Here is a 72,089-nt window from a genome sequence, read left to right as displayed (position 1 = left end):
ATATAATAAGAGAAAAAAATATTTCTTTTGACCTCAAGAATCTACTGTCAAAATATTTGTAGGAGTCAAAAACTCACTCTGTATACAACGTGTCTCAAAATTCAACGATAAGTCGGCGCCGTAGGGTGGACATGGTCATGACTACTTCAGGAGAAATAAGAAAAAAAATCCGGCTCGATTTTTTATTTAATTACAAAATAAATTATGAAATTTTTCGAAAATTAACACCCTTCATAATTTTTCAAGTTACCACCGCCACAATTTTTCAAAAAATTTTGTTTTCCTTTTTGTATCGGCAACTTAAGTAATACTACTGCCCATCACAATTCCTAAAACTCCCAGAATACTCATAGTTTTTATACAAAAAATAATCAAAATCTATTTTTTCCATAAAAATTCGAAAGATTTTTTTCGTTGATCTCACTTTACCTCATTGTATTATGCATAACATTTCTTAGAAAAACTAAATTACTTAACTATTCTGGTTCATAGTGACAATATTTATTATGTGCCGAAAAGAGATAGTGTATAGTTATTTCTTGGAATTTCAATTCTTGAAAAATTGTCGCCGTGCCAACTTGAAATATTATGAGGGGTGTTAATTTTCGAAGTTTCATAATTTATTTTGTAATTAGATAAAAAATTTAGCTGGATATTTTTTCTGAATAGTAGTTATGACAATGGACCATATGCATAAAAAAATAGTAAATGCTTTTACTTCAGTTTATTGAAACGAACTTATACATTTTATAAGCAACTGACAAAGACAGCATTATAGTGAAAGCAAATACCCTTCTTTATGTATACGACCCCATGTCCAATCTACGGCGCCGGCTTATCGTTGAATTTTGGGACACGTAGTGTATGGATTCAATTTATTAGGGAAATCGATATGGTGAATGACGACTCAGGAATATGAATGTGAGAGAGAATTGATTATTTTTTCTCATTCATAAATGCAATTTAATGGTGAAATAAGAGGTTCGTTCGTAAAGTGGTTTGCAACGGTTGTGAACTGTACAGAGCAAGCGAAATTTTAGGGTAGCGAAAATACATTTGCGCTTGCTCTGTACAGTTCACAACGCGGCATGCGCTCTCTGGCATGATAAATTTATGAGTTTTATGACTATGTACGGTCTCTTTGACAGACCGCGTGCAAAAAGGTCCATCAATCGTCTGGTATCATTCTCCCATTTAGGCCTGCCGCAGACATGCAACTTTTCAGTTGCGCAACAGTTTGATTGCAAGCGGTTCGAGGGCGCACACAAAGGCAATTGCTGCAACTTTTCAGTTGCATGTCTGCGCGGCCCCATATAAATGCATTTTACTCACTTCTGCAACTAAATAGTTGCAAAACTAAAATTTCTCAATGAGAAAATAAATCAACAACATGAAAATATTACCCAGTCAAATTGAACCATTAACCCTTAATAACCTGAGTTATGATCACTATTCTAATTGAATAAATATTCTTTATAGAGTGTACAAGACAAAAACAACTCAATTTCTGTTTGAAAATTGTATAGTTTTTGTTTGAGAAAAATGGTGTTACATATATGTAACGCTAATAGCTACAGTTACTGAGAAATAAAATAGATTTGCCAGTGAAATTTGCGTTACATATGTGTAACACTAGGTTATTATGGGTTAATTGAAAATTTTTTTTACACTTTGGAAACAATATAATTTCGACAATGTGTAATCTTTTATTTTGAAACTACAGCTTTTTGTGATGATAGACTTCTTCAGTACCATTCATACATAAATACAACTTATTTTCAAATGAGAGTTAAATGAATTTTCAAGCATAATTCAGTTAGTAAATGAGGACAATCGACAGATGAAATTCATCCAACTACATTCAAACCCATAGCATTTCTTCGCAAAATCACAAAGACACCGCCGATGCAGCTGCGCGAGAATCACATCAGCCCCGACGCGGCATGCGCTCTCTGGCATGATAAATTTATGAGTTTTATGACTATGTACGGTCTCTTTGACAGACCGCGTGCAAAAAGGTCCATAAATCGTCTGGTATCATTCTCCCATTTAAAGACGTGGGAGGTTCGTTCGTAAAGTGTTTCACAACGGTTGTGAACTGTACAGAGCAAGCGAAATTTTAGGGTAGCGAAAATACATTTGCGCTTGCTCTGTACAGTTCACAACCGTTGTACACCACTTTACGAACGAACCTCCCACGTCTTTAAATGGGAGAATGATACCAGACGATTGATGGACCTTTTTGCACGCGGTCTGTCAAAGAGACCGTACATAGTCATAAAACTCATAAATTTATCATGCCAGAGAGCGCATGCCGCGTCGGGGCTGATGTGATTCTCGCGCAGCTGCATCGGCGGTGTCTTTGAAGTTTTGCGAAGAAATGCTATAGTTGGATGAATTTCATCTGTCGATTGTCCTCATTTACTAACTGAATTATGCTTGAAAATTCATTTAACTCTCATTTGAAAATAAGTTGTATTTATGTATGAATGGTACTGAAGAAGTCTATCATCACAAAAAGCTGTAGTTTCAAAATAAAAGATTACACATTGTCGAAATTATATTGTTTCCAAAGTGTAAAAAAAATGTTTCAATTAATGGTTCAATTTGACTGGGTAATATTTTCATGTTGTTGATTTATTTTCTCATTGATTCATTTTATGCCAAATTTCTTGCAACTGGAGATTGCATCAAGTATATTCATTACAATATGCGAATCGGTGCAACGACAGCTCGAGAAATAATAGAAGAGACTTGCGAGACATTGTGGGATGTGCTCTCTCCGATGTATTTAATGTGTAACCCAACTCCACAGAAGTGGCAGAAAGTTGCAGAGCGATTTGAAGAACTATGGAATCATCCCAATGTCTGTGGAGGTGTGGATGGAAAACATGTCAGACTTCAGAAGCCTCATAATGGCGGATCTGGTTTTTACAACTACAAAAATTATCATTCAATTGTTCTGCAAGCAGTTGTTGATGCAGATAGCATCAACTGATTGTGGACGTCGGCGAAGCTGGTAGACAGAACGATGGGGGCGTTTTTTCTTCTTCAGTCTTTGGAAGAAATTTTATTGAACAAACACTGAATCTACCAAGACCACGATAGCTTGCACCTGACTATGAAACTCTATACCCTTATATTTTTTTAGCGGATGATGCTTATTCATCGAATAAGAATATGATGAAATCTTTTGCTCGTTCATCACTGATATCAAACAAGAAGAAAATACATAATTAACGACACTCAAGAGCTCGCAGAATCGTGGAATGCGCATTCGGGATGATGGCTAAAAAATTTCAAATCTTGTCTAGACCTATGTTAGTCAACCCTGATTTTGCGGGAATAATAACTTTAGCTTGCTGTGCGTTGCACAACATTATAAGAAAACAGGAAGGAACAGTCTCCAATGCTCGCGAGGAAATGATGAATATAGACATAGAGGAATGTGATATCAAAGAGAAAGGGTACGTTCAAGAGCCTCTAGGGGTGCATATCAAGTGAGGGAAAATTTTGCAGACTACTTTGTGTCACCTACTGGTTCGGTTTCCTGGCAGGAATTTATGATTTCGAGAACACGACGATTAATTGAGAAAGATCTATAGAACTTCCTCAAAATATCTCTAAAATATACATAGGCTAAAACAACATTTGTAGGTCAAAATAAATAATATTTTTCACATACCTGTAGAACTTAATTCCTCCGCTATTTCCGACCATAATTTATTCAGAACATCAAGATTATGATGTTCCTTCATTTTATAATTGTAAATTGGAGGCCGAGCTTCTACCAACACCAATAGCTGATCACAGTCAATAGGCGCTTTCTTTTTGGTGCTTCATGCACCGGTACAGCTCCGGGCTTCTCGCCCCTGAGCTGTTCCCAAATAAAACGGTCACCAGTGCGCCAACTGCGCGCAGCGAGTTGGATAATCAGCTGTTGAGCAAAATGACAAGAGACAAGTCCGGATTCGCGGTTCTTTGGATTATTTGTTTTCAGTTTGACGTTAAAGTCGTTGATTATTAATAAGTTTCACTATTTTTTCGAAATCTATTGCCATATATTTGGTTGAAAAACTTGATTTACCGGGTAAACATTACCCTTTCTTTGCTATGGAGAGTAAAAATATACGAAATACTGGATATGTCTGTAGATATAAAACTTGAAAAAGTTTATTTAACAATGATTTCATCTCTTAAAGCTTCGTTAATAATCCTCTTTGGTAAAAGTAGGTAAAGAGTGTTCTGATTTTACGAAAATTGCATTCAAGTACGTGGAATATCAACTTATTTGAAATGAAATGCTACATTTTCACTGATGAGCGCTACTAAACTGAAGTTTGTCGTTTATTCATTTGATCGATCTCTAAAAATTATGCATTGATGAAAAAAATGATTAGTTCACTCTTCAAACCTGAAAGAACGAATCCTATCTTCATTCAAAATCATTCAGTTCTAATTCCATCTAACATTGATTCTTTATTCATGTACTCAATAAAAAAACTAACTGACAGCTTCAATTGACGAAAAAATCAATCTTAGGTGGTCCATAAGGTGTATTACAGCCTTTTTATAGTATTAATCCACAAATTTCAACAATACACGACTTCTCATATTTGTTGACATATGTGAACATAACCAAAAAGTTTGTTTACGGGCTTCAAGCCCTCGACGTGCACCAGCATTTCGGTTGGTGCAAGAGGGGGCAGGGGAAGGGAACGCGAGCTGCTCCGGTGCTTCACGCCCCAATCAAAAAGAACGCGTCGGTGCTCGAGCGAGATGCACCGGAGCTGCCCAGGAGCTGTTCAAACGGTCAAAAAGAAAGCGTAAAATGCCCACTTCACTTCTACTCATTTTGCGAATGCACGACTTCAAGATTCAAGAAACACCAATCCCCCTGAATGTTCGGAGAAGACTGTTCACCCTCCTCTCCTCTCTTCTCCAGGCCTCAGCTGGGCAGTGCCTTTTTCGAATGCAAAGTCTGGCGACGTTGCAAACAGACAGTTGAGTTGCATCCGATAAAAGTCGGATGCAACTCAATTTTTGTTATATACAAACAAAATATGTTGGACGAGTTTTGTATTGTAATCCGAGTCTATTCAAAATTGAAAATGATAAATTTGAATTCACTGAAAAGGAATCAATAACTTTTTTCCTGGTATCACACTCACACATATTATTCATTTTTATTATTATTTCGGAGAGTTTGGAGTTCATGAAGACTATTGAGAAATGTCCTAAAACATTAACTGCACTGCGCTTTTGCTATTTTTTCGTGCTTGACACTGAAAAATAAGTTCTTTAATGAATCGATCCAAGTATACCTACAACTATATAATTTGGCCATCAGGTTTTTTGATTTTTCAGAGACTCCTGAAACTTGAAAGGGGTCAGAAATATCGAGTGTCGTCTGACTATGTTTCGGGTGAAAAATTGGAAATGAATTTAAAAATAGAATATTTGTCTCCAAATATGTAATGGCACTAGAGTTTGATGATTGCTGTGGATATAATCATTTCCACTGCATGAGTTTACTCAATTATGGTTGTTTTCTGCTTTTCATCTGTAAGTTACGAATATGTAGCGTACGATGAAGAAAATAGTCAAATTTTAATTACAGAATAGTACAGGTGTAAATTTTCTTGCATTGGTGACGCAATGAGATACAGTATGCCTCATAATGTAAAAGCAAAAAGTGACCTCAATCAACTATTGACTAAAGTATATTTTGTATTATTTCTACTCATCATCTGGACAACAGAACTTCGATCAATAGATCAATCCTCTAGTATGTTGACAGGTGAATGTTGCAATCTCTTCGGCAGGGCTGCTTCGCCTTTTTGTTGCGAAACGTCTCGAAAGGTTGCAAGCAGTGACTTTCTTCCCATTTCATTCTGAAGAGAACGAGAAGCTTGCAACATCTTGAAACAAAATGTTGCATTCGATCATTTCGAACCTTCGGTAGAGCACCTACTAAATTTTATGCGAAACACCTCGCAACCTCTCGCAACGTCTCGCAATGTTTCGAACCCGTGTTGCAAGCGGTGCGTGAAGACCCATTTGAATCTGAAGAAAATGTGGAGCTTGCAACATCTTGCAACATCCCGCAACGTCTCGCAACAAAATGTTGCATCCGGTGCGTTTCCAGCCTAACTCGAACACGATAGCCCAGAAAAATATCTAGTGTACAACAGTGAATTATACGTAAAAATATCAATCAAAAACAGTTTTCGTCTTGAAAATATCATAAGAGGTTTTTGAGATACACGATATCCCCGAAAAGGATATAATTTCAAAATGACCCTGTAACTTTCAAAGTTCAGCATATATAAAAAAACTGAAAGCACCTTTGAAAAAGTAGTCCATAAACTTCTAACTTAAAATTTTATTTCTCCAAAACATATCAGTAATACCTTCATTCATTCATTCATTCATTGCTGTATCCCGTTACCTACGTGTGTAATAACAATATGCTATACGAAATACAAACTGAAAACTTTTTCTATCATGATTTATGCAGTTTGCGTACATAAACATTGTTAAAAATTTAGAATTTCAATCATCACAAAATCTCCACAGATGAAAGTGTTCAGTACATTCGTCAATTTTCATCACGAAATAATGCTCACGGGATATGTAAAAGGCTTGGAACAAAAAAAGATTGCAGAACGTCTTCTTAGGAGTGAAGCTTACAAACAATACAAAAAAAAAATTTGCTGAAATGCGATCGTTTCTGACCATACGATAAGAAAAATTCGATCAGAAAAACTAGGTCAATTTGATGGAGACCAAAATGATCTAATTAAGCTGGTAGTCATTTCATCCATTTTGACGCAACTGGTTCAATCATCCGACATCCGCTGAAGGATATTTAGAAAAAGAGTATATTTTCATGCTGCTCTCGTTATGTTGAATACTAGAAGAATATTTTCGATTGTTTCAGTGATTTCCTCACAGCATGATTCCAACGCCATATTCAAAATTCTTCACGATTTTAGATACTGCTGCGAAGAAAAAAATAGTAAATGGCTATTGTTTTCGGGATTCGTGACTGATTTTGCGTTCGTCACAATACGTAATCAAAACTTTCAATAGAATGACAATGTTAGAATATCTGAATTTATGTTATATGTAATGTAATTGACATTTCTACTAAAAACATTTATAACAATTCATTTATGCTGTACCCATTTCATAAAAATAGTGTGCGAAAATATTGATGCGACAGGAAAAAAGCGATGATCAGAAGTTGCTTTTCAAAAGTCTAATAGCAGCTTTAATAAATATTGGAACTTTGATAGAGCTAGATCATTGGTTTAGAAATATACCTAGTAGTTTTACTCGATAGTAAAAATATCAGGGAGCTCACAAAAAAAGCTTCGATAAATTGTTAACAAAAATTTCATCAGAAAATATGAGTGCTTAAACCTACATATATGTGATCTCAAATTACAAGAATTAGAAACGGCGAAATCACTTCATCAAAAGAGTCCTTATTTCAAGCGATATTAAAAGCTCACAAATAGTGTTGGCAAGAAAATTAGTCATGATAAGAATCCAGGTTTGAAAAATGAATATTTTAATGAGGAAATTCTCGACAAAATTCAGAAAAAATATTTGCCAAACGCAACATTATGGACTCGACTCTGTTTATGCCCTGATGAGGAGAGACTGAGCAATGCGATTATTGAAAAATTTTTCCGTTTCTTAAAAAAGGACATTTTAGAAGGAAATCAGAATATTGAATTTTGGAGATTCATACGGTTACACCAAAATAATATCAAATCAATGTGTGAAGAAGTTGATATCGCTATTTCAAAATCAAAACTGGAAGGAAAGGTCTCAAACGAATATAAAGGTAATGAGAGCTACTTTCGAGAATGAAGAGCAAACATTTGTCATGACGAAGCCTACTTCAGAGTTGAAATAAAAAAAAGGAATTCGAAAAAAAAGTCGAAGAAAAAAAGGTCAAAAAACATAATTTCAAAGAAAATTGGCTGAACGGACACATTCCCATTTCAGTTGTAGTTGTATAGGGACAATTAAAAAAATCCTGATTTCAGTCGATACAGATTTGGAAACCACTAAAATAATTGATGAAGAAATTCATCCTCCGAAAATGTATGGAGGAATTGAAAAAATGAGGTGTCTGCACAGAGGGACAGAGGGATCTGAAGGGAACAGAGAAAAAAGGAACTTTTCCTTCAAATTTTGTCGATGCAGATACCACCAGGGTCAAAATTGTGAAATATGTCATAGATCAATACCATTGAAATTAATTATGGTATTGTAAATGAAAAATTTAGACGGGCAAAATATTCAGAAATTTTCAATATCAACTGTAAACTGAGCTGATTGATAATCAATACGATTTACCCTTTTTAGCTTGTTCACTTTTTGGTGAAATGGGCTTAATCGAAATGAAATGCCCTTACTAGATCAGAAATTTGGACCCAAACACTATATATCTGAAATTCTTGACTGAAAACAATGGATTATTGAAAAATACCCAGTACTTTTATCAGATTCAAGGATTTCAACATTGCTGGTAGAGAATGGTGTGACCAAGTAATTTTCACTTTTAAAGGAATGAAGGTAATCAGGGTAAGCAGAGACATTTTTGGCAGAGCAACATGCGTCCTAAAGTGAAGTCATTCTATTCTTTCCATTTCTTACCGACAAAGTTCCAAAAATATAATATGTCTTTCGAGGAAAGAAAATGTCGTACAGTCAACAACGTCGAATTTCTAACGGATTGGTGAATGGTATAGAATTCTACAACTTTCCAAATCGCTGGGACATCGACAGCAAAACTAGAAAAATGAACACTCAAGACTACGTATATAGTTGTCGCCTTTAACGATGAAACTTGCCCCGTAGCCGAAATAGGTATCAGTAAAGTTATTACCGGAGCCTAAGTATCGACAACTGCTTATGTGTGTTTGATGAGAAAGGAGAATATCAAAAAATTCCAGTACAGATGGCAAGCTTGATATTCAATTCACCAGAGAATGTTCATATAACTATGAAAAAAATTGCTCTTTCTGTGAAGGCGAATAATAGCCATTTTTTATTAATAATATCGAATTTAGAAACTAAATCATTCAGCTTTTTGATCCGCAGAGAACATCGGAAATATCAAAACAACAAAAGAACATGGTTTATTGCATCAAAATGATTAATAAATCATTATATTTAATTATATTTGTTATAATAAATATAACTTTTCTTAGTGGCAAATCAGAGATTCTGATTTGTCAGCACAGTTTCAATTGTGGAATGTAATTTCCTTATTATTTCCAATAGATATTATTGGGGAAACCTCTGAATGAATCTACCAATATAAATGAATATTTCGTCGAAAAATTTGAAAAAATGTTGTTGGAGAAATCAACAGCAATGACAAATAAATGTATAGATTGTTTCAAGCAAGCGAAGGAAAACTATATCTGTCTCTGCTATCAACAATTACGTGTTTGAAAAATAGATCTGAACCACAAAAGGAGTTTGAAAATAATATTTGTGATTTGTGTCTATTGAATTGAAAATCTCTAATTATCATGTTTCGAACATAATATGATGCTCAAATTGTATATTTTTTTTGTATAACTAATAGAATTTTTGTTCGATCAAATATCCCCACATTTTTGTGTGTTGATTGATTACTTCCTCATTGAATATCTTGATCGTTATAAAAAGTTAGATTACTAATTTCAATTATTTGTTCACAAATTATTAATAAGTGTAACTTAATAATACCACAATCCGTTCAAGACTCATGTCTCTTACGTATGAAAATAGTGGACATCGGTTAAAATCTGACTCATATCAATATAAGAAATGCTTTTCGCACTTCGAGCGAAATTACTTAACTCCTCAAAAGTAGGCCCGCCGTAAGCGGGCGTGCAAGGCGTGCCCGGCACAAGGGCGGCACGTCCAGGGGGGCGGCCAATCCAGTGAACTTGAAATTTTTTTTGGAGGGGACAAACCTATTCGACTATTCCAATGTTGATTTGATGAAGTATTGTCAAAACTTGAATATGAAGCTTAAATATGATGCTACTGATGAATCAGACATTGACGGTATTGATTTGTTTAATGAAATTATTGCACTAAAATCGCATTTTGCAGAACACAAATCGAAGGATCCACAATCACTGTTACAGTATATTTTTGGCAATGACTTAATTTCTACAATTCCGAATATAACAATAGCACTAAAAATATTACTAACATTGCCAGTTTCAGTTGCATCTGGAGAAAGATCTTTTTCAAAATTAAAAATTATCAAGAATTATTTAAGATCCACTATGCTCCAACACAGATTAAATAATTTAGCTATAATTTCAATTGAACACCAAATTTTGGATAGATTGGATATGACTAAGATTATAGAAGATTTCGCAAATATAAAAGCGTGAAGAATGAAATTTTTTTAGATAAATATTTCAAGGTGTATCTATATGATTTTTCAATTTTATAAATAGAAATAACCATAATATAATATATATATGACAATAATTCAAAAGGTTTTTTATTTTTTCTCCACCATAATGAGGGAACCCTTTCTAGAGAAGACTCAGCATATTTAGCGCAGGGAAGTATTTACAGGGGGGTGGGGGTTATTAACCCCGCCCCCCGAAAGAGTTTTTCACACTAAATCTTCGAATGGAAACGATCTACCCCCCCCCTTTTCCTGCTTTTCACTCAACATCAGTTCAGGTCCCTCGCTAAAACTTGCCACTAAAAAGTGCCTCCCCACTTTCCATACAAAATTACGATGTAGGTATAAGTTAATGTCATCATTGTTTAAGTTTTGGGAAGATGAAGTAATTCAAGAAAAGACCTACGTTCAGACCTGGAGACGGAAGTAGAGATAGAGCAGTGTCTAAACAGCATTCAATTCCAAACAGTAGATATTTAAACCTAACATCATCTTCGGAAGAAGAAACCGGTGAAGCTGAGAAGCGAATTGAAGAAGCAGTTGGCATACCACCATCGATATTATTGAGTGCTGAGCTTGAGTGGAAACGCAAGTGACAATGGTGAGATTCTATTCAAATAGCTACATTTGATGATGTAATGAGAAAATCAAATTATAATATAAAGTTAAGCTTAAATAATGCAATGTAGAATGTTTGCCGATTTGATGACGATTTTCTTATCCACTCCTAATCATCTATTTTTCGTAGCTGATTATTTTTTGTAACTAAATTATTGACAGTTTCAGAAAATCTGAAAGCAGAGATCAGGGATCCTCATCTTGTTAGCATAGCTACAGAAGAACAAGTGCAGAATACCATAATGGAATCGCCGAAAAATATACAAGCGAGCATTTCAAATAACTTCGAGACGGCAAGACCTGATGATAATTTGACTTTTCCAAATTTTCCCCTCAAAACTTTAGCAGATATAGAATATTTGTAAAAACAAATTGAAGATGAAAAAGGAGAAAATAAATCTGTGTTTCATGAATTTGATTAATATAATTTAAAATTATTAAAATCGTTCTTTTTTTTTAAAGATTTTCAATCAGATTAGGTGGAAGGAACTTGAAAACCTGTATTAAAATAATCGTTTCTTCTATGTACGACGTGGATTTACAGGAACAAATTAATCATATTTATTCAATACATTTTTTTACAATACCACAACCAATGAATTATTTTCGAATCATAATTTTTCTTTCGAGCCCCAAAATCTATATTTTTTACACGGCTAGTTTTGAATTATGAGAGAAAAATCGAATATATCGGCGGTACCACCAATTTGAAGCAACACTGACTAAGAATTCATCCCACCACCTTGATCACAAGTGGTTGTCCATCAGTGAATACCGAGGAATCCCGGAATCCAGGAACGTGCAATCAGAAAATGGGGAATCTGTACCTGGAGCATCTGGACAGCCAGTTTCGGGACCATCTAGGGAGCCTGTTTCGGGATCATCTAGTGAACTTATGCCTGGATCTTCAGGTTCAGGCGTTGGAGAAGAAAAAAGAGTAGCAAAAGGAGCAAGTTATAAGCGTCCAGCTAAGCTACTTAAACTTTTTATAACTAGAGAAAGCAATCAGCTTTCAGAAGCGGATAAGTATCAACTTGATGTGAAATTTAAGTGTGAGTGAAGCTTATAACAAGCAATGAGCAACTGGATCTATTGTTGAAGAAGTGTAGTGCGCTTGTGCGGCACTTCAAGCATAGTGTTGTGGCTAGCGAAAAACTCAAGGCAGCTCAGAAAAAATGGATCTTCCAATACTTGAAGTAAAACAAGTAACAAGATGGAATTCTTGCTTCATTATGATGGGAAGACTGCTGAGGATAAAAGATCCATTGTGTGTTGCTGTTGTTAATCTGCCCAATGCCCCCGAATTTTATAAGGTGAAGATTGGAAATCATAAGCGATTGAAAAAATGTTTTAGCATCGTTTGGCTCAGAAGATAATTGACTTGAAAAATCAGAATAAATATAATCAACAACCTTTATCATCCCAACCAACCGTTTCAACTGAGAAGATAGAAAAAAAGGCGAGTAGTGACATCTGGTCCCATTTTGATAAAAAAATATCGGAATATCGGAGGTTAAAGAAGTAATAAAACTTAAGTGCCCATCAACAACCTGTAAGTTGCATACACATCTGAGCAAAACAGCCGAATGAGCATTCAGATGTGGACGGACAAAACACACCGCAACGAACGCGCTCATGTTACAAAACTACAACAAAAAGAGACAGATATTGGATTGGTCACAGATTTAGACAAATCTCTAATCTCCTTTATTTCATCTTCCCGTGACAACTTCTCAATCTATGAACAAGAGGCCAAGGCGCTGATTGATAAGGAGACCTATACTGCGACCTATATCATTTCGATGAGAGCGATTATGATGATGAAGGAATTCTGTTCGGTTAGGGATGATTTCAGAATAAATGTATTCCTTACAATGGTGGATCGATTAGTCTCGGAATTGAACCGTCGAAAATGTGCGTACGACAGAGCGTCGTATTGCGGAGCATAATACAAAAATATGGACGAAGAAATTCGACGCTGTAAATGGAAAAAAAAATATGAGGAGTTGTGGAAAGAACCGAGCATCATTTTAAATACTATGGGTTATCAGCAGAAACCTATGGAGAAATGGCAAAAAGTAAGTAAATCTTTTTAAAACTAGATTGGCTTTTACTACTTGAGTGGATTTATAATGAAATATATCAACTGTATTCAACCTAATCACTAAAGAGCTAGGTAATGGCACCTAAATAATGCATATCGTACTATCCATTAGTTATTTATTTGAACCATAGAATGTGAATTACTATTTGTTATTGCAGTCCATCGCAGACTGGAAATCAAAAGTGAGGGTAAAGGCAGCCGCCATAAATAGAGAGCGATTTCAAACTGGTGGTGTCGGTCCGTCTTTGCCTCCACTTAATGATAATGAAAAGAGGCTTCTTCAGTTGATTGGAAACTCATCTGTGTACAGACACAGCCAACAGGAACTGGGAGCTATAAGTATTTAACATGGTTGAACCTTTCTTGTTTCTGTTGTAAAATTGTCCTTCACAAAAGTATAGTAGTACAACCATTTGATATTATTTTTAGTCTGTTGGAAAAACCATACCGGAGGACCATCCCATAATTCCTGTTGAAGTAAGCATCCCGGAAGAACTTCCTAGAATTTATATGGGAAATAGTATGCCAGAGGTATCTGGAATAAAAATAAAAGTGTCTCCATCTCTACTCCCACCTCCATTAACCTCACTGATTGGGGAGACTGAGGTTTCCGAAACCCCCAGGAAAAGGAGTAGAGTGGACAATTCAGGAAATGGTGGAAGCAGGAATTCCACCTTGTATTCGATGCAGTTGATGCACCAACAAACGTTGGAGGTATTGAGAGGCATTTCAGACAACATTGCTAGGTTGTCTGAAACAACTGGAAGATTGGCTGATAGCCATAAAAAACTGGTCAATTTTTTGGAAAATAAATTTAAATAATGACTTCATTCTTTTACTTATAACAATTTTTCTATATCTTGAAAGATCAAGAGAAGAAAAAATGAGATACTAATTTATGCCTTTATTCCCACACACCATCTTATTTTCACTAACTAGACTAAATATATAAGCCCACAAGGTATTTGTTATGAATCTTATCTCTTATCTTATCATGTAATTTCATTACAGATGAACAGAACTTTTTCCCATAGATTTTAATATTTTTGAGTGTGAGTGAGAGTGAATATGAATAGAAAGTATGAATCAGGGGCTGAAAAGCGAAGAAAACGGAGACAACGAGAGAAGCAATGTGCAAAACAGAAGAATTTCTTATCTTCATTTTTAGTGGCTGCTGAATCTAACTCTGTTTCAAAACAGGGAAATGAATATTTGAACCCAGGGAGTACCAAGACACAGTTGAAGGAGAAGGAAGGAGAAAATGAAAATTCCGTACGTGACAACCCCAGCACGATTATTGTTGCCTATAAAGTGAGTGTACCATCAATTAATGAACCATGCATTATTTGGTTCATTGACACAGAATTAATGAAACAGTTAGATGCAGAGAAAAATTATTGGCGTGAAATTCTAAAAAGGATTGTCGCTACTATGAAACTGTTGTCTTCTTTGGGAATCGCTTTTAGAGGCCACAGGGAAGGAGAACAATCTAATAGGAAGGAAAGTTTTTGTCCTGAATTGAATACTTAGAATACTTATCTGAATTGGGTCCAACAGCCTATTACATACCTTGTGCCAGCCACTCTCTAGATTGAGTGGGGAACTCAGAAGCCGAATCATGTCGAGGTGCCATACATTATTTCTGTTTCGTTCAGAATTTATATGTTTATTTCTCTACTTAACAGGACGATGGAATATTCTGCAAAACAGCTCGACTGACAAAACTAAACAAATCAAGAGAATCTGCGATACTAGATCAAGAGCTGATACAGTTTGTGCTTTAGGTGAAAGCTACAAAAATATTAGGGAGGTCCTACTGCAATTGAGTGTAAGTGATCACGAGAAACGTATGTTTATTTATTTTTCTTATTAATTTTATCCCGACTCTTTATTTTTGTTCGTATTGAAATAAAGATATAAGTAAAACGTAGCCAAACTCACTTCCTAGACAAATGAAAAAACAAAAAACCCTCGGTATGTATTTACATAAGATATGTCTGAGTCCTAAATTGTATTCTTAGTGGGGGCCCAGATTTGTCTTGCGCTTAGGGCCCCCAGTTAGGTTAAACCGCCACTGCACTCAGATCCGGCGTGAACCTAGCAGACGCGTGCGAAGCGTAAGTCAAATTTATGCTGAAATAAGGCCGATTCACATAGCTAATGAAAAAGAGGATCCTAGATTTGATGGAATAAGACTGATTATTGGGGATTCCACGTAATTCCGTTATGGTCGACGGGGTTAATATCCACCCTTAAATGTTCAAAATTCGATATCTCGGAAACCGTTAATCGGCGCATAAAGAGATTCGGCACATAAAATCCTTAAAAGAATGCGATAATTCTTTGAAAATTTCATCCACTCCACTTGGGATCTAGGGGATGAATTTCCACCCTTAAATGTTCAAAATTCGATATCTCGGAAACCGTTAATCGGCGCATGAAGAGATTTGGAACATACAATCCTTAAACGAATGCGATTATTCTCTGAGAATTTCATCCACTTCCCTTGGGATCTAGGGGGTGAATTTCCACCCTTAATTTTTCAAAATTCGATATCTCGGAAACCGTTAATCGGCGCATAGAGAGATATAAGATAGAAATTTTGAGATATCTCAAGTAAAAAACAAGATAGTCGAAACAGTTTTTCTGCACATTCGTTTTGTACCTCGAGACTAAATTTGCCTAGAAACCGTTTAAGGGATTATCGAATGAAAAATATAACGGTCAGCAACCCTTAGAGTAATAATTCTCGGAATGCTCTCAATATGCATCGATTTTGGGAATCCCTGCACCCTGGTGAACTAATGAGATGTTGGGAGGTTTAAATAACAAAAGCGGTACCTTTTACAACACCTCTAGAATTGATGTACAACAATTGACAGATATGCCGAAATACGGAAATACTTTTTCAAGCTATAAACTGTTATTATTATACTATTTTGGATTTCCCAAACCTACCATTCTCAGGTTTTTCTATATACATTTCAGTTTATTACATATAATATATATATATATTTTATTATATATATAAACAAAAATTATTCAACTAATAAACCGACAAAGAATCGGTACTGTTTATTGGAGTGGAGCGATTAAACAAAAGGTCCAAAATAGTGAGAAAGGGAAGGTGACCAATATTCCTTTTGAAATATTCTATATATAAGGAGATGTAGCAGAGATCTTTCAGTTTAAGTTCTCTTGAACATACGTTCATAATCGTTCGTTGGATAGACAACCCTGAATATCCAAAAAGCATAAAATAGATACTAAAGTGCCAACACAGACATTCAATTCAAGTGAAAATAATTTGTGAAAGTGCGAATTACGTGTGCTTCGTCCATCGACAAGGTATTTATAGAAATCACTTACATCGATTTTTTTTTCATATTTTTCTTTTTTTTTTTTTTCATTTTTAGGATCCGACATGGATCTAATAACAATGGGTAAAATAGTGGATTTTCTCAAGCTTAAATTCCCAAATCTTGCCTACGATGCAATACCTACTTTATTGAACGATAGTTTACTGAGAGACATCGAATTAATATTGGTCAGTACACATAAAAAAAAATTTTGCTAGTAAATTGAGAAGAATTCTAATTGCAAATAAAACATTTGAAAACCTGTTCGACGGACATGAGCATGAAGAAAAAAAAATCGATTCTTCTCTAGTAGACATAGCTAATGTCCTGAATGATATTGGTTGTATAAAGAACATAAACAGTTCTTTGAATTATAGGAAGAAAGATTCCATTTATGCAAATCTCTGTAAATATTCCGGCAAAAAAAAATTCTGAGAACAACAGATATCACTTTTACAAACTCTGGCACAGTGAAATTAATGCATTTCGTGAAATGAATCAAACGGAAAATGTAGTTGAAGTAGACTCCTTAGAAGAATTTTCTCCTTATTCACCTCCAGGTTTTAGAAGCGAAAATGAACCTTTGAATTTGTCTGATACACCTGAAGCTGGAAGTATTAATATTGTTCATGAGGAATTGATAGAAAATAAATATACAACACCTCCATCAATTCTACCCACAGATAATTCGACAGCTAATTCTATTGAATATGCAGATAACTCATTAATGAATCAACACAATGAATTTTCAAAGAAAAGCGATTCTACGAAAAACCCTCGGAAAGTTCAGAAATTTCTCCGAAATTCCTGGATTCATCAAAAGAGTCCCTCTCGTGTCGTAAAATATCAAATTTACTTGGAGATCTCGAATTTCGAAAGGAAATTATACCATTAAATTCAATAAACGACAGTGTCCCTATTTGTGGAAGTTTCAAAAATTGCACTGTGTTTGAAGGACAATTTACAATAAACAGGCAATTATGGGAAATAATTTACAAAGAGTTTAAACTAGATAAATCATATCCGCTTGTATTGAAGAATTATATGAAAGCTTACGTCTATAATAAAGGGTGTTTCAAACTGCGCGGTTTTTTTTAAGAATAAATAAAATATAAATGGCGCTACAAATTCGTCTGGGTATTATAACATTCAAAAAGTATGATGTATGACATTTATAAAAATGGCTTCGTACACGATTCAACAACGGGTTCAAATTGTTGAAGGATTTCATGAAAATCAGAGTTCTGAGAAAAGTGTTTTTAGAAAATATCGTGAATTTTATGGTTTGCATAATTGTCCATCTGAAAGCACTGTTGGTCCAATTATTTAAAATTTCAAGAGACCGGTTCGGTGATAATCGAATTTTTGTGGCCTGAATTAATGAATTTTGATCAGGAGGATGTTTGGTTTTAACAGGATGGCGCCACACCTCACTTTGCAAATGACACAATTGATTTATTGAGACAATAATTTCCTGGACGAATAATCTCCAGAAACGGTGATGTCAATTGGCCACTAAGATCATGTGATTTGACACCATTGGACTATATAATAATCCACAATCGATTCCTGAACTAAAAGATGAAATTATTCGTGTTATTAGTGAGATAGAGTCTCAGTTATGTCAAATTTTCATTGAAAATTTTGACAAAAGATTGGACGTCTGTAGAGCTGCAAGAGGAGGCCATTTGGCAGATATTATTTTTCGTACATAAATGTCATAACTTATTCTTCAATTACCAATAAAAAATTTGTGAAAATGAATGCAAAATATGTGTTTTATTTATTGTTAAAAAAACCGCGAAATTTGAAACACCCTTTACATGTATATTAGTTTTAAAATATAAAAAAAGTATTAAAAGGAATTCGACGATAAATGTTTATGCTAATTGTGCACATAAAGGGTGTAAACATTTCAAAATAATCATTTCCACTATTTCTGCCGCAGTAAAAGTATATAAGTTCCTCGTTGAATTTTCACCATGAGGAATATCTGACCGCTCAAGTTAAAGGAGTTGAGAGAGAAATTCTTAAGAACCAACTACTAAGGCGAAAACCTTTGAACTATAAGAAGGAAATACTGTTAAAATGTGATGACACCTTCATTAAACAGACAAAGAGTTTAGAAAATGTCAAATACGACCCCACAATGAGGAAAATGAGATCAGAAAAATTGGCGCAGTTCGACAGGGATAAAAACGATTTATTAGATTTGGTGAAACTGCATGCTGATAAACGACATTTTTTCCGAGAATTGTCTTTTCCTTTTCGAGTCACATTGTTTTGTTCTGACCAGGTTCGAATTTTGCACGATTTATTTCAAAATAATTCTGGAGAATTATATATCCATTTCGATGCTACTGGTTCTATTGTGAAACCCTTATAAGGGAAAAAAAAGAGTTTATTTATATTCAGGAGTTGTCATGTTGAAAACACAAAGGATATATCCGGTTCTGTCCATGATTTCTGCCGAACACAACTCAAATGCTATTTTCAAGTTGTTAAACGATTTTAGATATTTTTGCGAAGAAGAAAGCAAGTGGCCGTTATTTTCCGGAATAGTAACTGATCTCAGTTTCGCGTCTATTCATGCAGCTGTCAAAGCATTCCACAGAATGACTCTCTCTGAATATTTGGAAATCTGTTATCAAATTGTTGAAAGTGAAATTCTGAGCAAAAAGTTGATCTTTGCTGTGCACATTATATGAAAATGGTATGCAAAGATGTAGAAAATTCGGGAAAAAATGAACAAAAGAAAATGGCTATTTCTATAAATATTGATAATTTAATAGATTTGGATAATTGGTTCAGAAACATCATAGTTCTCCTTTGTAATGAAATTTCAAATGAAGAAACAGAAGAAAGCATTAAAAGATTATGTGCTAGAACTGAATCAAATATAAAATGTGAATTTGTATGTAGGTATGTATTTTGAAATCGGATGAACTTTCAGAAACACTTTTTCGTTCCAGTCCTTTCTATAAAAGGTATAAAAATTTCCACGACGATATTAAGAGCCACATTGGAAATTTACTCAATAAAATTAATAAGAAACACATTTATTTCAATGAAGATTTCCTAAATATGATTTCGAGAAAATATATTCCCTTCGCTCCCTTATGGACTTGCCTTTTGCAGCGACAAAGACTTAGTAATGCCATCATAGAGAATCATTTCGGCTATCTCAAATGTGGCATACTGGAAGGCCAGAGGAATATGAAATATTTCTTCGTCTTTAAGCTTAACTATTCCAAATGTTCCAAATATGTCGATTAACGGTTTCCGAGATATCGAATTTTGAACATTTAAGGGTGGAAATTCACTCCCTAGATCCCAAGGGAATTGGATGAAATTCTCAGAGAATAATCGCATTCGTTTAAGGATTGTATGTTCCAAATCTCTTCATGCGCCGATTAACGGTTTCCGAGATATCGAATTTTGAACATTTAAGGGTGGAAATTCACCCCCTAGATACCAAGGGAAGTGGATGAAATTCTCAGAGAATAATCGCATTCGTTTAAGGATTGTATGTTCCAAATCTCTTTATGCGCCGATTAACGGTTTCCGAGAAAACGAATTTTGAACATTTAACGGTGGAAATTCACCCCCTAGATCTCAAGGAAAGTGGATGAAATTTTCAGAGAATAATCGCATTCGTTTAAGGATTGTATGTTCCAAATCTCTTCATGCGCCGATTAACGGTTTCCGAGATATCGAATTTTGAACATTTAAGGGTGAAAATTCACCCCCTAGATACCAAGGGAAGTGGATGAAATTCTCAGAGAATAATCTCATTCGTTTAAGGATTGTATGTTCCAAATCTCTTCATGCGCCGATTAACGGTTTCCGAGATATCGAATTTTGAACATTTAAGGGTGGAAATTCACCCCCTAGATACCAATAGAAGTGGATGAAATTCTCAGAGAATAATCGCATTCGTTTAAGGATTGTAGGTTCCAAATCTCTTTATGCGCCGATTAACGGTTTTCGAGATATCGAATTTTGAACATTTAAGGGTGGAAATTTACCCCCTAGATACCAAGGGAAGTGAATGAAATTCTCAGAGAATAATTGCATTCGTTTAAGGATTGTATGTTCCAAATCTCTTCATGCGCCAATTAACGGTTTCCGAGATATCGAATTTTGAACATTTAAGGGTGGAAATTCACCCCCTAGATACCAAGGGAAGTGGATGAAATTCTCAGAGAATAATCGCATTCGTTTAAGGATTGTATGTTCCAAATCTCTTCATGCGCCGATTAACGGTTTCCGAGATATCGAATTTTGAACATTCAAGGGTGGAAATTCACCCCCCAGATACCAAGGGAAGTGGATGAAATTCTCAGAGAATAATCGCATTCGTTTAAGGATTGTATGTTCCAAATCTCTTCATGCGCCGATTAACGGTTTCCGAGATATCGAATTTTGAACATTCAAGGGTGGAAATTCACCCCCCAGATACCAAGGGAAGTGGATGAAATTCTCAGAGAATAATCGCATTCGTTTAAGGATTGTATGTTACAAATCTCTTCATGCGCCGATTAACGGTTTCCGAGATATCGAATTTTGAACATTTAAGGGTGGATATTAACCCCGTAGACCGTAGACCATAACGGAGTTACGTGGAATCCCCAATAATCAGTCACATTCCATCAAATCTAGGATCCTCTTCTTCATTAGCTATGTGAATCGGCCTTATTCCAGCATAAATTTGACTTTCGCTTCGCACGCCACGGCGTTCGGGTGTTTCCGTCAAACGGTCTGCCAGAAACGGTCTGCTAGGTTCACGCCGGTGCACTCAGATGATAGTTGACTATTCAGGATTCATTATACATAAAAATCTTTTCTTGCACCCCTTGCAGACTCTACCCTTTTTCGACCCTTTTCCGTATAAAACACCGAATATGCGCTAGGAAGCGCGAATATATTTCTTTACACCTTCTATGTTTTTACGACTGTCAAAATGAGATTTGCACTCAGATGATAGTTAAATATTCAGGATTCATAATCCGTAAAAAACTTTTCTTGCACCCCTTGCAGACTACTATTTTTCGACCCTTTTCCGTATAAAACACCGAATTTGCGCTAGGAAGCGCGAATATGTTTCTTCACACCTTTTATGTTTTTACGACTGTCAAAATGAGATTTTCACTCAGATGATGGTTGATTATTCAGGACTCATAATCCGTAAAAAACTTTTCTTGCACCCCTTGCAGACTACTATTTTTCGATCCTTTTCCGTATAACACACCGAATTTGCGCTAGGAAGCGCGAATAAATTTCTTGCTCGGTAGTAATTTGGTTTGATATCCTGAATAAAATTAATGCCCTGAGTAAAATGATGCAGAGCCCCACCATGAATACCCAAATTTGCATGTATTTGTTGAAGACGTTGATTGATAAGTTCAAACAATATCGTACGGCTGAACATTTTGAAATTGTTTTAGCAGAATCTTCCAAAGTGACCCACGAACTCAATGTAGAAACAGATTTTCCACCAATCAATAAAATTAGACCAAGAAGAAAACCAACACAATTTCAATATGAACACAGTGATGAAGTTTTATCCGACCCAAAAACCAAATACCGAGTGGAGTTTTATTTTAGGATACTAGATCAAACCAAAAATCAATTCCTTGAAAAATAGATTCGAAGAGGTGACAATATTTTGCGACGTGTTTGGGTTTCTTAGCGACAACCTATTCGACCATTCCAATGTAATTAACCGCCCCCCCCCTCCGGGAAAGAGTTTTTCACACTAAATCATCGAATGGAAACGATCAAACAATACATTTACTAGAATAGCTTTGCAGATTTATGTGCAGATGATGGCTCTATACTACCAGTATAGAGAGGCTAGTGGAAGTCTAGGTTCAAATTACACAAAGATAAGGTGATGCCAAGAAGTCCGTCACTGCAGAAGGTCCGTCGAAATCCTGAATTTAATGTTTGACTTAATACTCAATGATTTATGTAATTCAGTACATTTCTGGTGTACACCAGTGAATTATAGGTAAAAATATCTATCAAAATCAGATTTCGTCTTGAAAATATCATAAGAGGCTTTTGAGGTATCCCAGTAAAGGCAATAATTTCAAAATGACCCTCTAACTTTCAGAGTTCAACATATATAAAAAAAACTGAAAGCACCTTTGAAGTTGTCATGAAAAAGTAGCCCATAAACTTCTTACTTAAAATTTGATATCTCCCACTTATCAGTATTACCTACGTGTGTAATAACAATATGCTATAAGAAAACTTCTTCTATCACGATTTATGCAGTTTGCGTACACAAACATTGTTAAATATTCAGAATTTTAATCGACACAAAATCTCCACAGATAAAAGTGTTCAATAAATCTCAGGGGTTATGTAAAAGGCTCGGAACGAAAAATGATTGAAGAACGTCTTTTTTTTCATTATTATTATTTACAAAAATAAACCTTACAAACAATACAAAAAAAAATATTACTGAAATGCGATAAGCCGTTCATGAATAAAAAAAAAATTAAGAACGATCGTTTCTGACCATACAATAAAAAAAATTCTATCAGAAACTAGCTCAATTTGATGGGGACAAAAATGATATTTTCGATCTAATGAAGCTGATAGTCATTTGATCCATTTTGAGGCAACTGGTTCAATGATCCGACATCCGCTGAAAAATATATGGAAAAAGAGCATGATTCCAACGCCATATTCTAAATTCTTCTCGATTTCAGATACTGCTGCGAAAAAGAGAATATATGGCCATTGTTTTCGGGATTCGTGAATTAACTTTTCCTTACAAGTTCCTTTTCACATTCCATAAAAAATTACGATGTATAAGTCAATGTCATCAATGTTTAAGTTTTGGGAAGATGAAGTAATTCATACGTCTTAACGATGTATCCCAGAAGGCCAGACCGGTTGAGACAATAGCTCGCTCACGATGCACGCTCCCATCTCTGGTATTTCTGGTGCTACTCTAGACGCCCTTTCCCATCTTCGTAAACGGCGGTACCCTGCCTACCGTATCGCATCGCTTCCCCAGTCAGCGCCGCTGGTGGGGGAGTGTTGTGGCGGCGTAGTTGTACCCATGGTAGAGGATTACTTCATCTCACCATGGTGGTACCAAGGGTAGCCAAACGACGGCATCACTGCGCACGACGGTTGCGATCAAAAAGATTCCTATAGAGTACAGTCCAACTACCTTCTGTTGTAAGGTGTCACAATTTCATGATAGTTACTCACGTTGTCAAATACTTCAGGAATTCGCTTTCACCTTCATCTTCGAAGTGATTCAGGTATTTATTTTTTGATTCCTCAATTCTCAAAGGATTTTTTTCTTGCAGTATTTTTCTCATCTCTGCCTTCATTCCGTTCCTAATATTTTAATTTTTATTCAACCTTGAATGCTTCAATTCTTCACAACATGCCAGGTGGATGTATCTACTTTGAATGATTCAGCACAGACAACAAATAATAAGTTTCAGTTTCATGATATTTTTTCAGGGTAATTAGAATCGCAGCACACACCGCCAAACTAAAAATAACCATTTTCCATAAAATTTGTTTAAAATACTTATTCAGATTCATGGAAGAAAGCTATGAAGGCAGACAAATTTCTGTTGAATTACAGTGATATCGATCGGACTGACCTGGAGACGGAAGTAGAGATAGAGATAGAGAAGTGTCTAAACGGCATTCAATTCCAAACAGTAGATATTTAAACCTAACATCATCTTCGGAAGAAGAAACCGAAAGAATTTAAATGGCTACATCTGATGAAGTAATGAGAATTACAAATTATAATATAAAGTTAAGCTTAAATAATGCAATGTAGAATTTTTGCCGATTTGATGACGGTTTTCTTATTCACTCCTAATCATCTATTTTTCGTAGCTAATTATTGACCGTTTCAGAAAATCTAAAAGCAAAGGCATACGCATCTTGTTAGCATAGCTACAGAAGAACAAGTGCAGAATATCCAAAATAAAATTGGACACCATAATGGAATCGCTGAAAAATATACAAGCGAGCATTTCAAATAACTTCGAGACGGCAAGACCTGATGATGATAAAGCCGGCTCTGCATGCTCCTTCTACAGAAACCGCAATATACCTCCAAAATCGCATATTTGCGCAATGAATTTTACTGGTCCGTCTACTGGTATGGAACAAGACATTATTTTAGAGGGGTTTTCTAAGAGTATAGAACACCATGGCGTTATGTACAAATATTTAATTGGTAAATACAAAACCTTCCATTAGGATTTATTTTCAATTTCTTACACATATTTGATATTTCTCCAATTGACATTGATATTTAAGGTGATGGAGATTCAAGTGTATATGCGAGAGTATTGGAAAAGGTTTCGTATGGCCGGGATGTTGTGAAAATTGAATGTGCCAATTACATTACTCGTGTGAGTGATAAACTCCACAGATTGTCTAAAAACACCCCTTTCAATATTTCTAACAGAAAAATTTTAACTGAAAAAGATGGCCCTATTAGTAATATTGAAAGATTTGTTAAGTCTGTTAGAACAATGGTGAAGAATAATGTACATGACACAGTCATGTTCAGAAACGATCTGAGAAATGCTCCCTACCATGTTTTTCGAAATCACAGCAACTGCAGGTGAGCTGTGTGTTTTGTTTCATAAATGTAGACTAAACTTCGACCATATTTTCCTTACAGAGATTCCTACTGTAAAAGGAAAAATTCCGGGGACGAAGATCATACCAAAAATATGACTCCTGATTTTTTCATGGAAATTTTGAAAACTGTAGAGTCCATGGTACATAAGGCCGAGAGATTGATTTATAAGGAAACTACGAATCAAGCGGAAAGGTAAGAGTAGCCCAATTCTGAGTTTATTTTTAATCGTGCTATCAATTTATTTATAATTGAAACCTATTTTTCTCGGGTATATGGCTCTTGTTGCAAAATGTACTGGAGGTAAGAGGGTGAATTTTAGTGGGTCCGTTTCATACACAGTTCGGGCTTACGGAGCAGCCCTTTCCCATGCTGCTGGTCCTGCCTGGCACCTACACACTTGGAGAGGTCCTTTAGGGGTAAACACCGAAAAAACTTTCCTTAGGAGGAGGAAAATTCATGAAAGGATAAGAGAGAAATTATTGACCTCCTCAAGACAGAGGAAAACTCTCCCAATCGCCCCGATTATTTCAATTACGGACCACATGCTGCCCAACCTGACATCACTGAGGAAGAAATGTCCTCCAAGAAGTCAGAATTTTTAGATATTCTTAGAAATAGAATACCTGACTCGTCAAAGTTGAAGGATTTGGAGGCCCTCGAGTGACAATGCACTTTGGAGGCAATACAGGCAGGACTATCGAAGATTATCGAATTTTGGTTCAGTGGTGAAAAGAAAATCGACCACTCCTTGCCACAATTTTGTGAAAGTGCTTCTGTATAAAAATCAACTGAATACCGGGGGGTACTTTATGGCAGAGTAAACGAAAGTAAGGCGGTAACACTATATGAACCTTCAAAAAATATAAAGGTTACCCGGTGCGGATTATTTATTGACCCGGAGTATCCATTCCTGGGAGCCTCTCCTGATGGATTGGTTGGGGACGATGATTTGATAGAAATCAAATGTCTCCAATCAATCAGAGGAAAGTTAAGGGCCTACAAGAAACCGCACTGCTTTACCATCGAGGATGATAGAATAAGGTAATTCTAAGCTAATTCGTAATATCTTCGAAGAAATATAATTTTCTATCATTTTTAGGTTGGAAAAAAAATCACAATTATTTCTACCAAGTGCAAGGACAATTGAATATCTGCAAAAAAAATTGTGATTTCGTTCTATATCCAGATGATGATTTCCAAATAGAAAGAATAGAATGTGACGAGGCGCTGTGGAAAAATATCATGTTGCCAAAGCTGGAGCAGTTCTATATGAATTCCATTCTTCCTGAAATAATAGATGGGAGAATACCAAGAGGAATGCGAGCACGGGATATAAATGAAACAAGGCAATAATTTTGAAGTTGTACAAATGAAATATTTCGAATTTGAGTTTTTTTTTCAGTATTTTAAATAATTATACCTATTCACTATCATCACAGCTATAATCATTAATTCGGGGCATGTTAATTTGTATACTGCAAGATATTTCTGTTCTTTCTCTATCCTAAAGCATCATTAGCTGATGCAATGAAATGTCTACATATTTTTTGTGTTCGTTTCAGATCCTTTCGAACCGAAGCTCAAGAGAGAATTTTTCGATTTCAACAATATTCATTTCCGTGTGGAAGAGGAAGTGATTCGAAAGAAACCAAATCTTTAGTAGACCCTTTTTTTATAAACACATAAACTCGAATATCCTTCGCTTGCTGTCCCCGCAGGCAAAAGATCTTGTAGCGGAAAAAGTGGGTGCAGCTATGGTCTTGGTGGGACCTAAATATGTTCAGTTAAAGATATTTTCATATAGTGCCATCTAGCGGAATTCACGTTTCGAGAGAATGGTTATAACACCCAAGAAATAATTTCCTCAATAACCATTTCATTTATGAAAGAAAATATATAACATTTTTTGATATCAGGAAGGTGTATGAGATTGACAGAAGTATAATCGAGAGGTGTCTTTTGAAATTGACAAGCAAGCATTCAAATCCAAATGGCTTCGAAAAAATAAGTGTAAAATTAGCTTCTCAATTGTTAAGTCGAAGTGTAGACGCAACAATCAAAGTTTCTTCGAGTAGTGGTGAGCTGCTTTCTAAGACAGGAGAGAATACCGCTCATTTTGTTGATACGGTAAATAATTTATTCGATTCATTGAACTGCAATTCATTCAGTAATAGTAATCCCAATAAAAAAGTAGTTTGTGACAGAAACCCTCAAATTATGTAAGTTATGAATACTGGATAGGACTTGATGAGTAAATTACACAAGATGCAATACAAGTTTCGGTGGAATTCTACAAACCATTCGAGACTTCAAAATGTTTCACAATGAGCAAAAAACAATATTTACAGGTGGCCTCAATCAAGATGCTCTTGAAAACCAGTTCTCCATTTATCGGCAAAAGGTAGATTATAATAGGAACCCATCTGTGCGGACATTCAAAGCAACAATCAAATTTAATTTCGAATTTGGTCAGATCATCAGTAAATGCAAACTGTGGGACTAATATTGACAGTGATGAGAGTATTTTGGATGTGGATGACATTAGTCATAGTCATGAATATTCTGAAACTTTGGAGAATGCCGGGAGTGATGAAGAAGCTGAAAAGCCTGAAGTGCAAAATTCAGATGCCGATTTTTCCAATGCGAAACCAAGGGAAAACCTTCTTGGTGCAAACTTTAATTTGGGGATATTCATGCAAAAAGGTAATCAAAAAATATGAGTGCAGGTGTTGGGAAGACAGTTTTCAGGGAGAGGAAGAATTGGACAACAACAACATCAGCAGTTGCTGATTTTCTATAAAAATTATAACCTACTCAAAATTTCCTGAAGATACCAACAGATCTCCTAACGAAGGCCACTGAAATCGGCATGGAATGTTTTGCGAACAATATTTCGACGCTGGTGGCAAAGAAAGTTTTATAAAATACTGGCTGACCCGGCAAACCTAGTTTTGCTATTTAAATTATTTCTAGGGTAGATAATAATAACTAACTCATCGTGATTGCTCGATTGGTCGTAAGAAAAAGGAATACCTTTTTTCTGTTCTGTACAATTTTTTTTGGGAATATTTTGCTATATAAACCTTGCCCTAACAATAATAAACACAACAAAAAAAAAAAGAATTGTCCAATTTGGTGCGATCGTTTGAACAATAAAGCATTTTGAAGTAAACCATAGATCCTCTTTTATTAATATAGATGGAGAAACTTATTGATACAGCAGTGGAACGTGATTTACCACAGTGGGAACCTCCGGAAAATTGTGGTGCACATAAGAATTTTATTATAATATTACTAATAAGTAAAAAAAAAAAAATTGTCAATTTTACAAAATAATCCGAATCCTACGATAGCTGCCAAGCAAAACATCTGTTAGATGATGGTGTGAGAGTTGCCGAAACAGATAGAGGAACAAAGGAAATCAATTTTTTTAGTAGAAAGCGCCATCCGGCAAAAAGAAGAAAAACTTAGGCATTTTCTGCAAAAAGCTTTTCACACAGCTTCCCAGACATCTACAGCTGGCTCATAAGGATGAAGAAGTGAAAAAAATTTAGTCATTACCAAGAAGTAACAATCAAGTTAATTTTTCACTGATTAGTATTACTTCAGAATTATTTCCAGATTCGCTTGAAAGAAATCGTATTTTTCATAAGATTAGAAAAAGCGGAAACCTCCAGCATAACTGCGTCCAGAATTTAAATTCATGAGTTCTGATCACAACCAGAAGGAAAAGGCTCAATGCTTCAGACTTCCTACCTACCATGTCCCAACTGTATGGGATATTACAGTACCAATTCTCCGAGAAAACATGTTAAAATTTGTAGCGGAACAGCAGCGGGGAATAGACAGATTAATGTGGAAGGGCGCAAAATTGCAGGCGATATAAGCTCGAAAGCTGGTGTGATTTTGAGGAATCTAAATTTTCGCTGCACTTCAGAGGGAGGTGTCATTACCAACAATAAAATATAATATGGCAATAAAATATAATATGGCAATAAAATACCTGAGATCGCATCTTCATCCAATGATTAGAACGAAGTTGCGGTTGATGGGGAAGCTGTTCTTTTTCCCTATCGGTATGATGGATGTTGTGATCAGCTATTATAAAGACCCCTCAATTGCTAGTGCCCCGGTACATTATTAGAAAATGTGCAAATGTTTGTCGCTGAATTGATCAAACAAAGAAATCATTAACTGAAGTCGAAGGTTCTTGATTTCTTAAAGATCCTAGATGTGAACTTATCAATTTCTGTAAATAAGCAGGTTATTGAAACACAACTCAAGATGAAAAGGCGAAAGAAAGTTCCTTAATCATAGAGGGAAGACATAAGTTCCCTTCGAGATTATTTAAGGTAAGCGCACATACATCGGCATCGGACGGACGGCATGGAAGGAACGGCACGGCAGCGGCGGAATTTTTATGAAGGTATCGCACATACAACATCGGAATCGCCGGAGGAATAGATTAGTTTCGAATATGTCTTCAAGCGGTCAGGAACTAGCTTTTGTTCTGGAGGAGGAAGAGTTTCAAAAGCGAAGGAATCCTAGACGAATGTGGATACATGACATATGTAAAAAAAGGAAGGATTTTGGAAAATATGTTCATTTATTTCCGGACTTGATGAAGGACGAAAAAAAGTTTTTCAATTACTTCAGAATGGAGGGAATTGGAGAGATTGAAGAGAAGCCATTACTGAGGAAAAGTGCCCGTCTCGCAAACCCATTGGGGCAGAGGAAAGGTTGATGTTATGCTTGAGGTAAGTAGATACCCACTTGTTATTATTGAATGATATTTATATTATATATAGTAGATGGAGGTTATATTTTTTACGGATGACACAAAACGAAAAACCTCTTGTATAAATATATTTTTATTTTTAACATCATAAATAACAAAACATAAAAGTTATTCTTTGATCCAAGTAACATCTAAAAATATGCAACAACGAACTTATCAAATATTTCTGTTTAATATCAAAGTAGGAACAATAAAAACTGAAAATAAATCCATTCATTTGGAAAAATTCTGTGGCACATTGTGGTAATTAGTATGTGCCGATGTATGGTACTCTTCAATATTCAATGAGTTATCTCCACTATTGATGTTGCCATCAAATCCGGCAGGTCCCGGTGGTGCAGAGATGAAATTTCTGGATTGTAATGGTGATACCGAGGGTAGGGAAACGGAACCAGCGGTGTGAAGTAGGCTGACAATTTCTAGCTGACAGAATCCCGAAGATACCCGAAGCGGCGACGGCCGCCAGTGGCGTCCCAGTCAACCAGAAATGTAACAGTAAGTCGCAGGGAGTACCCAAAAATATCGCATTGAAGCGCTTCTTTGAGAAGTTTCATGGATGTACTTAAGATTTCACATTGTGGACATTAACGTCCGCATATTGTTAAGTTTGCGAATTTCTCAACTTTAGATCCCTAGTGGTTGCATGTAACATCATATCGAGATGTTCCGATGAAGTGAACATAGCTACTATTATGCGACTTCTCTCTGTTGATATTTTTGAAATATTGAATCTGTGATATTTTTAGAACATGAAATGATGTGTTGTGAATAAATTTCGATGAACTCTATCCAGCGACTTCTCTAAGAAAAACTTTCAGTAACTGTTTCTAATGTTCTATTTATCAGCACGTGGTCTCGAGGTTAACTCATAACCTAAATCCCGCTATGCAAAACGTGGTGTGACGTGTTTCGTTCTGTGACTGCGTTGTGTTGAGAGAATGAACAAACAAAATCTTTATGAATGAATTTTTAGGATAATTTTTCTAACCGAGCTGTTCTATTATTAAATTTCGTTTTAGTTAAGTGTTACTTGACGTTGATTGATTAATTAACGTGCAGTAAAAGGTGAGTATTTATATAACCTATTGAAATAATCACTTCTTGGCCCTCTTATCCTCCCCATTTTTGCACCTTTGTAACGTTCAACCATAGACTTACAATACATGGACTCACTGTCACGTGACTTTTCAGTAGATCGAGGGGTTGTATGCATTAGAGAGAGAAGGGCTTATGCGTTTTGATCGAACAAGAAAGAGATGAACTGATTCCGTGTGGGCAATGTCAAAATCATATGATGGATATTAACGCAGACGTTGCCCACAAGGTGTTCATACGTTGAGTATTATTCACATTATATTTATTCTTGAATGAAACTCACATAATTTTTATATTTTCCATTTCGAAGGAATGTTAAGGAATTCCTGTTTGGCTTCTCGGAAGCTTGTTGAACATTTATTATGGAAAATTTTTACAATTTTAGCAGACTTTGCCCACAAGGTGTTGATACGTTGATTATTATTCTCATTACATCTATTTTCGACTAAAACTCACATATTTTTTGACATAATTGATTTCGAAGGAATGCTATGGAATTCCTGTGCGTCTTCTCGGAAGCTTGTTTAAAATTTATTGAAGAAAATTTTCTCATAAACTTGTGTTCTATAACCTTTTGACAGCTTGCCCACAAACTTTCCATCTTATTCAACCAACCGACTTCTCTCTCACATGCGGAGTCCATGTTATTTATAAGTCTATGCGTTCAACATACCTCAGATGCATTTAGGTGATAAGTAACATTCACAACCTTCAAAATCAAACTTGGAATTGATTTGAATCATCGAGAGAACTTCAAATTATTATTTTAGATACTGTGCTGAAAAAAATCACCTTCTACTGTTGTTATATTTTTCATGACACTCAATTTATTACTATCAATACAGCTCTGATTTTTTCTTCTTCATCTGGACCATGCCGTTCCTGAAGTGGAATGAAGATTTATAACAAGATATATGTTCTTTATTTCATATATTTGGATTTGTATGAAACATATTAATCTTGAATAAAAAGATATCAGTAATTCATATAGTTGTTCAATTTCCCTTTTGAGGAAGAGAGCAGAATGCGAAATATATGTAGGTAAGATTAAAGAGTAAACACAGGGTACAAATGAGGCGTTTAGGAAGAGGCCCAAGCTACATTTTTTCTGAAATTGAGTTTACGAGTATATAAAATTTTGATTCATTTTCAGGCAGTTCCTACTGTTAATTCAATTTCAGAAAAATTGTAGCTTGGGTCACTTTTCCTCGGAACGCCTCGAATATAGAGTGCAAATTGATTGCCACGATGGTAATTATCAAATTGAACATGAATATAACTTCAATAGAGGATACACTTTGGTAGTTTATTCTGTCAAAATAATTGTTCCGAAAACCTCCAAAATGAGAAGTCGCAATGTTGCTGTATATGGTGCTTTTTTTACACCTACTATGTGTACTGGGTAATTACCCGCGATATGCGATGTTGCGGACATTAAGCACTCTCCAGTAAGTACTGGTGGCCTTTTTTTAAATCAACATTGTGAAGTCGCATTTCCACAGTGGTAATTCCCAACAACTTCCCTGTGACTGAAACTGGTTGACTGGGGTACCCCAACTATTATTTTCGCCGAAAAATCGCTTCTGCATTACGAAATGAGATTAGTAGTGGAAATAATATAAATATTTGATGTTTGGCATATATAAATTTGATAATTCGAACAATTCGTTGGAAAAATGAATTTGTTCGATATAATTTTTTGATCAATTGATCTGAAATCGTCTAGGCGCGAAATTTAATCTATATAACTTCTATGTTTTTACGACTGTCAAGATGAGATTTTCACTCAGATGAAGGTCAACTATTCAGGATTCATAATCCGTAAAAAACTTCACTTGCACCTCTTGCAGACTACCCTTTTTCGACCCTTTTCCGTATAAAACACCGAATTTGCGCTAGGAAGCGCCCAGTCAGCTGTCCGTAACTTCTATGTTTTTACGACTGTCAAGATGAGATTTACACTCAGAAGAAGTTTGACTATTCAGGATTCATAATCCGTAAAAAACTTTTCTTGAACCCCTTGCAGACTACCCTTTTTCGACCCTTTTCCGTATAAAACACCGAATTTTCGCTAGGAAGCGCCCAGTCAGCTGACTGTAACTTCTATGATTTCACGACTGTCAAGATGAGATTTTCACTCAGAAGAAGGTGGACTATTCAGGATTCATAATCCGTAAAAAACTTTACTTGCACCCCTTGCAGACTACCCTTTTTCGACCCTTTTCCGTATAAAACACCGAATTTGCGCTAGGAAGCGCGCAGTCAGCTGACCATAACTTCTATGTTTTTACGACTGTCAAAATAAGATTTTCACTCAGATGATGGTCAACTATTCAGGATTTATAATCCGTAAAAAACTTTACTTGCACCCCTTGCAGACTACCCTTTTTCGATTCTTTTCCGTATAAAACACCGAATTTGCGCTAGGAAGCGCGCAGTCAGCTGACCATAACTTCTATGTTTTTACGACTGTCAAGATGAGATTTTCACTCAGATGATGGTCAACTATTTATTCAGGATTCATAATCCGTAAAAAACTTTGCTTGCACCCCTTGCAGACTACCCTTTTTCGACCCTTTTCCGTATAAAACACCGAATTTGCGCTAGGAAGCGCGCACTCAGCTGACCATAACTTCTATGTTTTTACGACCGTCAAAATGAGATTTTCACTCAGAAGAAGGTCAACTATTCAGGATTTATAATCCGTAAAAAACTTTACTTGCACCCCTTGCAGACTACCCTTTTTCGATTCTTTTCCGTATAAAACACCGAATTTGCGCTAGGCAGCGCGCAGTCAGCTGACCATAACTTCTATGTTTTTACGACTGTCAAGATGAGATTTTCACTCAGATGATGGTCAACTATTTATTCAGGATTCAGAATCCGTAAAAAACTTTACTTACACCCCTTGCAGACTACCCTTTTTCGACCCTTTTCCGTATAAAACACCGAATTTCAGCTAGGAAGCGCGCAGTCAGCTGACCATAACTTCTATGTTTTTATGACTGTCAAAATGAGATATTCACTCAGAAGAAGGTTGACTATTCAGGATTCATAATCCGTAAAAAACTTTACTTGCACCCCTTGCAGACTACCCTTTTTCGACCCTTTTCCGTATAAAACACCGAATTTGCGCTAGGAAGCGCGCAGTCAGCTGACCATAACTTCTATGTTTTTATGACTGTCAAGATGAGATTTTCACTCAAATGATGGTCAACTATTCAGGATTCATAATCCGTAAAGAACTTTTCTTGCACCCCTTGCAGACTACCCTTTTTCGACCCTTTTCCGTATAAAACACCGAATTTGCGCTAGGAAGCGCGAAGTCGAAGCGCCTGATATCTGTTGCCGAAGTTTTGATAAACATAAAATATGACAAATATTAATTATCATTCAACTCTCTAAATTATGTTACAATTATCGACTTCGTTACACTTTATTGGTCAACTCTATTTTTCCGAAAAATTATGTTACAATCTGATAATTATATCATACCGGCAACAGTGGCAACAGTGCCACCAGATGACCACCTGCGAACGAGGGAAGTTCAAGATACTTGTGGCCCTCTTCCTATTGGATAGAAACTGCAGCAATCTTGACATATCTGATTTACGACACAATTGCGCTTGCTTTGAAGACGCCGCTCTGAGCTGTTTGGAAAATATCTGTGAAATTTGAATAATTGGGTGCTTCGACCAAATGCAACTCTTTTTAAATGATCCACACTTGTGCAGTGTCTCCAAAGATATTACATTGTGTAATATCTTTGAGTGTCTCAGATTTAGCAGGGTAATTTTGTTTTACAAGGAGGGGCATAGCTCATTATGAAAACTCAAAATGGCTATAACTTTTCATTAGACCCGAATCGAAAAAAATTGTACAGGAAATAAGTGTTTCTTTTGATCTCATGAATCTACTGTTGAAATATTTTCACGATTCAAAGACTCACCCTGTATATATAAATACATATACATACAACATTCACCAGGTCTGTCCGTCACTGAACTGGGGATAATCTGGTCAGCTTAAATAATTAATAAATAAATTGCAATTCAATGACTAGTGAGTATTTAATATAAATATAATAAAATAAATAATTAATCCCCCATTCGTAAATGATTCATAAAAGAATCATTTCCATTCCTCTTGAAGTGGTTTTAGCTTGAACCTTCGAATATTGAGAGACTCGAACAGAAAAGGACTTGGAATGTAAAGATAGTAGGTAAATATCTTTCACGGTTTATTGCTGTCAATAAAATATTGTCGGTTTCTTCCCTTATTATTTGGGCTTAAAAATACTCATGTCGGTATCTGAGAGCCAGATGTTGGTCCTCTCATTATTTTTCTGGTGCTCCCGTGAAAACAATCGGAATAGTTTATTGATTTTTTAGCAACGTATTACTTCGACAGTTGAATGAACCGGACGCTACAGTTTTCTACTACACTCGATATTAATTTAGCATCCCTTACGTAAATCCCATTTTCGCAACATCGATCGAGATCTCTTGGAAAATGGCTGACCCTGTGGCTCGCGCCTTGTTGCGAAAATAGGATTTACGCAAAGGATGCTAAATTACTATCGAGTGTAGTAGAAAACTGTAGCGTCCGGTTCATGGCAGTGTTGCCAGATAAATGAAAGAAATTATGGAACCGGGTTGCCTAAATTATCAGATTTTCCTGAAAATTATGTTACAATAGATGGCAGAAAGGGAATTTATCTCTGATCTGGCAAATACATACCTTTCATGTGTCATTAACATGATGAGGTGAAAAATTTTGTTATAAATTATGTGAATGATCGAAGATGTCTCTGTCTAATCCATGAAAAATGCAATTTTTTTTCAAAGTTAAATAATGCGCAAATAAACCGAAACTATGTTTTTTGAAATTAAACCCTATTACCATGATAAAAAGGACGAAAATAACATAGTTACAGATGAACGCGTTAAATGTTATGTAATAGAAAAAGTACTGCTCGAGTGATGTAGAAGGGGCGTACATTGTTAGCAGATGGTTTTTATGACACGGCCCACTCGGCGAAACTGCGAAAAATTCCAACTACCTGCTGATGGGTAGCGCAAAAGATAAACAAATTTCATCTTTTCAAAGACTTGACAGCAATAAAGAGAGGAATACCATCTTAAAATAATTTCATAATGATTCCGCAGAATATCGAACAAAATCGGAGATTCTACGGAATTGAGACGGTAACTACCGTCTGAATTCCGTAGATCTATTCAAAATTCTGTAGGTGTGGCGGCGCACAGCGCCGAAGGAAGTAAACTTGGAAGTTCGACCTTAACGCTTAGTATTTCTATCAATTCTGGGATTCCCCTGCATTAGAGAATTCTCTTAGAACTAAAATAATTTCAATAGCCGAAGCGCCTGATATCTGTTGCCGAAGTTTTGATAAACAGAAAATATGACAAATATTAATTGTCATTCAACTCTCTAAATTATGTTACAATTATCGATTATGTTACACTTTATTGGTCAACTCTATTTTTTCGAAAAATTATGTTACAATCTGATAATTATGTTACACTGGTTCATGGGCTGTCCAATTCAAAGCAACTCTCCCCTACTTGAATTACTGCAAACTGCACCATAAAAATCTACCGAAAGTTTACCTCCCCTCCTACCGAATTTTCGCTCGCCTAGGTCATAGACAATCTAGGCTTAGGTTCCCATTCCCAATATTCCCATCACTGAGTTAGATTTAGATTCTGTTCCTCCTTCATCATGCCTGACAGGGTAAGTGGTAATGAATATTAAGCATTATCTTAACATCTATTCTTCTATCAATCAGAAAATTTATTTCTCGAATTCAAGGCCCTCATTCACGGCGATACTTTCTCGCCTGTTTTCCCCCGTTAAGCTTGCGGAACCACTTTTGAATTTTTTTTTGTGCTTTTATTTTAGGCTAATTTATCAGCCAACCATTTATAATAATTTTAGGCTCTCATTCGAATCTACTGCGGATTTTCCTTAAAATGTGTTTTTGAAAAAGAGGGTTCTGCTAGCTTTACCGTTGAACTAGCAGAACCAAACCGCTAATACAATATTTATCCAGAATCTGATCACACCATTCTAGCAGACTTATTTCATTATGATTTAAGCGTTGTAAACATTTTCAAGTTCATTGATTGAATCTAATTGATACAATTTCTCCAATTAATGTACTCCAATTTTTATTGCAGGTGATTGAATTCCTTCGGGTTATGCAGCAGCTGATGTTTGTAAGTACAAGTAGGGTATAAAAAAGTTCAGAAAAGAGTTGATTTATTTCTAAATATCTACTCGAACGTACAACAATATAAAATGAGAATATTCTATATATGTATTATTTTTACTACGACTATAATTTTAAAACTAAAAAAATCTGGAAATGTTTCTAATTTGTATTATCGAATAAATTCATACTTTGAACTAGATAGTAAGAAAATTGAACATAATATATGAATTTTTTGTTTCAGCAGAGTAACAGAAGGCGTTGGAGGGGAGGCAGGGGTAGAAGGGGGAGAGGAAGAGGAAGAGGGAGGGGAAGAGGAAGTAGTGGAGTACCTCCCCCAACTACTCTACAACAGACGCCAGCGCCGGCGCCTGCAGCGCCTGAACAGCAGTCGGAGGCGCCTGAAGAGCAGACGGAGGCGCCGCCTCATACAGAAGAAATGAGACTGAGTTAGAGCCTGTCCAGATGCAGCGAGAAACGCGCGATTCACTACGCGCGTTTCGAAACGCGCGTTTCGAAACGCGCGTGTCGATATACTAGAGCACAGTAGATCCCGTCCACATGCACACGCGCGTGCAATAAAATCGCAAGTTCGACGCAAGCAATCGCAGGGATCTCGACTCGCGCGTTCTACGCGCGTGTCGAGATACTAGGGTCTCAATGGTAGCGTCCAGTACACATGCGTTGGTTGCTGCGTGAGGACGGATTAAGTGAAATTTCGAAATGGAACTCGATAACGATATTGAACTTTTTATCGATGAAGTTGAAAGGGGAATTCTGTTGTGGGATATGGAATCACCCGAATATTTCAATCGTATTCGGAAAAAATGTTGGAAAGAAATTGTTGATAGATTTTCTGAAGAAGGTGATTCAGAAAAGAAAAAAGAGCTTTGGATGAGTAAACCATTTTTATCAGTGCGCGAAGTAGGATTATACGAAATAAAAAAGTACTCCGTTACTTGGGAAAATACATAAATTATTAAACCATTTGATTTTGTCAGGGCAGTTGACTCGTTTACAAAATATTCAGCAAATCAGTCTCTTGTATTACGTTTCAAACGTCAATGAGTTCTAAAAAGTGCCACTTTATATGTCAGAATTGCAAAAAGATAATTCTGTTGTGGGATATGGAATCTCCTGAATATTCCAATCGATGAATACCTACTAAAAATACATGTTGGGAAGAAATTGTTGAAATATTTTGTGAAGGAAGTAATTCAAAAGAGGAAAAACCATCCACACTGGAAATCGAGGATTAAATAATAGGGAATACTGGACTGGAAACTCGCGTTTTGACGCGTAGACAAACGCTACATGTGGACGCAACATGAAATGATACGCGCGTAGTCAATCGCGCGTTTCTCGCCGCATCTGGACAAGCTCTTAGAGAGTTAAGCAATAAAAGCAATTAACGGTATTCGATTTTCCTTAATAATACCTTTCTCTCTGCCCTAATTTACCTACTAAAAATTTAAATTTCAATTTGTCTAACCTGAAATGGTTAGACATTAGTCCTGTACTCTTTGTTCAGGCATATTCCATCTTTTTTTTTTGAAGATGGCGAATAATTATTTCGATAATTCAGTAAATTTCGTCTGGTGCTTTTTATATCGTACCCAAAATTATTCTCTGCCTTATTCAAAAGCATTTCTTCAGAGTCACGAGGCACTTTATTTTTTGGCAGCGAAGACGATTTTATATTATACAGTAAGTAGTACTTCAGTAGTCCGGGCAGATTTCATTGCCCGGACTATTGAGGCTTAAACTTAAGAAGTTCAAGGGTGAAGGTTTGAAGATACTGTTAAAATGACAGGTAGGTCCGTAGATAAATTCTTGAATAGGACATCATATGCCAATCCTGAAATATTTTTTTCAACATTTTATATGGAAATAAATAACAGTTATTTATTCTACATGGTTTACAACGGGAACATAAGAAATGAACAAACCTCTATACCAACGATTTTTAATATGTATAATAACAAGTCAATATAAAGAAACATAACAGTTCAAGAACAAAGATTATTAATCCACTTCATTATATAAAGTATATATGTCTGGACGTAGTGAATTGTGGCATCATTTCACGAAAGACGATTCTTCGGGAAAAGCTATATGCAATTTATGCAAAGATAAATTGTCGTATAAGTCTACAACGGCTAATTTAAACAGCCACTTGAAAAGGAAACATGTGACTGTATTTTCCTCATTGTCGTCGCTAACCGAAACTCGTAGTACACCGCAGTGTTCATATTAAGTGGATCCTGAATTCCAAGTACTAGTACTACTAGTAACGCTAACCAGAATCCAGGACCAATTACATGTGCTGTTGGTGATGAAGACCAAAGACCGAATAAACTCCACAAATTAATGGATTTCTATTTGAACAAGAAAATTTCAAATGAGCAAAAAGAAACAAATCAACCTTGATTTGCTTGATTTGTGCACAGACAGCTTCCATCCATTCTCCATTGTAAAGGAAAGGGCTTCCAGAAAATTCTGCCGGTGGATACCTGTTTACCAACTGCCCACTAGAAAAACATTATCGAATTCTATTATGCCAGAAACATATTTGAAGTTGCATGAGGAAATCAAGATTCAGTTATCGACTGAGGTCCAGTGCATATGCCTGACTGCTGACATGTGGACCTCATTGAAAACTTAGAGCTACCTAGCCCTCACAGGCCATTATTTCAATAAAAATCTAGAAAGGAAAACAGTTTTATTGGGATGTAGCCAGTTTCCCGGCAATCATACTTCTGAGAATATCGCCAGAGAAATTGGCACCTTGGTAGATGAGTATGATCTCAGAAGTAAAGTAAATTTCATGGTCACTGATAATGCTGCAAATATTGCCAAGGCGGTAAGGGAGGAGTTGGGGTGGAAGCATTTTGGCTGTTATGCTCATAGCCTTAACTCAATTGTAGAAAGCGCTCTTCAAATTGTAAAGCCGGAAATTGAAAAGGTGGAGCGAATTGTGGGTCACGTGAAGAAGAGCACTTTATCTTCGGAATGGCTACAAAAATATCAAATCCAACAGGGACAAGAACCGAAGCGTGTGATCCAAGCGGTGTATACAAGGTGGAACACAACATTCTTCATGTTGAAGAGATTCATCGAGTTGGAGAAAGCCATAAGGTCCACGTTAGCTTTCGCGGACCGAAGTTTGCCAATGATAACGACAAAAGATTGGACGCTATAATATATATTATAATGAATATAATATAATAAATTTGTCAAATTTTGAGTCCGTTTGAAGATATCACTAAGTTAAGGTGACCAGACGTCCGTCATTGTGAGGGACATTCCGTCAATCGTTCAAGAAGTCCGTCACTGGAAAACGTCCGTCAAAATCTTCAATTCAATTCTGTATTTTTCTCAAGAATATTCGAGATGGATAATAAAAAAAAAAGTGCAAATTTACGGAAGATCTTTCAAAAGAATTTCCATTCCTTAAAAAAACAAAACTTGATTCTGAACTCTAATGTACGAAGTGTTTGTGTCAATTAAGCACTGCATTTGGAGAAAGAAGGGATATTGTACGGCATGTTTCAAGTTACAAACATAAAAAAAAATGGTTAAAGCAGCAGCGTTTTTCTCCCTTACCAAATATTGCAGACATTCAAATTTTGAGGATGAAGAAGCTTCTCTAGCAACACCTGAAGCCGTAATCTCATTCCACAGTGTAATTCACAACCATTGTATTAATATTATTATATTCTCGTTTTTGTGCTGTTATAAAGTTTAATTATGTCTCTGTTTACAATAAATTATTATTTTTTAACACCATACGTATATACACCATAGTATATACAGGGTGAGTATTTGACTCGTACAAATATTTTACATTAGATTTTTGAGGTCCAAGAAAAACTTTTTTTTGCCTTACCACTTTTTCCGAATCGGCTGGGTTTAAAAGAGACAGGTTGTTGAAAAACATAAGAAAATGTTATTATTTTTATAATTCTCCCAAACGGTTTCATCGAAAGAAAATGAATTTCGAAATATAGTTTCCGAGAATTTTAACGCTCCAAAATAAAAAATATGTAGGTACCTATGAAATTCGAAAAATTTGTTACTTTGACCTAATGCAACTCTTTTTAAAAGATCCACAGTGGTGGTTATTTTGTTTTACCAGGGGTGGCACAGCTCATTATGAAACCTAAGATGGCTCTATCTATTTATCAGGGCTGAATCGTAAAAAAAATGGTACAGTGTTTCTTTTCACCTCAAGAATCTACTGTTAAAATATTTTTACGATTCAAAGAGTCACCCTGTATATATATATATATATATATATATATATATATATATATATATATATATATATATATATATATATATATATATATATATATATATATAGTAAGGGATGAATTTGGGTACGAGGCAATATCTGGCAGGAGTTAACAATCAATCGTCATCAACATCTATATTTCGAACTTTTAGCTGTTCTTCATCAGGATGATCTGACAAGACTATTATTTAAATTAGCAAAGAGAGCATCAGAAAAACATCTCAGTTAAAATTATTCACGCTGCAATAATAGAGGATTTTTGAGATTTTATATTGAATTTTAACTGAGATGTTTTTCTGATGCTCTCTTTGCTAATTTAAATAATAGTCTTGTCAGATCATCCTGATGAAGAACAGCTAAAAGTAATTTCAATGTATTCCAGAGGCCCCGAAGAAGAATTAAATTGAATTCGAAAGCTTGGCGAAGAATGAAGAGTTTCACTTAGGATCCCTCCCAGAAAAACGAGTCGTTTTACCCTTAAAATTCTACAATTATAATTCAAAAGACTCTTATAATTTAAATTCCAATATATATATATATATATATATATATATATATATATATATATATATATATATATATATATATATATATATATATATATATATATATATATATATATATATATATATATATATATATATATTTATCCTGCGGTAAATAGGTCCTCTTCTAGTAGCCCTATTTCATGGTATAGGTCCTCCGGCTGCGATAAGTCGTCCGTATACGGAGGACCTAACACATCGCCTGTTAAATGCTTCCTCATAGCATAGGCAACCACCTGGCAAAATTTCAGCGGGACGACTTAGAGCTGATTTTTGTCGATTTTGAATACTTTAGTTGCGGCAGTTGTCGCGTTGAACCAGGAGGGCGCTTTCACGCGTATATTGAGTTGTATACTTTTGAGCGTTCTACATAGGATCGGTCCTCCTCGATTATACAAAATTTTTCAGTACACCGTACTTTGGTCTTCCGTGTTTTCGGCAACACTGTATTCATTCGGGAATCGTACATTACGCTTTGTGTAGATGTTGGATTATTTCATGAGTTTCTGTTTTCAATATCCTGTTCGCAGGTGTAAGGGGATAAGTCACGGTGAACTTACAGTAGGGCCATTTGGAAACGAAACAGAATGTGGCGAATTGGCCACATTCGTTGAAAACGGCGATTTTTGTTTGAAAGGGGGCACTTTTTGTTTCATAATTTATTAGTAAAATAGCCTTCCTTTGAACGTGGCAGCTGCAACCCTCAACTTTTGAATAAGGAAGATAGGTTGTGTGATACCTCATATTATGAAAGCTTATGAAGTCAGATTTCTATTTTTGTCCTTTTTTCGAAAATCTTATGGAATTTGACTAATTAATGGATGTTCATAATATAACAGAATATTTTCTTAAAATTGTGAAAAATATTTTATTTCAGAACTATGGGTTCTTAGACATTCAAGAAGTGAAACAGCCACCCCCTAAGCAAGGTGGTTATCCCTCTCGAATTTTCAATAGGGAAAAATTGGCCATGTGATACATCATATGTGAGCACATCACTTAAGCTTTCTGATATGAAAAATTATTTAATAAAATTCAATAATCAATGGTTTTTCCTCGAATCACCTATGATTGCGTGATCTTGCATACATTTTCCTCAAAGATGTCATATTCTTTGATTCTGAACTTCTGTATTTTTTGGTACTTGTTTCTGTAACTTCGACATTTATTGTCGAAGAGTTCTCATTTCCTGCTACAAATATCGGCACTTATTGATTTACCTCGTGTTCGGAATGGAACTGTTGATAATTCCTTTTTTGTTATATCTAATAAAGATTATTCTTGTGTCCTCCAGCCGTTTATTGCAATCAAATCACAATGAAAACACGATTTTCATTTCACTTAATTTCTTTCGTCGATTAGTTTGTTATCCTGCGTTCATTCTAAATCATGGTTTACACGATTGCAGAGAGGCTGGAAATTATTTCACTTCTTTCAAAAATAACCTATGTGCTAAGCTAACAGAAAGGCTGAACTATTCAATCAGCTTCATTTGGAGCGAAATGTACCTAAATCGAAAGTACGTATTCGAGTTAATGGCATAGGTCCGAGAAACTGGTTCAGTGTGTACTAAAAAGCGAAATGTAAAACAGAATGAAGGGGTAAATGTGACAGTTCTTGGTCTGGTGGCTCTCAATCCAAGATCGAGTACGAGACAACTTGCAACAGAATCTGGTTCTCAGCGTAGCTTTCAAAGCGCCATAAATTCTATCCGTACAAATTCCATCTTGTACATACCCTGAAGATCTGGAATTCTGTTCATTTATTCATTCATTGCTGTATCCCGTTACCAAGAATATATCTACAAAAAGACTTCAAAAAAAAACTGTCGGTGCGATCAAACCAACAATTCCTTTAGGGCTACTTGCGACTGTGTGCCCTCCTGTGACTGAAAAAACTCACCCGTGACCCACAGATTGAGCATGTAGATACCACAGATATAGGTTTAAACTATCTAAAGAATAAGTGATCATAATCACACTCCGGGCATGGATAGTCATTGACCAGATCTGGCCGCCGCTGTATTTCTCTGGAGTCTCCATTATAACTGTGGACCAGAGACCTCCACTGTGATCTGTCTAACGCTAGTTGTTCTCAGTTATGATTGGCATTAACTGATTTTAAGGATTGATGCAGTATATCCTTAAACCGCTTATATTGGCCTCCTGGTTTCCGAGCTCCCTCTGTGAATTCGCCACACAGAGTTTTTTTGTGGAGTCTTGTGTCTTGCATCCTCAGAATGTGGCCACTCCATCTGAGAAGGGACCTCGTTACTTGAGTCTCAATAGTTATACAACTTGCGCGCTGCAAGACTTCTGCATTTGAAACTTCATGGAACCATGTGCATAATTTGTCTCAGACGACGTTGTTTTGTTTGTTCAAGCTATTTAATATGTCGCCTGTAGAGCCTCCAGATTTCGCTTCCGTGAAGAAGCGTTAGGAGGACCACTAAGCAGCTGTTTTAGTCTTCAGATTGAGCAAGTGATTTTGAAACACTCTGTCCTTTAGTTTCGAAAATGCCCGTGTGGCCGAAATACAGTTGTATATTTCTCTGTTCAGGTTAGCTCTAGAGTGTTAATGAAGCTTCCCAAGTATTTGAACTGCTCGACCTGTCGATGTTATACCGCTCGTGTTCGGTCGCCAGAGGCTCGTTTTGTGAAAACTGCGAGTAGGTAAGGTTGGCATTTGAGTGGAGAGGCTTTAAAACGCATCCTTCCCCCTTCATCTTACATTCTGTTAGTCCCAGAACTGTCGACAAAAATCGGCAAGAGTTTTGTAATGGCTCACAATTGAATATGATTTAGTGTTGAGGGTGTAGGTACATGAGTCACAAACCACTCGCGAGTTCAGGTAGGTAGGTAGACACCTGTCAGCGACGCGCATTGCCTTATAAAAAATTGCAATATCCGCATTTTGAGCGTATGCTGACTGCCTCTGTTCTATTCATCTGACTCTTCTATTCTCAAATAATATATAATAGTTAAACAGTAAAATCATTTTCAGCCATTACAAAACTCTTCCACTGTCATGACGATAACCTCGTCGACAACTTATGAGGGATGCTGACCCGCCTTATTCCACAAAGATGCGGTCTTACCACTTTCTCCTTTTTCTTTGCACTATATACTAGTTTTCTGAAAATTTTCAATTATTATAATACATTTTCAGAACATGTAATTTTTCATGCCCAGATCAAAGCGCGTCGCCGCCAGGTGTTCCACTACCTGACCTTGCGAGTGGGTGCTGACCCATGTATACTCCCAAAACAAAATAATATTTAATTTTGGACCATTACAAAACTCTGGACCAGTTTTGTTGGCAGCTCTCGAACCATGTGAAGTGATGAGTGAGCGATTGACCAATGATCCAAATTTCGTTTTTAATATTTGTTCTACAGATGAATGTTCGTTTTCCCTCAACGGTTGGGCTGATGGAAATCCCAAATTAACTTTGTAAATTCATACACATCACCAATAAAAACTGAATGTTGCGGCTGGAATCTTTGGTGATCGCATAAGTTGCCCTTTTTTCTTACCAGGAAATCTGAATGGAGATACGTTCAAGATCAAATTGATTCAATATGTTGACTGACATTATCGAGAATAATGAGCAGTATTCAGAAGATGAGTTGGTATTTCAGCAGAATGGGGTTACTCAACAATAGATTTCCAAGTCTTTGGATTGGAAGAAAAGGATCTTCAGAATGACCCTCACGATCGTCTGACCTTTCACCACTCGATTTTTTTGTTGTGGGGTCACACAAAAATAGAATTTCTTCTACTCAGCTCGAATTCTTAGAAGAATAACGTCATCGTATTGTCAACGAATGTCAACAAATGACTCCAGCGATGTTACAAAATGATCTTCAACGATTTGAACATTTGTGAAACTAATAGTTTTCAATAAATTAATTTTCTAGCTTGAGATTCCCTCTCTTAAAACTCACTTATGGCAACGTTCTTTTGGAAAACTAATTCACAGAGTTTCTGTTTCAAACTAAAGTTGAATTTTCTTTTGATTTTCCTGACCTAAAGACTTTGTGACTTTTCCGCAAGCAAATATTTGCTGATTCAAGTAACTCAAAAAACTGAATAATAAACAAAATGGAATAATATGACATCTATGAGAAAAGATTCATGCAAGAGCACGAATCAGGAAATATTCTTAGGGGATATGATGAAAAACCATTGATTATTAAAATTCAATTCAATTGTACAAAAAGCTGCAAATTATGAAAGTTGAGAGGATGAGCTTTCAAATGATGTATCATATGGTCAATCCTCCGTATTAAAAAGTCGAGAGTTGTACCCCCCTTTCATTCGAAATATTCTTGTTACCACAACACGTGATGATTCACTATAGACAAAACTACTGGTGGAACGGATAGAATAATAAAAACCGTTAATTTTATGACCATTAATTCCGGCAACACTGTCGGAGGAGTGATCCACTGTGAAATGAAATGAAAATTATACGTCGGAAGAACTGTCCACCACATTTTGGATATTCTATATACAGCGGAAGACTGAAGGATCGTAAAATGGATAAAAATATATACACATGGAGGAGCCAAAGTGAACATTCTCGTGGGAGGACCCAAACATAGTAAAATGCGAAGAAAATTTTTTTTTTCTTGACCAGTATTAGGGCGGATTCACATTCGAACTTTTCCAAATAACCAATATACGCAGAGAAATCTGATATATATTCATGGGTTCTGGTAGAGGACCTATTGCTGGATCATATGGTGAGGACCTATAGATGCCGGGATGTAAATATATATATATATATATATATATATATATAATTATGAATTTTGGGATGAAGACTTGGTTTTTAAAAAACACTTTATTTACAATTGAGAATATTTGGATATTCTGTGTAAACTATGACTATCGACTAAGGCTCTAGATCTATTTCTTCAATGAATGCAAGGAAGAAGATGCTTTTATACAAATATCTTATCTAAAGGATGTGACTCAGCACTGCAGGTGTTCACTGCTGACTTTGCAGGCTGCAACATAGTAATATACAATACTTATGGTTAACCTTGATAAGTAACATTGAATTAATATGGGGTGCGATTACATAATTCCTCCCCCCTTTGGATAAAGGTATCACCTCTTTGAGGTGTAGCTTTAAAATTATGAAAAACTTTACAAATTACCCAAATAATGGTTAAAATTATTATAAGAATCAAAATAATCATAAATGTTGATAACGATGAATTCCATTTCCAGTCTTCAATTTCATCTAGCTGGATATCTGGAATTTCTTCATCCTTGACGTTGAAGTCTTCTTTCTCTTCTTCCTTGGAGTGATTAGTAAAAATGTTGGTTTTGGTAGAACGATGTATTTCTCCTCGTTTTTAACTTGGATGGGGTAAATTTCCTTTTGATTGTTACTTATGATACACTTGGACTGAATTATAGCCATTGGCGGGGTAAAATGATACTTTGTCTGCTGTGGGCATTTTTCTTGAATTTCCAAATTATTAATCGATAAAATATTTCCATCTTCCAATGTTTTTAAATTTGGTGCTGAGGGTGATTCTCTTCTGGGACAGCTTTCTAAATGAGTTTTCAAAACATTTTTCATGCATTCTGGAGGCCTGTCGAGGGAATCTTGATCACAGAGGTAGTCTTCCTCTACTTGATGACATTGTTTCGTGGACCATCTTAGTTCTTCGTCTCGAGTGAGCATATAGGGGTTTGTGAAAGGAAGGGACAAATTCCGTTGAGGGATATAGTAAAACTTGTATAGATTATATTTTTCCTCATATACCGTTGGAATTGAAATTAGAAATAACAATGTTTTTTCTTTAAAAATTACTTTAGTATGACATATCTGAAAATAATCTTTTAAATGATGCATTGGAATGATAGTATCGTTTTTGACAATTTCCGCAAATTTTGTGTAAGGGAGAATAGATTCATGCAGGATGTGCAATCTTGCAAAGCTCACTGCTGTTTGAATCTCATCCAAAATATTTTTGATGTCTTTAATTTCAAAAGTCATTAGATGCATTTGTTCAATACGTTCTAATTGAGGTACAGTACGAAGCAATTTGAAATTTTCAGTTAATTTCTGAAATTTATTAATGTACTTATTTTTCAACTCATTTATAATAGTAGCAATTTGTTTTTGATTCCTCATAAGTGTCTCTTCGTTTTTCTTTATACTTTCAAAATAACTTTGGTAAAGCTCTTCGTCATCAGAATCTAATGTTCCAAATAGTATCTTTGATATTTTGCCTCCAACATTAATCAATCCTCTTTTTTCTCTAATTCTCTGAGTTAAAAGTTCTTCTAATGTTTTTACGTTTATTAAATTTGAATGCTGTAAATACTGATAATGTGCTGTCTGAGAAAACCCTAGTTGTTTATTTTTAAAATGATCAATCTCTTTTTGATATTTGATTATTAGGTCTTCAATTTGACTCAAATCAATATGATAAATCAATTGTATATGCCTTTTCGTAATATAGGCTTTTCCTAATAAGATTGGAAGAATATTATTTTCTAAGGGAATAATTGTGAGGTTCGTTATTAATTCTACTGCCTCGAGTATTATGAAAATAAATGTGACGTATTTCATCTTGATCTGAAACAAAATATTCAACTACTTTTTTCTTTGTTTCAAAATTTTCTTATGATAAATGTGTTTATTTTTATTATCTTGAATTCTATGTGTATCGATTTCGCGAATATCTACTTTTTTGTATACGGGATCAAGTTTACGCGTTATTGGATTTTTAATAAAAGTTGGGTTTTCATTTAATTCATGAGTACTTTTTGCTGAACGTCTTTCATTTAATTTATCTAACTTTTCGGTTGCCCTCTTTTGATTTTTCTCCAAGTGTTTCGTTATATCATTTAAATTCTCAATATAATTCTCAACGTAATTTTGAATTTTCTCGTTGTGAGTTTGTTCGATTGGTAAAGAATAATTTAGATCTGCTTTTATTATTTGCATAGGCGTTAATTCTAGGCTGGAATGATTTGAATTATTATAACTTAATAAGGCTTGTGCCAATTTACTTTGGAATGTGGAGTTTTTAGATTCAATAGTTCTCATTTGTTCGATCAGGGTTGAATGGAATCTTTCTACTAGAGCATTTGAATTAGGATTGTAATTAGTAATATAATGAATTTCAATTTGATGGACTCTGCAAAAATCTTGTACTACGCTATTTTTAAATTCGAGTCCATTGTCACAGGTTATTTTTATAGGAATGCCATAATGACTGAAAAACATTATTAATTTATCTACAATTTCTGTTCCCGTTTTCTGAAGTAAAGGGTAACATTGACCCAACCTTGAAAATGAGTCTACAATGCTCAAACAATAATTTTGTCCAAATCTTATAGTATCACAATAAATATGTGTAAAAGGTTTTGATCCTATCGGGTTTGGTTTAAACTGTAATTCAATGGGTGTTCTTTCGTACTTATTCTTTTGACAGATTTCACATGCATTAATATAATTTTGAACATCTTTATTCATATTCGGCCAATAATACTTTTTTCTCAAACTTATTAAATTTTCTCTTAAGCCACGATGAATAGTCTTAGTTTCATGATATTGTTGAATTCTTAAAAGTTGTTCTTCTTTATCTTCTATATCTTCTAACAAAATATTTGAAATTTTGAAGTTGAGGGTTTTATAATCGAATTTGTTCTGTAAAATGTTTATAAAAGGTTTTTCTAATTCCTGAGACGCAAAATATATTGTGTATGACTTTTTAGGTTGTACGAATTCTTTAATAAACTGAAAAATATCTTTATCAATTGAATTAATAGACACTCTAAATCTGAGTTTATCTCCAAATAATTTAATTTTCGTAACATTAAAATTCGATGCTGTTTTGAAAATAATTTGTAATGGATAGGCATTTACGCTTCTTTCAGTGTAAGGAATTTCTAAAATAGGGTTTTCAATACCACTATGAACTGTGACATCGCTATGTATAATAACATTTCCTGTTTTTAATTCACTTAAATCTTCATTTTCTAAAACTGGCAATTCCTCATTAGGGTTAGTTAAAAGTTCAACGCATTCGTCTAGTTCATCATCTGATATGTGATTAATCAAAGAAATTTCGTCATCTTCGATTCCATTAAACTCTTCAATATACTCATTTTTCGATCTTGATAAATAATAAATAACTACATTGATTTTTGATTCGTTGAAAATATATTTGATCATATTGTAAATGCATGACCATTCTAGTCTATCTAAACCACTTGCTAATCGCGGTAATGCTAAATATTTGTCATTATTATATTCGCATAATTCTTTAAGCTTGATTAAACATTCAAAAACATTTTCATAATTAGGTTTATCAAAATAAAATTCTTTTGTTATTAAATAATAAATATTCTTATTGTCTTTTCTAATAGACGCAACTTCACCAATAGTCTTATTTTGTAGCTTTAATTCATCTACATTTCCGTATTTATTTTTAAAAATTGACGCGATTCCTTTACTCATTTCTAGATCTCTAGATACACAGTGTGCAAATGAATACTTTTTTGGAGCTTTAAATAAATTTCCTTCTTTTTCTTTAACATTATTAGATTCAGGAATTTCATTATTTTCATTTAATTTTAAGAAGTTTTCATACGTTTTCTCATCTTCAGATTTCCATATAATTCTACTTAACGCATCGGCATTATTCATCGATCCTTTTCTATACTTGATTTCGTAATCGTATTCTTCTAACTTAATTCTCCAGCGCATTAATCTTGAATTCGGTTCTTTTAACGAAAATAGCCAAATTAATGGTTTATGATCTGTATAGATCGTGAATTTCCTTCCGTAGAGGTATGGTCGAAAATGCTTACATGACCAAACAATTGATAATAATTCTTTTTCTATCGTGCTATATCGAGTTTCAGCGGAATTTAAAGTACGACTTGCGTAGGCGATCGGAAGATCATCAGGTGGTTCTCCTTGAGATAAAACTGAACCTATCGCAAAACCTGACGCATCAGTTGTCAAAACAAAGGGCGCATTAAAATCGGGATATCGGAGAATTGGGTGATTCAATAAATTATTTTTGCATAATTCAAAGGATTCAATGTAATCAGAATTATCAATATTAATCTTCGCATTCTTCTTCAAACACATTGTCAATGGTTTAGTAATTTTTGCAAAATTAGGAATGAATTTTCTGTAGTATCCTATAAGACCAAGGAAAGATTTAATTTCCTTCTGTGTTTTAGGAATAGGATAATTTTGAATAGCTTCTAATTTATTTGGATTTGGTTTGATTCCTTCAGGAGTAATTACATGACCAAGGAATTCAATTTCTGTTTTAAAGAAATGACATTTATCTAACTGAATTTTCAGATTTTCCGATGCAAGTGTTTCTAAAATATTATGGATATCAGCTAAATGCTGTTCAATAGTTTCTGAGAATATTATTATATCATCCATATAAATATAGCATATCTTTCCAATAAAATTTTTCAAAACTTCGTTCATTAATCTCTGAAAAGTTGCTGGCGCATTCTTAAGTCCGAAAGGCATTCTTAAAAACTCATAATGTCCGTTTTTGACAGTAAAAGCAGTTTTTTCAATCGAATTTTCATCCAACTCTATTTGATGAAATCCGGATGCTAAATCTATGGTTGTAAAATATTTTTTGTTACCGAGTTTGTCTAAGATAGAGTCAATTTGGGGTAATGGATACTTATCGTCAATAGTTTTTTCATTCAACTTTCTATAATCTATGGCCATACGCCATTTAGTTTTTCCGGATAAGTCCTGTTTTTTAGGAACAATTACTACGGGAAATGACCATGGAGATATACTCGGTCTGATTATTTTCTTTTCTAATAAATCTTCAATTTGGTTTTTCACCTCTTCACGATGAATCTCTGGATAACGATAAATTTTAGAGTGAACTGGATTTTCATCGATCGTTCTAATTCTGTGTTTGATTTTACTTGAAAAATTCAATGGTTGACCCGGCAATTGAAGGACTTTATCATTGGTTTGAAAGATTTTTATAAGTTGACTTTTTATTTTGGGTTCTAAATGACTCAAATCTATAGGAATTCTTGTTGGATTTTGACAAACTTGTTGATATTTAAAAGGGATCTGACAAAAATCATTTTCTAAAACCATATTTTTGAAATCAATTCTCAAATCGTATTTATTAAGAAAATCTGCTCCTATTAGACCATCATAATTTTTATGAAATTTATAAAGAACAAAGGGATGACAATCATTCATTTTTAATTCGGGAAACAAAGGCAATAAAACTTTTTCATTTGACGTTTGGGATCTGAAACATGCAGTAAGGGTAGTATCTTCTCTAAAGATATTTTCTTTAAAATTATTATAAGCGAATTTTGGATCAATTAGACAAACTGAACATCCACTATCAATCAATAATTTACATTTGGGATATTCGAATTCTACATAGGGTAATTGATTATGATATTCTAACGTCTGGTTTAAGTCAACGCGAGTTTTTCGGCTGATTGACGAAAATTTCGATTCGGTTGTATCTTTGACGGAGAGGGTTTTAATTGACTATAAAAATTCTCTTTCCGCTTTTCTTCTTCAGCGTGAGTTAATTCTTCGAATGTAAAATTAGGAATATTCTCATTACGATGATTATTAACATTTGAATAATTTTCATTACGATTATTATAGAAGTTTCTTTGTGGATTAACATTATATTGCGTGGAATAATTCGCTCGTTTTTGCGGGTAGTTTCTAGTCTGTATAGACATTCTTTCAGGCGGGCTATTATTTCTATAATTAGGGTTAGGCTTGAAAACATTAACATTTTGATTTCGTTGTGGATTTGATCTTTCAAAAGTTTCTCGATATGAAGGATAATGAGTTTTCACTGGCCGCTGTTGAATCTGAATCGGCTGTGACGGAAAACTTTGCTGATTATTATAAAATCTATTATTTCTCGGCTGATGATTGAACGAATAATTATTTCGGTACGTTGACTGATGATTAAATGCTTTATTCGACGATTGCACATTCTTGGTGCGACGGCTCCTATCTAATAATTCATATTGTGCCATATTGCACAGATAATCTTTCACGGCATTGACCGTTTCATCGAAAGAAAGTGCATTATTGGTAATTAAATAGGTTCTCAATTCTACAGGGGCATTCGAAATTAACACGGTTTTACAAATTTTATGAATATTAGATTTATAAATTTGTTTTTCTGGATCAGGCATTAAATCGGCATCAATTCTGTAATTTATTCTGATTTTCATCGCAATAATTTTATCAATGAAAGCTAATAAATCTTCATTAGGTTTTTTAGTCAAAAATTGTAAATTGTGAATCAAAACGTCTAAATTAATATTATCACCAAATTTGCTATATAAAAAGTTCTTTAATAATCCCCAATTATCAGGAACATCAGATGTAGAAACTTCAGCTAGGGCTCTATCAGTCAGTTTCGATTTAACGACAGCATAACAATAATTCTTTACTATTTGATTTTCTTCCGCAAACATCAATAGATATTGTTCGGAACTTTTAATAAACGAATGAAGTTCATTTTCAATACCAGAAAATTTAGGCAAGAGCATACCAAATTTTTCAGCTAGTGATAAATCTATTCTCTCTTGAGCCATCTTATTTATTTTCTTTTTACGACCCGAAAAATGTTTAATCGACGTAATCGTGAAATATAAAAATATTAAATGTTATAAAGTAATTACGGTATCAAGATAAATTATCAATATTAAAATAGTAATCGGTTTTTTCTCAATAAAGAAACCTAGGAAAAACTCTTTAGTGATCGGTTTTTTCAAAGAAACCTAGGAAAAACTTTTTGAAAATCGGTTTTTTAAAGAAACCTAGGAAAAACTATACAAGTTTACTAATTTTTTACCAGATTAGGGAAACTGGGGAGAAATAGGAAATGCTCACCGATAGTCTTGAAGTCGTTGAGGTCGCTACTCCGTCAATCGGACTCTCTGGTCTTCTTCCACTGGTTCTTCAGGGTGTGCTTGATGGTTGAAACCAACAGGTATCTGATCTGGAGCTGGTACACTTGACTGGCACTATTCACTCTTCTTCAGACCTGGCACAATCCCATCCTCGTCGCCAATTATGAATTTTGGGATGAAGACTTGGTTTTTAAAAAACACTTTATTTACAATTGAGAATATTTGGATATTCTGTGTAAACTATGACTATCGACTAAGGCTCTAGATCTATTTCTTCAATGAATGCAAGGAAGAAGATGCTTTTATACAAATATCTTATCTAAAGGATGTGACTCAGCACTGCAGGTGTTCACTGCTGACTTTGCAGGCTGCAACATAGTAATATACAATACTTATGGTTAACCTTGATAAGTAACATTGAATTAATATGGGGTGCGATTACATAATTATATATATAAATATATACACATTCACCAGGTCCGTCCGTCATTGAACTGGGGATAATCTAGTCAGCTTACACTAGGTCGACGAGTGGTGAAAAGTATGCAACGGTTAGCACTATAATTATAGTAACCCATTGCTTAAAAGAAGCATGCCAAAGGCTCTTGGCAAGAACGGACTTAGTAAAAGGATCGAGAGAAACGGCACTTCGTCTGAAGTCAGGATTGGAAAAGCGATTCAAATGTATAGAGCGAAGTGCTAATTTTTCGATAAATACGTTTTTGGACCCTCGTTTCAAGATCCACGGATTTTCGGACCACAATGAAGCGCTAAAAACTAGAGAAAAAATAAGAGAACAAGTTGCTGGAATGATTGCGGAAGTTGATGAAATGGCGACTGTCACTCTCTCCACCGTCACTGTAATATATTTGATAAGACGGTATCGACAAATACTCCCTCCCAGGGACGCCTATGTCAAAGGCAATCAAGGAGGTCGATATGTTTCTATCTGATGAGATTCTACCAAAAAAGACTCGTCAGGCAATTTAACATGTCCTAAAGAATGGTGGAGACAACACCAGTATGTCTACCCAAATTTGAAGAAAATTTTTGAATCAAGGTGCAATATTGTGACAATCTTTGTTGCATGCGAGCGGATGTTCTCAAAAACTGGGCTGATAATAAAGGCAAGGTGCACAAGATTGACTAGTAAAAGGGAACAAATTATGTTCCTTAATGTCAATTTTCCGGAAGAACGTTTTGCATCATTTCAGCAGAGTTCTTCCTAAATGTCGCCAATTTTTATTTTTTTCTCAACAAATCGTAAAAAGTTCTGTACACGAATGTGAAATGTAAAAAATTTTTAATGTTTCTTTTTTATAAATAACATATCTTTTGTACTTCGAGTGCCTTATTTTTATGCGAAGAGATGCAACAGAAAATTCAGCCATTCTTTTCTGAGCACCCTGTAAATTCATTATTCATTCCATCCGAAAATATCTTCTGTGCATTCAAGCAATGCTGATGGCACTTTCTAAATCTTTATAAATATTGCAATAATCATCAATTAAGCTTATAGTTATATGTAGACGAATCAAACGATGCGTTTCATATAATTGTCAAAAGTGAAGTCGAGAAAAAATTGATTTATTTTTGTTGACCGATTTCAAATGAATAATAATATATATTAATAATATAAATTTATTATCTCTTCATCAGGAGAACTACATACAATAACACGATTTAATTGGAGATTGCTGCTATCCCACTGAAAAATCGTTATATCTCATATAACAGCAACAAATTACAAATCATACTTGATAATATTAACAAGCAGTTCAATGGTAGTATAAATCTCAACAATACGAAAATTCTTATACCTATAACATATTGATATTGACTTGATATAATGAGACGAGTTCGATTTGAATCGAATAAAAGTGTAAAAAGCTTCGTGTGAAATGTTAAGCGACAATCAAGCGAATATGGCATAACCACTAACTAGTAGTCTAGTCTAGCGGTATATCGTTGATCGGTTAACACCGTCTCAAGTTCAAGCTTGTCCACTACTACACAATTGACGTAGTTGATGCGTCAACTAGTTGACGAATTCAACTAGTTGATCAGAGGAAAATAACGGTCTAGTTAAGTTAAGTATTGCAAAGATTTTCATAGCGATATATGCCAAAATTACGCTGAAATTCATGAATAACAGAAAATTATTCAATTGATATTTCAGGATCTGTGAAAATTCAGCCGTTTGAGGTAATTCTCAATAATACGATGTAACATAATATATGTATGACGATGTAATGGTTTATATCAGATTATTTTGTGAAAGTGAAATGAACCTGAGCTGTATTTTGCCGTGAACGTTTTTCAAAAATATTTCAGAGGTTTTGAAAAGTACGCATTTTGGTGTTTCAACGGTGACGTCACACGCAAAAAAGTTTGAAAATATTTCGTGAATATTGAAAGCAGATTATCGCATAGTTTGAACTGCAAATCGTTGTCAATAGCGATGTCAAGCTTTCATAACATTGAACTAGCGACGAGCCACACAGAATTTATCTTGAAAATATTTTTGAACACAATTCAACATCAAATACAGAGCTTTCATTTATCAAACATTGCTTGCATTTCCACTCAGGATAAATTTTTACGTTTAGAATAACCATTTTTGTGTGGAGTTATGGAGCCGCAAATGACAGGTAATAATTATCAATAAGCTAAGAGTTGAATATGTTAATTGCAATGAAATTATTTATGCAGCCACAAAAAAAAATCAAGCGAGGAAAATTTTGAATGAAAGCCATATTATTATTGTGCTAAACTCTGGGGTTCTTCTGGATGATTGTGACATCGAAATGGGAGTCGAAATATTTTCATTCGACAGATTTCAATTATTTTCACATTTTCTGGACATAAAATTCTTGATATTCCAAGAAGAGAAAATTCAATAATGAGAATGGAGTGGGCAGGAAAATGTAATTAATTGAAAGTCCAATGCGATGTTACAATCATATGTAAAAACCTTATATATTTAATCGTGGATTGGGCCAATCCGGCTATAGAACTCAACCTTACTTCTACCAAAACCAAGAAGACATAGAGAGGAGGCATCTAGGAGTCACTTGGGTGTAGCCAGATGCTACGTCACACTAGCGCGCAGTGGCGTAGCTATCATTATTAAGCCGACTTCATCATTACCCTTCCAACAGGTGGTATGAATTGCGCTTTCTTTCTATGCCTTCTTGGCCAAAACTGAGTGATCTTTCAAACGGCTTGATCTGGAAATATGCTCCTGCTTAGGCCGAAAACTCACCGGATGTAAGATTTTGTTGCGCATCAATTTTTTTCTCATAAAAAGTGTTGCAAGCGGTGTTGATTCTGATGTCTCGCAACACTTCGCAACAGAATATTGCATCCGGTTTCCAATCATTAATTTGGTCTGCATAAACATTTTTGATGCTTGGTACTCGATAATTGTCAACTGTTATTTACTCAATGCTCCATGAATCCACTTAATCAGATCCTTCGCATCTTCAAAAAAACTGCCTTTTAGTGAAAAACACAGAAAAAGAATCAATTTCGCAGCAGATACAAAATGCCCTTATAATTTCAAAAATTTTGAATCCCTTACGGCCGTTTTCAATAATCCTATCTATCCATTGTTTCAGTTACTGAAGATAGAAAATGCATGAAATTTCGTTTCTATGATCTATCTGTAGATAAATTTTAGAATGGTTACCAATGGTTACCAATCGTCAGTAAGTGAAACAAAGGATTGATAGGTTTATTGGAAACGGCCGTTAGTGATCAAAATCGGTTGTTGCATCGGTATAGGCATATTCTCAATCCTATCCATAAATATACTTATATACTATCTTGCGTCCCAAAAATACGAAATTTTTCTGATGGCCATAAAAAAGAGTCGGATCAACATAGGAAAATCTTGTCGAGAATAGCTTGCCTCGAACAAAAACGTAAATGTGCAAACACGGCAATATTGTAAAACATGTGTAAGTATTTAAATATTTTCGAATGAATTCCATGGCAAAATCAGAGCACAACTGAAGTATTTTAGTTGTAATGGCAAAACCTAACCATGCAGGATACTTTAACGGTCAAATAACTAGTAGTTGCTTTTCAGAAAAAGGAATATTTTCGATCGTCTTCAGTCGGTATAGACCATTTTTTCAAATTGAAACCCCCTCCACTATTACTTTCGAGATGGTTCATGAGACTTCATAATTTTGCATGAGCCAAGTCATGTTCTCTCTTTACAATGAAGCATTTAGAAACCATCAATAGTAATTCAAGTGGTAAGTTTCTGTCTTTGCCTCGTGATAAAGGCGCTTTTTAATATATGATTGACGAATATAGAACCATTTTCTCGGTCAGTACCAGTACCATGTATCATAAGTATTCTGCATGGGGTAGATACAAATATTATAAATGAAACAAGTTACATCTATAACTATTCATACTAATAGTCTAAGACCAAAGATTCATTTCTTGAAAATCCTATCCTAATTTATGGCTTCATCAGAAATATTTCATTTGATATTTCGACAAAAATCAGACCGAAAACTCTATAAGGAAATTTGTTTCGAGGGATTCAAAATATATAAGCAAAAAGTTTTGCACAAGTAGTAGTTCCGTTCAAGGAATCGATTCTCGAATTTATTGGAACTAGAACCTGTAGGAAGATATGATCCCTAAATACCATTGGAAGCAGTGCCTCTGAATCTTGGAGGAATATTTTGATATTTCATAGTTCGAGAATACAGAATCGGATATGTTCATAGTAAATCTAACTTTTTTACGCATGGGATGACATTCCTACATATTCGAGTATCGAACGCCTGGATGGAGATGAATTTCAATAAAAGGTTAGGACTTCTTAGTAAATGCAAAACTGATTCTTAGGAGTTTCTGTATTCTGTCATCTTATATTTTTGGCATGTCATAACCAAAGTAGAGAAATTGAAATTCGGAGATTCAAGCAATTACATGTACATGCATATACGATGAGACAGAGAAATCCTCAAGTTTGAAATGCACAGCTACTTGAATAATTATAATTGAGTGAAATTTTAAAAAATTGTTGCGAGCATAAAAAAAACAGCCGAATCTTTTTGAGTTTGCAAAACATATTGCTAGCAACGGAACTAGTATCAAATTCATCTCATCAGATCAAATTAATATCATTAATTGAAAAATGTGCCTTCCTTCAGGTGATAGCTAGTTTTTCAGTTCCCGATAGATTTTGGGCTCTAGAATTTTCAATATTATATTTTCACACCAATTTCCACCATTTCTACTGAAGATGTGTGAGCAACTATGGGTTGCGAATTGTTCGAACCATTTCCCGATATTGAAAAATATGTTTACAAAGCGAAAGCTGGACGCCCTACAGGCGACATATTAAACAGCTTGAACAAACGCAACAACGTCATCTAAGACAAATAATGCACATCAGATGGTTCCACAAAGTGTCGAATGCGGAAGTCTTGCAACGCGCGAGTTGTATAACAATTGAGACTCAAGTAACGGGGGCCCGACTCAGATGGAGCGGCCGCATTCTGAGGATGCACCACACACGACTAGCCAAAATAGCTTTTTATGGCGAATTCACAGAGGGAGCTCGGAAAAGTGAATAATTCAATGCGTGCGTATTGTTTAATGTAAAGTCGAACGTTTAACTAGCAGCTGTTGGCTCATTAGGATGACTGTTATTAATGGGTCATTATCATTGGTAATAAAGAAGCACTTTTCGGAGTAGTTGAACAATTTTGTATTACCGGCAATTATTAGAAGGGACTGTTTTTTTTCATTATTGCCATAAATACTGCCCTCTAGTGGACTCGATCAAAGACGAAATGAAATCTTAGAGAGGGTTTTCTATACGAGTTGTCGAGTTGAAAGGGGAGATGGCGCAGGCCCTTGAAGATGCTCTTTTTTAATTACTTGAGATCTGAAAGCCAAGAAATCCCTAATGAGTAATTCATTAAGCGTCCTTTCTTGAAACGAGTTAAACCAGTTTTCCCTATTAGTTTTTCTCTAGAATGAATTTTGCGTAAGACAAAGCTTATTTTTTCTTCATTTTGTTCTGTGAATTTCATATGTAAGTTACCACGCATTTCATTATTACCGTTTCTTGTTTTACTAATTTGAAGGTTTCATTGATGTGCGATTTTGGGTACTTAATGCATTCTATTAATATTCATTGTTAAGGTATATATTCCGTTAATTATTCGAGGGTCAATATCGTTCGTTTCTATTTTATGTGCTTCACACACAATAAATATGACTCATTTTCCTTATTCTAGATAATAACGTACTTTCTGAGTCTTTCTTTCTTTGAACACGTCATAAGGACGCTAGACGCCATTTTAGACGCTATTACTTTGGCTTCCAATTCGATACAAGTTATGATTTGAGGGCTAGTAATTATAATCAACTTGTTTTATTATGAATGCGCTTACGTTATGTAATATTCATGGTATTAATTTCTTAATTTCCGCATATTTTTTTGTGCCAATCTTATGGATACTTGTAAATGTAGCTGAAGCGTCCCCAAGCCAAGCCATTGATTCGATCACTTAGGTACGACCAACAGGGTAAATACTGTAATTGCATTAAGGACCATTAATAATCATTTTTCCTTTTCTTTCATTATTATCATTTTTTTGAGTTGGTCAATACTTGACATATTTGAACGTGATAGCCAAGAGCGGAAATAATTCATATTTGTGTTACTGGACAAACATACAACTTTTTTGGATTTTGCCCTTCCTAGTATCCCGAAGGCCGGATGCCGTTGTATTTGCGTCGAAATCTGAGGCCGGATGCCGTTGTATCCGAGTCGAACTTTAGGCCGGATGCCCTTGTATCTAAGTCTAAAACTAAGGCCGGATGCCCTTGTATCTGAGTCCAAACCTTTTTACAACCTCCTGAACCCTACCCAATTCAGAACTGTTGTATGTCCTGTCGGGCGATTCTGTAAGCCCAAAACGAAACGATATCGAAGCGAAGCGATCATTTTCGTCGGATTGGTATTCTGTAAGAGCATTCGACAAAAGTCGTGACAGCCGAACGAAAAACCCGAAGTCCAAGCGAAACAATAAGTTTTGGAACGCGTTATGATAACGTTCACGATTCAGGCTATTATGATTGGTTGGATTTGGTCACATGTATTTCGTAATATGTCAATTGTCAAAGTAAAAAATTCAAAATTAACGCTCCCTCTGTTTGTGTTATTAGAATTTAATTTCAAATTTAATAAAATTGTTGTAAGTATACAATTATGTTACTTAGTTCATCCATATATTTCTACTGCCAACTAAGTGAAGAATATTTCTTGAATATTAATCTATGCCTCTTGAATAATATCCTAAAGGCAATTTGCGAATATGATCCTTTTCGAAAAAGGTTAATAATAGGGGAGAGTTCCTTTGAACTGGACGGCCCATGAACCGGACGCTTCAGTTTTTTAAAACACTCGATGGTGATTTGGCATCCTTTACGTAAATTCCATTTTCGCAACATCGATCGAGATCTCTTGTAAAATGGCTGACCCTGTGGCTCGCACCTTGTTGCGAAAATGGGAGTTACGTAAAGGACGCCAAATCACCATCGAGTGTTTTAAAAAACTGTAGCGTCCGGTTCATGGGCCGTCCAATTCAAAGGAACTCTCCCCTACTGTGTTCAATCTAGATACGAATTTTCTTCAATATTTCTTTCTTTAGAATCTTTCCAATCGTGAAGGTAATGTAAAGAACTCTATATTGTATGTATACTCCAATTTTTTAAATGTTTCAGAAACCATGGTCCGAAGGGTAAAAACAAATCAGCAGCAGTGGTCGGTATTTCTGGAGCATAATCCAGAAATATTGACGAAGAAATTCGACGCTGTAAATGGTAAAAAAAATATGATGAGTTGTGGAAAGAAGCAACCACCATTCTAAATAGTCTGAGCTTCCAGCAAAAACCAATGAAGAAATGGCAAAATGTATGTAAATCTTTTTTAAACTAGATTGGCTTTACTACTTGAGTGGATTTATAATGAAATATATCAACTATATTCATCCTAATCACTAAAGATCCAGGTAACGGTACCTACATAATGCATATCGTACTATCCGTTAGTTATTTATTTGAACCATAGTATGTAAATTACTATTTGTTATTGCAATCCATGGCAGACTGGAAATCGAAATTGAGGGCAAAGGCAGCCGCCATAAATAGGGAGCGATCTCAAACTGGTGGTGGCGGTCCGTCTTTGCCTCCACTTAATGGAAATGAAAAGAGGCTTCTCCAGTTAATTGGAAATGCATCTGTGTATGGACACAGCCAACAGGAACTGGGAGCTGTAAGTATTTAACATGTTTGAACCTTTCTTGTTTCTGTTGTAAAATTGTCCTTCACAAAAGTATTTAGTAGTACAACCATTTGATATTATTTTTAGCCCGTTGGAAATACCATAACGGAGGACCATTCCATACTTCCTCTTGAAGTGACCATGCCGGAGGAACAACGTCCTACAAAACCCATGGGGAATAGTAGGTCAGAGGCATCTGGAATTAAAATTAAAGTATCTCCATCTCTACTCCCACCTCCATTAACCCCACTGATTGGGGAGACTGAGGTGTCCGAAACCCCCAGGAAAAGGAGTAGAGTGGACAATTCAGGAAATGGTGGAAGCAGGAATTCAACTTGGGATTCGATGCAGTTAATGCACCAAGAAACGCTGGAGGTGTTGAGATGCATTTCAGACAACATAGCTAGGTTGTCAGAAACAACCGGAAGATTGGCTGATAGCCATGAAAAATTGGTCAATTTTTTAGAAAATAAATTTAAATAATGACTTCATTCTTTTACTGATAACAATTTTTCTATATCTTGAAAGATCAAGAGAAGAAAAAATGAGTTACTAATTTATACCTTTATTCCCACACACCATCTTATTTTCACTAACTCGACTAAATATATAAGCCCAAAATAAGATTAACTTGAAAAATTCTGACCTCATCCCCCACCTTTTGCCTCATGCAAAAATTATTTAGGAGAATTCAAACTATCGTCGGAGGAATTTGAGACTATGTTTCGAAATAAGATGTTATTGAAAGGCCGATGGACTTATATTATGACGAATAAGTTCAAAATGATCAACAATATATGCAGCTTGAATATTTAACATGAAAGATATGTTAAGAAAACACATTCTCTACGAATATAGGTATGCATATTGTGCTCATAAAAAATGTAATACCTATGTACTCATAGTGGATCGATTTTGTTAAATGCATTGTGATCATAATGTTTCAGTAGGTATATTGTTCCGTGACAAATTATAATCACTTGGAATCAGTTACTTCCTATTTGAAAGGTGATGATAGGAAAATAGCCAAGAAGGAGCTACTATCGATTAAAGCTTCTAAATCTAGGGAACAAAGAATAAAAAACAGTGGTTCGGAATTGATAAATTCTGGTAATTTGCAAAATATAAAATCGGATTCGGTATTGAGAAAAGTGAGATCGGAAGCATTAGGTCATAATGATAGGGATAAAGATGATCTGTATAGGGGAAAGTGGGGGAATTGGGAACACTTAATTTCAAACGCTGAAAAATTATACAAAAAATCACTAAAAATATTAAACTTCCATTGAAAAATGAACTTTGCTCATTTATGTACTAATAGGAAACAAAAAATTATAAAAAATCAGCGTTTTCTAAAAAATATCAACGAAATCAAAAAATACTATCGTTTCTATTTACCCGACACCCTATGGGGTAGGGGAGAGTTCCTTTGAATCGGACGGCCCATGAACCGGACGCTACAGTTTTCTACTACACTCGATAGTAATTTAGCATCCTTTACGTAAATCTTATTTTTGCAACATCGATCGATATCTCTTGGAAAATGGCCAACCCTGTGGCTCGCGCCTTGTTGCAAAAATGGGATTTATGTAAAGGGTGCTAAATTACCATCGAGTGTAGTAGAAAACTGTAGCGTCCGGTTCATGGGCCGTCCGATTCAAAGGAACTCTCCCCTAATTGTGAACAGTCCCGGAGCAAATAAGAATAATTAGAAATGGCACATATCACACGTCTTGTTTCTCTTGCAGTACATTTTTCATGTGCCCAGAGCTTACAGGTATCTCACATGATCAATTCCTCCATTGGTGGGGCTTCATACATTACATAACAAATTATGCAGAAAAATTCTTCTTTTCTGTGTAACCTGGGTTGAATTTCTCAGTCCTTTGCTTTTGGCGTGCCTTTTTGTACCCTTTTTATGTTGGTTTTAGGTTCTTTATGTTGAATTTTTCCCTTCTCAACATTTCTCTGTAGGTATTTGCCTTCTTTGTTTTTCTTCATGTTGATTTTTCATTAGTTAACTTGATAATATCTTGAATTCATTTTGTTTCAATTTTCGGAACAGAGTATTTAGTTTCAGCTTAGCCTATTGTGAGCTTTTTGTTCCTTAAATCTTCCAACACACAGCAGGGATATTCAATTTTATATTTCGTTTCGGTCTTCTTTGTATAATTTCTTGGCATCTAGATACAACACATTTTTCAACCATCAACCAGAGCAGCACAGAAGTGATTGGGAACGCAAGGGATATAAGGTGCGTTCCCAATTACCCACCTGACAACGTTCCTAATTACCCCAAGTTATCAAAAGAATTAAAAATGGCTCGCATTCACTTACCCATTTTCTTTCAACTTCAAATTACATAGGTTTTAGAAAAATATAGTACCAGTATGGAATCAACAAAATATGGCATCTCTAAACTTTAAAATAAGATAGTTACAAGTATTATAACACACGAAAAAATTATAGTCGAAATGCGAAATCCATTCTTCGACTCACCGTAACAGGAAATATGCAACTTATCGCCGCAACTTTTGAATAAGTCCAGGGAATCGCAAGATGCATCCGTTGAAAATGTTGAAGAGAGTGTCGCACATGAGGAAGTATTTTTTATATAGCTGTTCCCAATTACCCGCCGTTCCCAATTACCCCACTCTCCCCTATGTGATATGTGTCTTATGCAACGTGACAATGAGGGATACATAAAGAGTGTTGGTCAGCCTTTCCATGTTTATATATTCAGTTCCGAACAACTCGATATTTTATTGAGAAATGAAGGTGAAGATATTTTTAATTTGTATTCCACAGGAAATGTCATAAGAAAACCAAAATTCGTTAAAAAAAGAATATTTTGTTATGCAGGCGTAATCGTCACATCATTCAATAATAGAGTGTGCCCAATTTTTGAAATGTTTAGTTGCCATCACGATACCACTTCAATCGGTTCATGGCTAGCGAAATTCAAGTCATTTGCGATACAGCAGAAAAAAAAAATGGCCTAGACTAGTGACTGACTTTAGTTTCGCAATCATTAATGCAACGCTAATATTTTCGAACAACATGACATTGAAAGAATATTTGAGTTGTAGGTACATTCGAAATTTTGATATCCAGTAACAACGATATAATGAAAAATAAAATCATTATAAATTTATGCTGCAATCACTTCATGAAAATGGTTTCAAAAGATATTGATGACAATGAAACAGATGAAAACAACCGCAAATTTCTGAGAGAAACTATTGCAGCTTGTATTAACATGAAGACTTTCGAATCAATCGAGAAATGGTTTATAAATTTGAATATAGTACTTATTAAATAGTTATTATAAATAGTATATTTGTTCAAAGAGCAATGGAAAATTTACTAGCAATTTGTCGACAATGCCATAATACTAAAGATGAAATCGAAAATTCTTCTGAATTCTGCAGAGGAAATGATTCTGAAAAGGAGGATATATCGCTTTACGAAAGCAGTGGATTTTATAAACATTTAAAAAAAAATTTCATCGAAATTAGAAAAAGGTTTAATTAAAGATTATGGAGAAACAAATAACAAATATTATAATCCAATTTTCGCAGAGCTAGTTCTCAAGAAATATATGACCTGTTTGCCATTATGGACAGGTCTGTTCATTGGACACAATGAATTGAAAATAATGAGTAATGCACCTGTTGAGAATTGGTTTTCGGTGTGAAGAATCTTTTAATGACAACAAGCAAACTACAGAAATGTAGTCGTATTGTCAGACTCATGCGAAAAAGATTGTTGTCCTACCATAAAGAAATAACACTAAATATTCCGAAGGAAAGATGTACTTCCAGAAAGAAGAAAATTTTCTTCTTTGCGTTTTAGTTGATTTGGAACTTGACCATGATTATATGCGAATTATCATAATCAACTCAAATATAGCATTCGATATCAAATTGCACTTCTGCCAAGCCAAGTGTTATGGGTACCACTCACGAGTCGTTTTCTGGGGACGTTCATACTGGAAGAAACTCGGATGGGGGTGTAATAGAAAATACTTCTTTTTATGATAAATTGGAAAGAGGGAAGAGCTGAATTTACCACATTCACAAGTATCGGAAATTTGAATTTTGTATTCATTGGAGATGAGGCATTTGCTGAGAATTCCATCAAACCTTATGCCACCTCAATTTGGATCACGACAAACGCATATTCAATTATGGTCTTTTCAGAGCACGAAGAGTAGTTAAGAATGCATTTGGTATCCTGGGATCAAGATTCAGAATATTTCACACAGAAATGAATCTGTCATTAGACAAACTTGACAAGATCATACCCCTACTCTGGGTTCTCTTTCTGATATTTTGTAAAGAGCAGCAGATTAAATACCATAAAGGACCCCGCACACTTACTTAGGAAAAGCGGGTCCAGTGAATTTTCCCCATTTTTACATATTATATTTATATGAACCCTAAGAATAATATATCAGATTTTCACGGAGGTCTTACATCCGGTTTGTTCTATAGGGCGTTCCAAAGTTGCAGCTACGGAAAAATGAATCTTTAAATTTTGATGATAATTCTTCTAATTTTCAGAATTTCATCATGATGCTTTGGGTTCTGAATAACAAGATATCATAGATATCCAAACATCAACCACCACGTTAAGTTTAGTTATACAGGCTGTTTCATGAAGCTGTATAAGTAACTGAATGTAACTTTGTTTGTGACTTTGGGACCACCCTGAGTCACCCCGAAACAACATTAGCGAAAAATTTAAAGAATTGCGCGATTCAACTATCCATCGTGTTTTTGTAATTAATCTCGACTCATTTGCTTCTTCGGTGGACAGCTGATGGGCACCCCTTTGTATTAATGGTGGCATTCTGTGTGCAATTCCTCCAATAAAGGCAAAGCATCTCGATAACCCCGGTCAACTATCAGAATATCATTATCTTCAAACCATCCTCTAATGCCTTCTATATCCTGCATAAATTCGTTTCGTAACATAGCAGCATCGTTGTTTTTTCCATCTGCAAAATAGGGACCCTGCACAGCTAAAATGTAACCATCTGGAGCCACAATTAAGGCAGGTTTTATTAAATGCCGCCCTTTGTGGGTACTGTAGGATTGCCTCAGTACTTGAAAGTTGCTACTTTTTTGAATATAACTGTATGTACCGTCAATATAAGCAATTACTTTTGGTTCAGCGAGATTAGGATTGTAAAGACTATTTGCAAACTCGGTTACATGCTCGTTAATAAAAGTTTCTCTGCTGATGGCCCCAAATCCAAGATTATTGGGAACAAATGTGGCTATAAGGATTGTCTCACATTTGCTATTGCTAGGCTAACAGACTGTCGACTCTTATAATTAAAAATAACGCTTAAGAAATCATCTGACAATCCTTGTTTTATTTTGCAAAGAAAAGTGAGAAGATCTTTCTTAGAAATGTGCCTTGATTTAGTTTCATCTTCGGGAACTGGCAAACACTGTCTGAACAAATCAAGAAATTCGTCTTTTGTAATTGGACAAAGGGCTTTGAATTCCTCATCAGTAAAATCCTTCTCGTCATGATACCTCCATTTAAGGGCTTCTCCATGGCATTCGCGCATTTTATGTAGAAATGTAGAGATTTGAATTCCGTTCATTCTAATGTATTTCTTGGTGTATCGTAAACCAACGAGGAGAGGACGAGGTATAAAAAGATCCTCATTCATGTGGTGTCTGCAAATTCTAGCATTCTCACTAATATATATGTCATGTGCTATGAAAATTTTCACTCTGCACTTCAGTGTTAACCTGCAAAGATCACCACCGTCTCCATTGCAAATGAAGCACGCATGACTTGGAGTTTGACACAAAGTATTTAATTTAACTGGTACTGTAGAATCATCATTTATGTCGTTGATTTCTTCAGTTATCTCTTTCAAACAATTAATGCACAATCTCGTTAATTGGGTTACTTGAACTACCGGTAATTCTAATACTTCACGCTTCAAAACAGCCAGATTTCTCTTATCTACATCATCTTCTCTATCTATTCGTCTGAGGTTTTTCAATGGAAACTCATGTTCACATAGGAAACATGCATATCTATTTCGCGCATTCATTGCTGTCTTTTCGCATTAACTTTCTATAACTTTATACCAATAATAGTCGCAACGATAAAAAAAAACCCAACTGAAAACTACTCAACAGAAGGAAAGCTAACCAACCGTTTAAACAATACCACAAAACGTCACTTTGAAAGGTCACAGAGTAGCCTACAGAATTCATAAAAAATCAAATAATTGACAGTAATCTCAACTACAGATAAGTTAAAAAAAAAAATTGAATGAAATCCGAATTTAAACCTGAATAATGTTGCAACTGTTCTTTGTACATTAATGAAACTTCCTACAGAGGTGGACATACATCATGGTATCATATTTTGAAAAACTCAGGGTGGTCCCAAAGTCACTAACAAAGTTACATTCAGTTACTTATACAGCTTCATGAAACAGCCTGTATAACGAAACTTAACGTGGTGGTTGATGTTTGGATATCTATGATATCTTGTTATTCAGAACCCAAGGCATCATGATGAAATTCTGAAAATTAGAAGAATTATCATCAAAATTTAAAGATTCATTTTTCCGTAGCTGCAACTTTGGAACGCCCTATAGAACAAACCGGATGTAAGACCTCCGTGAAAATCTGATATATTATTCTTAGGGTTCATATAAATATAATATGTAAAAATGGGGAAAATTCACTGGACCCGCTTTTCCTAAGTAAGTGTGCGGGGTCCTTTGATACGTAAATTGCATCTCATGACCGTTTGCAATCCTCTGCTTTTTTGAACTCCTGATTGAGTATCTGTATGCATATGCACATGTAAAATTGCTCGCTTTATCTCAGAATTAAAATAAATTTACATACTAATATCTTCATCCCTGAAGACAGTGTTTTCTTGTGAAAATCCTCCTTTTATGTACGAAGTGCAATTTCGTTACAGCGTTCGGTTTCAAAAACAATTCGAAGAGTCGTAGGAAGCTGTATTATTTTTCACGAAGGAATATTTATTTATCAACTATATATCCTTGACATCTTCAAGACGTCTCACAGCTGATCTAACTGTCGCTGCTGCTGTTGTGGAGTATACCCATGCGCCACCAGCAACTACCCTTTTGCACCTTTTGCAAGACCAAATTCCTACTACTGACCTTTTCATGGCATCCTTGCCACATATTTATGAAATTAATTTCCCTGGAAATTTCGTTGTAAGGAACATTGAAATATTTAAAAATATTGGTTCGAATATATTGGAAGAAAATAATCTACTTAACGAAAGCATAAATCTTTCACGCCCATTTTGAGTAATTTATCGAATTCGAACGAATCAATTCAATCATTACTAAAAAATGAAAATGAGGCTCCGTCATTCTCTTTAAAAAAGACTTCTTCTGAACTTGATGAATCGATGAAAGATACATCCGGAACCTGCTCAAGGACAAAAAAAGAAAAAAGTTCCGATTTTTTTACGTTTTCGCCAGATTTTGTTCATGTTAAATCTAATAAAAAGTGAAAGAAATGTTGCCCAAGGAAACGAAAACTTTACGAGACAAAAGCAGAACATGTTAAATGTTAAGGCTTTAGAACAACGACAAAATGATGTATAATAAATTTGGATGAAGACTCATTGCGAAAGAAAAATTTAGGTGATGTTAAATCAGATTCCGCTTATAGAAAAGTACGTTCTGAAGCCCTAGCAAAAAATGATAGGCATTTAAACGATGTAATTGATATGATGGAAATGCATAATGAGCATCCAAATTATATCCAATGTGTAGGAGTCCCATTCCATATTTATATTTATAGTAAAGAACAATTAGAATTGATAGCATTGAGTTCGGCATCAAACTTACATCTGGATTGAACTGCAAGTGTAGTTCGCCGTCCCAGCAATACGGGTAATAGGGTCTATTATTATGCAGGGGTCATTAAAATTCGAAATTCTGGAAGACTTGCGTCCTGTTGTAGAGATGGTGTCATGTCAACATGATGTCTCAGATGTATTCGGGTTCGGCTTTCGGACGGTCCGAGAATGGTTCTAGAACTGCGCAGAGGATTTAATACTAGGGCGCAACAGTTTTGCGCAGTCCTAGAACAATTCTCGGACTGTCAGAAAGCCGAACCCGAATACAGCCCTCATAAAAAATGGCCCGCTTTTAATAAGTCGTAACACACTTCAGCTTTGCGCTGTTGAATGCAGTTTCGATAGCTCTAAATTCTTAAATTTAGTATTGGAATTTGACGTTCCAATTTGTTTCTAATAATTAAGCTTCACCATCGAATAAGATACAACTGCACCTATGCTGTTTCCATATGTTCAAATTAATGGCTCGGGATGTTGGTACTCCTAATCAAGATCATAAATAACGAAAATATATGAAAGAAATTATAGGCATGGCATATAATATAAATGATGGGAAAATTTTCTGTGCTTGGTTCAAAAATTTATACATCATAAATAATTCAGATTCTAAAAATGCCTTCAGAAAATTATTAGAACTATAAAGTTGCGCAGAAGCCGCCATTGTAGAAGATGTAAGTAAAACAAGTGCCAAATTAGACCAAATTGAATTAGGAAATTTTAAAACAACCATATACTGTCAATATATGAACGAAATTATAAAATCTGTACCATTGAACTCCAATCAGGGAAATTCCTGCGAAAATGAATATAAAAATTGTGAGTTCTTTCAGTATTTCTTAAATCATTACATTCCATTTTCACCCCTCTGGAGCGGAATATTGTTGAATAATAAAGAGGTGCTGAGCAATGGTCCGGTTGAGAGATGGTTTGGCGTACTTAAAAATACCTTAGCAAACAGAGTTATGCGCCAAAAAAGCAGTAGAATTATTAGAAAAATTAGAAAATATGTTACATTCGTTCATAAGGAGAGTTCTAAAAACATAAGAAAAGTTAGATTCACTGAGGCTGTAAATCAAAAAGAAATTCACAAGAAATTTGGAAAAAGAAAAACAAAGTAATGCATATTAATTTTCTAGGAACGTCTGCTTAAAAATTCCCAATCATTTTGGAGCGATACAATCAAATCCGATCTTGGTATTTATTGTAAAGAGGGAATGCTTGAATTCGAAGCCGAATGGGTTCAATGCGATAAAGTGCGATGGTAAGGTACATGTTATATGTATTGGTGATTCGGAAACAACATTCAATGGTAATTTTTTTTGTAAATTTTTTGTCGATGAAAATAGCCTTTCCTCTGGGATGAATCAAGAGTATCTTTGTAAATATTACTACGAAATAAATTATATGAAATCTTACAACACTTTGAGAAGTATCGAAGAAAATACAAAAAAGCAAAGAGAAACCTACTTGTTTTGAAGAGCGAAAAATACGTGTGACGGCATCTAATTTTGGTAGGATACTACTTTATTAAATATTTTTAAAGAAATGCAAGATCCGATTGACTTTCAGTCCAATGTTGCTATAAAATAAAGCATGGTATAGATTTTGAAAAACGAGCTGTTAATGCGTGTGAAAAGCAACTTATACTGAATGCACTCATTCAGGTTTGATCGTCCATCCAACATATCAATTTATTACTGGTTCGGTTCTCCTGATGTATTAGTGGATGATCACAGTTTGATAGAAGTAAAATGTCCATATTGATGTAGACTTTTACACCCGAATGAGACAATTTCAA

At 35.1% G+C, this 72,089-nt stretch overlaps 3 protein-coding genes across 3 annotated transcripts; 2 read left to right on the top strand and 1 right to left on the bottom strand.

The window, feature by feature from the left end:
- The first annotated feature begins 24,460 nt into the window (after positions 1–24,460).
- LOC123306346 lies at positions 24,461–25,800 on the top strand. Its single transcript, XM_044888315.1, has 3 exons — positions 24,461–24,755; positions 24,839–25,148; positions 25,209–25,800. Exons 1-3 carry the CDS (start codon positions 24,518–24,520, stop codon positions 25,363–25,365), a joined length of 705 nt encoding a protein of 234 aa, XP_044744250.1. The 5' UTR covers positions 24,461–24,517; the 3' UTR covers positions 25,366–25,800.
- A 21,375-nt stretch (positions 25,801–47,175) lies between these two features.
- Positions 47,176–54,448, bottom strand: LOC123306349. The gene is made up of 2 exons (XM_044888318.1): positions 54,056–54,448; positions 47,176–47,869 (listed from the first exon to the last, which is right to left on the bottom strand). Exon 2 carries the CDS (start codon positions 47,837–47,839, stop codon positions 47,390–47,392), a length of 450 nt encoding a protein of 149 aa, XP_044744253.1. The 5' UTR covers positions 47,840–47,869; positions 54,056–54,448; the 3' UTR covers positions 47,176–47,389.
- A 7,278-nt stretch (positions 54,449–61,726) lies between these two features.
- On the top strand, positions 61,727–62,887 carry LOC123306347. The gene is made up of 2 exons (XM_044888316.1): positions 61,727–62,392; positions 62,489–62,887. Exons 1-2 carry the CDS (start codon positions 62,219–62,221, stop codon positions 62,882–62,884), a joined length of 570 nt encoding a protein of 189 aa, XP_044744251.1. The 5' UTR covers positions 61,727–62,218; the 3' UTR covers positions 62,885–62,887.
- The last annotated feature ends 9,202 nt before the right edge of the window (positions 62,888–72,089 follow it).

The sequence above is a fragment of the Coccinella septempunctata genome, chromosome 2 (assembly GCF_907165205.1).
Source record: "Coccinella septempunctata chromosome 2, icCocSept1.1, whole genome shotgun sequence".
NCBI classification, from domain to species: Eukaryota; Metazoa; Arthropoda; class Insecta; order Coleoptera; family Coccinellidae; genus Coccinella; species Coccinella septempunctata.
Note: the sequence above shows the minus strand (reverse complement) of the source record. Positions and strands in the feature narration are given on the sequence as shown.

Bases quoted from the DNA above. Each gene is read 5' to 3' on its own strand.
- LOC123306346 (XM_044888315.1), top strand. From the start codon at position 24,518: ATGGAATCGCTGAAAAATATACAAGCGAGCATTTCAAATAACTTCGAG. The intron at 24,756-24,838 runs GTAAATACAAAA...TTGATATTTAAG, and splicing joins TATGTACAAATATTTAATTG to GTGATGGAGATTCAAGTGTA. The intron at 25,149-25,208 runs GTGAGCTGTGTG...TTTTCCTTACAG, and splicing joins CGAAATCACAGCAACTGCAG to AGATTCCTACTGTAAAAGGA.
- LOC123306349 (XM_044888318.1), bottom strand. From the start codon at position 47,839: ATGCTCACTCGAGACGAAGAACTAAGATGGTCCACGAAACAATGTCAT.
- LOC123306347 (XM_044888316.1), top strand. From the start codon at position 62,219: ATGGCAGACTGGAAATCGAAATTGAGGGCAAAGGCAGCCGCCATAAAT. The intron at 62,393-62,488 runs GTAAGTATTTAA...TATTATTTTTAG, and splicing joins GCCAACAGGAACTGGGAGCT to CCCGTTGGAAATACCATAAC.